Raw genomic sequence first — 67,439 nt, forward strand, 5'->3', positions numbered from 1 at the left:
AATTGCTGGACAATGGCATGGTGAAAAGATGTGTGTTTTGTGACTTCAGCCTAATGTGGAGCTCTGCTGCGTAAGGAAAGAGTTAAATCACAGTGTTATATGTTATTGCTTGTGTTCATCTTCAGTGTTCTCCCAGTCCTTCCCCATTCCCCACACAGAATCTTCTTCAACAAAGAGATACTTACTTTCAGTTTCAGTTTTGGCCACATGTTGATAAGAACAAAGGACAAATGAGACACACAGTGGACTTCAGAGAGGGGTGGGGGATTCTATATGATCCGACAAATGAGAATCCTATATGTTACTGATGTAATCTGTTGCACGCCCATTAAAGGGCAGGTGTTATGCTTTACAATAAAAGGGGCTGTCTGGGTGTTTCTCTCCAGAGAGCCATTTTGGATATGAGACTGATAGCTTGAGTCTGATCTGGTCGATGATGTGTGCACACTATACAATTTGGAAGCTACAAAATACCCCGAAACCTGCTGGAGAAAACCATATTCCAGCTCAGCATAATGCAGAGGCGTCGGAATAACGACTGGATAGAAAAATGAGTCTAGCTGCTGCATTTAGTATGGATTAGAGTGGAGCGAGTCTAGTGCGGGGAAGGCCGATGAGTAGCGAGTTGCAGTAGTCAAGCCGGGAGTGGATGAGGGCAACCACGAGTGCCTTTAGCGTGTCCGTGGTTAGGAACGGACGTATTTTAGCAATATTTCTGAGGTGCATGTGGCATGTTTGGGCCAGAGCTTGGATATGGGGGGCAAAGGAGAGGTCATAGTCCAGTGTGACCCCAAGTCATCGGGCATGCCGTCTGGGGGTTATGATGGTGCCAGACACTGTAATGGAGATGTTGAGGGGAGGTCAGTTAGAAGGTGGAAAGACAAGGAGGTCAGTTTTAGAGAGGTTTAGTTTGAGAAAAAGGGAGGACATAGTTTTAGAGACAGCGGACAGACAGACGGTGATATTTTGGAGGAATGGTCCAGAGATCTCATGAGAGGAGGTGTATAGTTGGGTGTCATCTGCGTAAAGATGGTATTGGAGGCCAAATTTGTGGATGGTTTGTCCAATTGGGGCAGTATAGATAGAGAAGAGAAGGGAAACAAGGACCGAGCCCTGGGGTACCCCAACAGCGAGAGGAAGTGGAGCAGAGATAGAACCAGCAAAGGAAACACTGAAAGAGCGGTCAGAGAGGTAGGAAGAGCACCAGGAGAGAGCAGTATCCTTTAGACCAATAGAGCGGAGCATAGTGAGAAGGACATTATGGTCGACAGTGTCAAATGCAGCAGACAGGTCAAGTAGCATTAGTAGGGAGTAGTCACCTCTCGACTTTGCAGTCATCAGGTCATTTGTTACTTTTGTAAGGGCAGTTTCGGTCGAGTGTAGAGAGCGGAAGCCAGACTGGAGGGATAAGAGATATATCCACAGTGTATGAGGTGAATTCGAGACGTATAAGGTGAACTTGAAACATATGAGGTGAATGATGTGTATCTGTGACGTATGAGGCGAATCCACAGTGTATAAGGTGAATCTGCAGCATTTGTGGTGAATTCGTAGTGTTTGAAGTGAATCCGCGACATGTGAAGTGAATTTGCAGCATATGAGGTGTATCTGTAATGTATGAGGTTAATCCACAGTGTTTGAGGTGAATCTGCAGTGTATCAGGTGAATCAGCAGCATATGAGGTGAATCTACAGAGTTTGAGGTGTATCTGTAATGTGTGAGGTGAATCTGCAGTGTATGAGGTGTACCCGTAACGTGTCTGGTGAATCTGCAGCATAAGAGATGTATCTGTGAAGTATGAGGTGAATCCGCAGTATATGAGGTGTATCTGTGACATATGAGGTGAATTTACAGTGTATGAGGTGTATCTGTGATATAAGAGGTGAATCGGCTGCGTATGAGGTGTATCTATGACGTATAAGGTGAATCCGTAGTGTATGAGGTGTATTTGTGATGCATGAGGTGAATTTGCAGTGTACGAGATGTATCTGTGACGTATGTGAATCTGCATTTTCGGAGGTGTATCTGAAACGTATGAGGTGAATCTGTGGGGTATAAGGTGTATCTTATACCCTGATGTAAGAAGTGAATCTGCAGTATTTGAGGTGAATCCACAGTATATGAGGTATACCTGATGTATGAGGTGAATATGCAGTGTATGAGATGTATCTGTGACGTATGAGGTGAATCCGCAGTGTATGATGTGCATCTGTGACGTGTGAGGTGCGGAGCATGGGAAAAATCTACTGCACGAGGTGTATCTGTGAGGTAGGAGGTGTATCTGCGACGTATGAGGTGAATCCCCAGTGTATGAGGCGAATCTGTGATGTATGAGGTGAATCGGTGATGTATGAGGTGAATCCACAGTGTATGAGGTAAATCTGTGATGTATGAGGTGAATCCACAGTGTATGAGGTGAATCCACAGTGTATGAGGTGAATCTGTGATGCAGGAGGTGAATCCACAGTGTATGAGGTGAATCTGTGATGTATGAGGTGAATCCACAGTGTATGAGGTGAATCTGTGATGTAGGAGGTGAATTCACAGTGTATGAAGTGAATCTGTGATGTATGAGATAAATCCGCAGTGTATGAGTTGAATCTGTGATGTATGAGGTGAATCCACAGTGTATAAGGTGAATCCACAGTGTATAAGGTGAATCCACAGTGTATGAGGTGAATCTGCATTAAGTTGAATCCGCACTATATGAAGTAAATTCGTAGTGTTTCGGGTGAATCAGCAGCGTATGAGATGTATCTGTGACGTATGAGGCGCACCGGCCGTGCATGAGGCGCACCGGCCGTGCTTGAGGCGCACCGGCCGTGCTTGAGGCGCACCGGCCGTGCTTGAGGCGCACCGGCCGTGCTTGAGGCGCACCGGCCGTGCTTGAGGCGCACCGGCAGCCGCTTTAGGTGTGTGAACGAGTCCTTGGAGGCACTGAAGGGATCAGTAACAGAAAAAGTAAACCAGAAAAAAAGTTATTAAAATATAAAAGTCGCAGACTGACCGCCATGTTAGGGCGGCGACACGAGCGTCACGTATAACCTAGTGCTCGGCCGGCACGTTGCAATGAGTTTTCACTACACACTTCATCTCCGGCTGTCGCTCAGCGACATGTATAATCTCCGTACATAACAATGCCAGTGTGTGAGTACAGCGCCAGTCGTGCCCCCATCACACCTCATACGATGTGAGTACAGCGCCGGCCGCGCCCCATCACACCTCATACGATGTGAGTACAGCGCCGGTCGCCCTCCATCACACCTCATACGATGTGAGTACAGCGCCGGCCGCGCCCCCCATCACACCTCATACGATGTGAGTACAGCGCCGGTCGCCCCCCATCACACCTCATACGATGTGAGTACAGCGCCGGTCGCCCCCCATCACACCTCATACGATGTGAGTACAGCGTCGGTCGCGCCCCCCATCACACCTCATACGATGTGAGTACAGCGCGGTCGGTCGCCCCCCCCCCCCCCCCATCACACCTCATACGATGTGAGTACAGCGCGGTCGCGCCCCCATCACACCTCATACGATGTGAGTACAGCGCGGTCGTGCCCCATCACACCTCATACGATGTGAGTACAGCGCCGGTCGCCCCCATCACACCTCATACGATGTGAGTACAGCGCCGGTCGCCCCCCCATCACACCTCATACGATGTGAGTACAGCACCGGTCGCCCCCATCACACCTCATACGATGGAACGCACTGCACTATTCTTAAGGCCGCCTGCAGACGAGCGGGTCGGATCCGGCAGTGAGAAATCTCGCCGCACGATCCGACCCCAGAGCCTGCAGGGACGAGCGCGTACTCACCCGCGCCTGGCGGCCCCGACTCTTTGATGTGCCGGCTGCCGCGCAGCCGGCGCATGCGCAGACCGGAGCCGGCGGCCAGGTGAGTGCGTGCCCCGCAGAAAATTAGAACATGCCGCGGTTTGTTTGCCGCGCGAGATTTCGCGCGGCCAAACCGCGGCCGTCTGCATAGGAGTGCGTATTGTAATGCACTCCTATGCAGACTTTCAGCGGCGGAAATCCCGCGGGAAATCCCGCGCCGGGATTTCCGCTCGTCTGCAGGCGGCCTAAATGCAATGGATATTCTTAGACGTGACGATATGAATGAGAATCCTCGTCCTGTCAGTGACTGCGGGCAACGCGTGGGGGCGCTGTTACACTGCAGGGAGCCCGGCCTCACAGGGATTATCACCATGGACAGACAGCACGACTGGCTGACAGCACGGGGCGGCGGCATCACTGTCACCTCCTCACATAACAGCTGTGCTAGAGAGAAGACACACACAGAGGCGGGAGCCGAGAGACAACATGGCGGCCCTCATCTCGTGCAGAGCGTATGTTTTGTACTCTCAGCCCCCACGATCCGTCCACTCCCCCCCCGGACGTCAGCGTGTACCACGTGACTGCGCGTTCCGCGCGGCATTGGTGACGTCACCAGGAATTGAAGCCGGTGCTTGGAGAACGCCCGGCAGCCTCATGCGGTTCCGCTGCAGGATAGTGGACGCCGGCTGCGTGAGCCACCTCACCCGTGTGTACCGCTGTGTGTTACTGCTGCTGTCCGCTAGCGCTCTCACACCCCACGTGGAGCTGTACCGTATATACTGTATGCAGGCAGCCTTATTGAGACATACCGTACATGCTGTAGGCAGGGAGCCTTAAGGAGATCTACCGTATATACTGCATACAGGGAGCCTTGATGTGCCATATATACTGTACATCAGGGACCCTAGTAGTTGTACCGTATATACTGTATGCAAGGAGCCTTAAGGAGATGTACCGTATATACTACATACAGGGAGCCTTAAAGGGGTTGTCCCGCGAAAGCAAGTGGGTCTATACACTTCTGTATGGCCATATTAATGCACTTTGTAATGTACATCGTGCATTAAATATGAGCCATACAGAAGTTATTCACTTACCTGTTCCGTTGCTAGCGTCCTCGTCTCCATGGTGCAGTCTAATTTCAGCGTCTAATCGCCCGATTAGACGCGCTTGCGCAGTCCGGTCTTCTCCCTTCTGAATGGGGCCGCTCGTGCCGGAGAGCTGCTCCTTGTAGCTCCGCCCCGTCACGCGTGCCGATTCCAGCCAATCAGAAGGCTGGAATCGGCAATGGAGCGCACAGAGCCCACGGTGCACCATGGGAGAAGACCCGCGGTGCATCGTGGGTGAAGATCCCGGCGGCCATCTTACTAAGGTAAGTAAGAAGTCGCCGGAGCGCGGGGATTCGGGTAAGTACTGGACGTTTTTTTTTTTATCCCTACATCGGGTTTGTCTCGCGCCGAACGGGGGGGCTATTGGAAAAAAAAAAACGTTTTGGCGCGGGACAACCCCTTTAAGGAGCTTTACCATATATACTGTACACCGGGGACCTTAGTAGATGTACCGTATATACTGTATGCAAGGAGCCTTAAGGAGATGTACCGTATATACTACATACAGGGAGCCTTATAGCGCTCTGTGGGCTCTTATGTCACTTTTGTCTCTTGTAGCGCTCTACAAGCTCTCTTATGTCACTTTTGTCTCTTGTAGCGCTCTACGGGCTCTCTTATGTCACTTCTGTCTCTTGTAGCACTCTGTGGGCTCTCTAATGTCACTTCTGTCTCTTGGAGCGCTCTGTGGCGTCTCTTATGTCCCTTCTGTCTCTTGTAGCAGTATACGGGCTCTCTTATGTTACTTCTGTCTCTTGTAGCAGTATACGGGCTCTCTTATGTCACTTCTGTCTGTTGGAGCGCTCTACAGGCTCTCTTATGTCACTTCTGTCTCTTGTAGCAGTATACGGGCTCTCTTATGTCACTTTGGTCTCTTGTAGCGCTCTGTGGGCTCTCTAATGTCACTTTGGTCTCTTGTAGCGCTCTACGGGCTCTCTTATGTCACTTCTGTCTCTTGTAGCGCTCTACGGGCTCTCTTATGTCACTTTTGTCTCTTGTAGCGCTCTACGGGCTCTCTTATGTCACTTCTGTCTCTTGTAGCGCTCTGTGGCATCTCTTATGTCACTTCTGTCTCTTGTAGCAGTATACGGGCTCTCTTATGTTACTTCTGTCTCTTGTAGCAGTATACGGGCTCTCTTATGTCACTTCTGTCTCTTGTAGCAGTATACGGGCTCTCTTATGTCACTTCTGTCTCTTGTAGCACTCTGTGGCGTCTCTTATGTCACTTCTGTCTCTTGTAGCAGTATACGGGCTCTCTTATGTCACTTCTGTCTCTTGTAGCGCTCTGTGGGCTCTCTTATGTCACTTCTGTCTCTTGTAGCGCTCTTTGGGCTCTCTTATGTCACTTCTGTCTCTTGTAGCGCTCTGTGGGCTCTCTTATGTCACTTCTGTCTCTTGTAGCGCTCTGTGGGCTCTCTTATGTCACTTCTGTCTGTTGGAGCGCTCTACAGGCTCTCTTATGTCCCTTCTGTCTCTTGTAGCGCTCTACAGGCTCTCTTATGTCCCTTCTGTCTCTTGTAGCAGTATACGGGCTCTCTTATGTCACTTCTGTCTCTTGTAGAGCTCTGTGGGCTCTCTTATGTCACTTCTGTCTCTTGTAGCGCTCTGTGGGCTCTCTTATGTCACTTCTGTCTCTTGTAGCGCTCTGTGGGCTCTCTTATGTCACTTCTGTCTGTTGGAGCGCTCTACAGGCTCTCTTATGTCCCTTCTGTCTCTTGTAGCGCTCTACAGGCTCTCTTATGTCCCTTCTGTCTCTTGTAGCGCTCTACAGGCTCTCTTATGTCACTTTTCTCTCTTGTAGCGCTCTGTGGGCTCTCTTATGTCACATCTGTCTGTTGGAGCGCTCTACAGGCTCTCTTATGTCCCTTCTGTCTCTTGTAGCACTCTACAGGCTCTCTTATGTCACTTCTGTCTGTTGGAGCGCTCTACAGGCTCTCTTATGTCCCTTCTGTCTCTTGTAGCACTCTACAGGCTCTCTTATGTCCCTTCTGTCTCTTGTAGCAGTATACGGGCTCTCTTATGTCCCTTCTGTCTCTTGTAGCGCTCTGTGGGCTCTCATGTCACTTCTGTCTCTTGTAGCGCTCTACGGGCTCTCATGTCACTTCTGTCTCTTGTAGCGCTCTGTGGGCTCTCTTATGTCCCTTCTGTCTCTTGGAGCGCTCTTATGTCCCTTTTGTCTCTTGGAGCGCTCTCATGTCACTTCTGTCTCTTGTAGTGCTCTGTGGGCTCTCTCGTGTCACTTCTGTCTGTTGGAGCGCTCTACAGGCTCTCTCGTATGTCACTTCTAGTTCTCTTCTGGCTCTTGTATTGATCTGTGTGTTATTAGTACATCACGGCTTCTGCTAAAGTCTCCATCCCGTTTTTACCGTGAAGTGGCGTAGTTTTGTGCCGCGCGCCTCTCTCCGCTGCGGCGCCTGATCTCACTGCCATCAGCTGGAAACTACTTCGAAAACAACAGTTTACAGTAAAAGCGCCGGCGGTTTTCAGCGCCGTTTTCAGTGAGCAGTGGTGATTGTTCTCAGTAAGAGAACCAAGTAATCTGGTAGATGTGATACATTGTGCTGGCTGACCTACAGGATCACCTTCTGAGCCGCAGGGAATTCTGTCTTTCTCCCTGTAATCGTGTGACGGTGAGATCTCATCCTGGCTCTCTGTTTTTGTCCTGTTTGTCTAACATAAAGCCCCCCAACAGGACATTTACTGCACAGGATCAGGTACAACATCAGACGTGGAACATGTGACCGTACCCCGGGATCTTATAGTCCTGCTGTATGTTGGGGATCTGTCAGAAACGCTCTTTTCTCCTTAGGGAGAGCAACTATAAACTAAGGAGAAAAGAGCGTTTCTGACCCCCGTCCCAGGCGTCTCACTAGCAAAGCCAGACTCCTACTGTACACTGATGATGGGCAATAACCCGGAAACAGCTGTATGTACATGGAGTCTGGCTTTGCTTGTAATTCCCGGTCATTGTAACAAGGCTTGTATAAAAAGTCTGACTTTGGCTTGAAGGAATGCTGCCTTTCAATAGGTGGCGCTGTGGAGGATCTATTCCATCTGCCTTATTTGGGGATCCGTATCCTGTCCACGGTCCATACATGTCAGCAGGACATACAGCTCCTTACATTACAGGGATCTTATAGTCCTGCTGTGTGTTGGCGATCTGTATCCTGTCTGCGGTCCGTACATGTCAGCAGGTCTTACAGCTCCTTACATTACAGGGATCTTATAGCCCTGCTGTATGTTGGGGTTATGTATCCTGTCCGCGGTCCGTACATGTCAGCAGGTCTTACAGCTCCTTACCTTACAGGGATCTTATAGTCTTGCTCTGTGTTGGGGTTATGTATCCTGTCTGCGGTCCGTACATGTCAGCAGGTCTTACAGCTCCTTACATTACAGGGATCTTATAGTCCTGCTGTGTGTTGGCGATCTGTATCCTGTCTGCGGTCCGTACATGTCAGCAGGTCTTACAGCTCCTTACATTACAGGGATCTTATAGTCTTGCTCTGTGTTGGGGATTTGTATCCTGTCCGCCGTCCGTACATGTCAGCAGGTCTTACAGCTCCTTACATTACAGGGATCTTATAGTCCTGCTGTGTGTTGGCGATCTGTATCCTGTCCGCGGTCCGTACACGTCAGCAGGTCTTACAGCTCCTTACATTAAAGGGGTTGTCCCGAGGCAGCAAGTGGGTCTATACACTTCTGCATGGCCATAATAATGCACTTTGTAATGTACATTGTGCATTAATTATGAGCCATACAGAAGTTATAAAAAGTTTTATACTTACCTGCTCCGTTGCTGGCGTCCTCGTCTCCATGGTGCCGACTAATTTTCGCCCTCCGATGGCCAAATTAGCCGCGCTTGCGCAGTCCGGGTCTTCTTCTTTTCTGAATGGGGCTCCGTGTAGCTCCGTGTAGCTCCGCCCCGTCACGTGCCGATTCCAGCCAATCAGGAGGCTGGAATCGGCAATGGACCGCACAGAAGCCCTGCGGTCCATGGAGACAGAGGATCCCGGCGGCCATCTTCAGCAGGTGAGTATGAAGACGCCGGACCGCCGGGATTCAGGTAAGCGCTGTGCGGGTTGTTTTTTTAACCCCTGCATCGGGGTTGTCTCGCGCCGAACGGGGGGGGGGGTTTAAAAAAAAAAAAACCCGTTTCGGCGCGGGACAACCCCTTTAAGGGATCTTATAGTCCTGCTGTGTGTTGGGGTTATGTATCCTGTCTGCGGTCCGTACATGTCAGCAGGTCTTACAGCTCCTTACCTTACAGGGATCTTATAGTCCTGCTGTGTGTTGGGGATTTGTATCCTGTCCGCGGTCCGTACCTGTCAGCAGGTCTTACAGCTCCTTACATTACAGGGATCTTATAGTCCTGCTGTGTGTTAGGGATCTGTATCCTGTCCGCGGTCCGTACATGTCAGCAGGTCTTGCAGCTCCTTACCTTACAGGGATCTCATAGTCCTGTTGTGTGTTGGGGATTTGTATCCTGTCCGCGGTCCGTACATGTCAGCAGGTCTTACAGCTCCTTACATTACAGGGATCTTATAGTCTTGCTGTGTGTTGGGGTAATGTATCCTGTCGGCGGTCCGTATATGTCTGCAGGTCTGACAGCTTCTTACATTACAGGGATCTTATAGTCCTGCTGTGTGTTTGGGTAATGTATCCTGTTGGCGGTCCTTACATGTCAGCAGGTCTTACAGCTCCTTACATTACAGGGATCTTATAGTCCTGCTGTGTGTTGGGGTTATGCATCCTGTCTGCGGTCCGTACATGTCAGCAGGTCTTGCAGCTCCTTACATTACAGGATCTTATAGTCCTGCTGTGTGTTGGGGATCTGTATCCTGTCCGCGGTTCGTACATGTCAGCAGGTCTTACAGCTCCTTACATTACAGGGATCTTATAGTCCTACTGTGTGCTGGGGTTATGTATCCCATCCGCGGTCCATACATGTCAGCAGGTCTTACAGCTCCTTACATTACAGGGATCTTATAGTCCTGCGGTGTGTTGGGGATCTGTATCCTGTCCGCGGTCCGTACATGTCAGCAGGTCTTACAGCTCCTCACATTACAGGGATCTTATAGTCCTGCTGTGTGTTAGGGATCTGTATCCTGTCCGCGGTCCGTACATGTCAGCAGGTCTTGCAGCTTCTTACATTACAGGATCTTATAGTCCTGCTGTGTGTTGGGGATCTGTATCCTGTCCGCGGTCCGTACATGTCAGCAGGTCTTACAGCTCCTTACATTACAGGGATCTTATAGTCCTGCTGTGTGTTGGGGTTATGTATCCTGTCGGCGGTCCGTACATGTCAGCAGGTCTTACAGCTCCTTACATTACAGGGATCTTATAGTCCTGCTGTGTGTTGGGGTTATGTATCCTGTCTGCGGTCCGTACATGTCAGCAGGTCTTACAGCTCCTTACATTACAGGGATCTTATAGTCCTGCAGTGTGTTGGGGATCTGTATCCTGTCTGCGGTCCGTACATGTCAGCAGGTCTTACAGCTCCTTACATTACAGGGATCTTATAGTCCTGCTGTGTGTTGGGGTAATGTATCCTGTCGGCGGTCCGTACATGTCAACAGGTCTTACAGCTCCTTACATTACAGGGATCTTATAGTCCTGCTGTGTGTTGGGGTTATGTATCCCATCCGCGGTCCGTATATGTCAGCAGGTCTTACAGCTCCTTACATTACAGGGATCTTATAGTCCTGCTGTGTGTTGGGGTTATGTATCCTGTCTGCGGTCCGTACATGTCAGCAGGTCTTACAGCTCCTTACATTACAGGGATCTTATAGTCCTGCAGTGTGTTGGGGATCTGTATCCTGTCTGCGGTCCGTACATGTCAGCAGGTCTTACAGCTCCTTACATTACAGGGATCTTATAGTCCTGCTGTGTGTTGGGGTAATGTATCCTGTCGGCGGTCCGTACATGTCAACAGGTCTTACAGCTCCTTACATTACAGGGATCTTATAGTCCTGCTGTGTGTTGGGGTTATGTATCCCATCCGCGGTCCGTATATGTCAGCAGGTCTTACAGCTCCTTACATTACAGGGATCTTATAGTCCTGCTGTGTGTTGGGGTTATGTATCCTGTCCGCGGTTCGTACATGTCAGCAGGTCTTACAGCTCCTTACCTTACAGGGATCTTATAGTCCTGCTGTGTGTTGAGGATTTGTATCCTGTCCGCGGTCCGTACATGTCAGCAGGTCTTACAGCTCCTTACATTACAGGGATCTTATAGTCCTGCTGTGTGTTGGGGTTATGTATCCTGTCTGCGGTCCGTACATGTCAGCAGGTCTTACAGCTCCTTACATTACAGGGATCTTATAGTCCTGCAGTGTGTTGGGGATCTGTATCCTGTCTGCGGTCCGTACATGTCAGCAGGTCTTACAGCTCCTTACATTACAGGGATCTTATAGTCCTGCTGTGTGTTGGGGATCCGTATCCTGTCTGCGGTCCGTACATGTCAGCAGGTCTTACAGCTCCTTACATTACAGGGATCTTATAGTCCTACTGTGTGTTGGGGATCTGTATCCTGTCGGCGGTCCGTACATGTCAGCAGGTCTTACAGCTCCTTACATTACAGGGATCTTATAGTCCTACTGTGTGTTGGGGATCTGTATCCTGTCGGAGGTCCGTACATGTCAGCAGGTTTTACAGCTCCTTACATTACAAGGATCTTATAGTCCTGCTGTGTGTTGGGGTTATGTATCCTGTCTGCGGTCCGTACATGTCAGCAGGTCTTACAGCTCCTTACATTACAGGGATAAGTTCCTTCTTGTGTGTCTCTGATTATAGAGTTCCTCAGACTTGGAGGTTCCTGTAACACAGAAGTGGAGGGTCCGTGTATACGGTGGTCAGACGGCCATCCTTGTGTAGGTATGATGGAGTTTCTCTGCAGTCCTCCTCAGTACCTCCAGATGTAGATTGTAGGTCACTACTAGAGGGACACGATTGTTTCCTTCCTTCTTCTTGTATTGGAATAGCTGGTTCCTGGGTCTCCTGGTGGCTCTGGTGATTTGGTCATCAGTTGAGGTTGGTCTGCAGGTTCCCTGATTTATAAATGTCCTTTTCAGATGGTGTAGATGTTCCTCTCTGTGGGTTGGAGCAGATCCAGTTGTATCTGATGGCCTGGCTGTAGATGATGGACTTTTTGATGTGTTTAGGATGGGAACTGTCCCATCTGATGTATGTTGGCCGATCAATCTTTTTCCAGTATAGAGACGTCTGTATTGAGTTGTTTTGAAATTTTTATGGTGGTGTCCAAAAAGTCGATTTCTGTATACGAGTAGCTTATGAATCTCTCATGGAATTTTATTAGCTCCTGTTTGGTGATGGTCCAGATGACTATGATGTCATCAATGTAGCAGAAGTAGGCCAATGGTTTGTTGGATCTGGAGGCCGGGAAGACACTCTCCAGTTCTGCCATAAAAAAGTTGGCATATTGCAGTGCCATTTTACTTTGCCAAAGGAGAAATAATTGTGTATGAGGATGAATCCTGTGAGTTGTAACATGGATTCAGAGGCGACCGCATTGGCCTCAAGGTGCGTCTGGCAGGCGGTCAGTCCATCCTCGTGCGGGATGTTAGAATATAAAGACTCCACATCCATGGTGGCCAGGATTGCGCCATCTGGGAGGGGACCTATGGTTGACAGTTTGTTCAGTAGATCCACGGTGTCTTGCAAGTAGCTGATTGTATTCCTCACAGGTGGTTTGAGGACACCTTCCACCCATCCTGAGATTCCTTCAGTGGGGGTCCCACACCGGAGATAATTGGCGTCCCTAGGTTGCCAGCTTTGTATAGTTTTGGAAGCCTATAGAATACTCCAACCTCGAGTCTTGTGGAGCCCACAGACAGGCTTCTGATGACCCTTCTCAATTCCCTCATATATTTCTGAGTCGGGTCTTGATCCATTTTGGTGTAGTATCTGGTGTCAGTCTGGTGTCCATCAGCTGTCTGTCTGCTTCTTTCTTGTAGTCTGATGTGTTCATGAGGACTATAGCACCACCCTTATACGCAGGCTTAATGGTGATCTCTTTGTTGTTTTTGAGTGCATAGATGGCCCTTCTTTCCCTTCTTGTCCATTATAGTAGATTGCATTTCATGTCTAAAAGAGTCTATATATTTGTCCAAGTGCGGTTGCGGCCAGTAGGGGGCGCCTAGTCAGACGTCTTCCTGGCTCCAAGTTCCTCCTGTATTTGGGTGCTTATAAACTCTGTCTCCTTTTTGTTATGGAGAAACTCTTTCACTCTTGGGGCGAATGCCCACGGCCGGATTATCGCTGCGGAATTCACAGCCAGACACCCGCCACGAATTCCACAGCAATAACAGTCCATAGACATGCTGTGGTAATCGATTCTCCCTGCCCATGAGTGGAAATCAACTGCTATTTTCCGCTCCCGGGGGATAATCGGTATAGGGATGTCTGTATTAAGTTGTTTGAAATTTTTATGGTGGTGTCTGAAAAGTTGATTTCTGTATATTCGGTGTGCAATTGATAAGGGCCAAGAGGGGCTGTAAAGGAATTAATATATGTAGCTTATCAAAAAATGAGTATATATATCAATCTATTTTAGCAAAATGAATATATTGCAGTATATTGTATGTGTAACAGAAGTCATGACTGTTTTAAGGAAGAAGCTTGTGGCTTTCTGTCTACACTGAAGGTCTACGTCTGACCGAAGTGGAATCAGGAAGTCACAAGAGCAGATGTTCATAAATGTAGCAAGACATGGCCTAACCGCAAAGAGTTTTCAGCTCTCTCTGTCTAAAAATAATGTGCGCGTCTGAAAGTCATGTGAAATCAGCTATTTCTTAAATGTCAAAGTTTATTGAATGATTAAGTCATACGTTTTTAAGATGTATGGAAATCACGAGGTTATTCCCTGTATTACCAGAGGTCGCGTCCCTGCGTGGGCGATCTTCTATAAAGACTGAGACTATGCAAATAATAAACTCAGAGTTCATTACTTCACCATATACCGTGTATGGTCAGTACTTTGACTCTCAAGGAGCGCTCCTGCTTAGGTCAATTTGGAACCGGACAACATAACTAACCAGTCTGTTTGAACAGATTAACCCTCGACACAATTAACACGCACATCAGAAATGGCGCAGGAACACTGTACAACTCTGTGCTACTCTGGCCTCGCACAGCGGCTCCATGGCAAGAGGAAGGCAGTGCCGTTGGCTGAGCCTATGATTTGGTGTAAGCCATAAGATCATCACGCGGACGGATATTTCTACACGACCAATGTGGTTGGGTTTGCAGGGAGCAAATAAATAGTTTCTCCTGATTGTGGGTGATTATTACAAAGTGGCGCAGCGGCCGCCCGGAGCTGAGCGCACTGCTGGAAGATACAAAGTGATACATGCATCACTGGTCGATCCGATGATGGTGAACTTTCCACCACTTCACATTAAGCCGGGCCGAATGGGAAACTGTCGTGGCTATGGAACATAATGGAAATGGTTTCCAGGATCTGAAGGACAAGTCTGAAAAAACCAAAACGGAAGCCAAAATAAAAGCAGGAATTCTTGTTGGTTCTGAAATCCATGAATTAATGTGTGACGATACATTCAGATCCGATGAGCCCGCCTGAACTCGCCGCTTGGGATGCATTTGTGCTAATCTTGCAAAACTTTCTTAACAGCCATCGGACTTTCAACCGTCGGGCCAACAACCGCGCTGACCTTGTAAGCTGCACGTTGGCAGCGGATCAGCAACTCGCTGCCGAATGTCGCTCGAAATTGATTGCCACCACGGATGAAGGATATGAAGGCCACTAAATTATTGTACGGATCATTACAGATACGACAATACCAAATATATTGGGTTTTTAACATTGTTAATTTTTTTTATACAAATAGGGGAAGCGCGCAAAAATAGGGGTTGTTCAAGTGACGTCCCAGCAGAAGAGCGCTCACTCTGTGAACCCTTTACATGCTGCGACCTACATAGATTGTGGCATGTGGAGGGTTAAAAGCGGAGATCAATGTTCTCATTGATATCGGGTGCAGCGGGAGGCCGGCTATCGGCAACAGCCGTCTCCCGCTGCGGGATGGTGTGGCCTCTGACCCCCCCCCCCCATCCAGAAGTTTTATGTCCTATGGCGTTAAGGATAGAAAAGCTTTAACTAAATCGCTTCCTGTCAGCATATTCTGCGCCTCCTGAGCTGCGAGGGCTTTTTACATTTTTTTTTTTGCATGTTAAGGGCTTTTGCACATTTGTGTTTTTCTTGTGCGCTTTTTTTCCACAGAAATGTCAATAGGAGTTTCTTGTTATGACTAAGAAAAAAATCACTTTTCCTTTTTTTTTTCAGTCCCCATAAACAAGCGACCACTTATACAGGCATTCTATTAAGCCATACCACAGACCCGACTTAGGCCTCATGCCCACGGGCGGGTCAGATTCCCGCACAGAATCCAGCGCCGCCCGCGGCCAGGGGGCTCTGCGTACCTGAATTTTCCTACCGGCCACATCTTAGCTTAGCTCTTCACTTCCGGGTTCGTTGCACTACGCATGGCCCTCACAGCTCGCTGTCGGACATGCGCAGTATGTGGGGGTTTTTTTGTTTTGTTTTTTTTTTAAGTCTGCTTTCCTGCGGATCCTTGGCGTGTCCGCAGTGTCGGCTGCAGTGTGCCGCGAATCAGACGGCTTCCATTGATTTCAATGAAAGGCGTCCATGTAGGAACCGCAACGAAATGGAGCACGCTGCAATTTGTTTTCCGGCCCAAAAGGTTCGCAAATCAGATCCGCATGCTTTAATTAATTTGCGGATGCTTCTGATTCCCTATGGGCACCTTGATTTGCGGATCTCCCACATGGATTCCGCAAATCAAACCTGCCTGCAAACATTGGGCCTTAATAGGCAGAAATACAAGGCCGCCCTGGGGACTTTCACTAGGCCTCAGACTACCATGACACCCAAGTGGCACCCCAAGCTTTCATTGGGGCGCAGCACATGTTTGGGTGGCATAGGTAGCCCCCTCCCTCCTTTGGGCCATATAAATGCCTCTGTAACAGTGCCAGCTAAATGGTTAATGGCTGCTGTCGGCGTTCTCTACGTGTGGCTTTGGTTTCGGCTGTCAGTCTCGCCATTCATGGAACAGACATGGCCTACTGGGTACGCCTCCAGCCCCGGAGGGAATACATCTATATCCTCTAGCGGGAAAGGGTTAATATTTAATCCCCTCAGTTCTAATGTGTCATCGTTGTGTTGGTATATTTGTTCTGTGATTTCTGCAAATCTTTCCTGATCTCTCTTTTTTTCACCTTTTTCAGGGGTTGTGAACACAATAACCAAGTTGACCAAATCCTGCACTTTACAACTAGCAGCCAACAACCTCTACTTCATTCTTACCGACAAGGTGGCTAATGGCGGCGTCAGCATGTGGTGCGAGCTCTGCCAGGTAACGGCATCACCGGGCTCGTGACCATCAGATATATGGAAATGGCTTGGGACTTATTAGAATTTTTTTAATGGGATGCAAAAATATGTTGTGGATTTTGCAGATTTCACCCTATACATTACAAAGGTTGAAGTATGCAGTGAAACCCCAGATAAAGATGGGGTTGCGCTCAGTGCAAGGCATGGGGGGGGGGAAATATTTTTTGGCATATCTTCGGGAACTCCTAAGAAGTTGCCAAGTTTCAGCTCGATTGGATAATGTTTAGACCCGCCTCATCAGCACATAAGTAGAGTTGAGCGAACGTACTCTGCCGAGCTTGATGCTCGTTCAAGTATTAGCGTACTCGCCGTGTTCGACCCCGCCCCAGTTTTTGGGTTCTCCCTGCCGCGATGCAGTGTGCGCAAATGGCAAATTTTTTGGGCTGGCAGAGAGAGAGAACACACGAACCAAGGAGAAGAAAAAAAAAGCCCGGCACCCGGCGTCCCATATACAAAAATGCTCGAGTCTCCCATTGTAGTCAATGGGGTTCGTTACTTGAGTAGAGCTCTGGAATTTTACGAAAAGCTCGACTCGAATAACGCGGACCCGAGCATTTGGGTGTTCACTCATCTCTACACATAAGGAGTAAAAACTTGCTATTTTTCAAAAACAAAAAGAGGGGTTTTCTGCTATAAAATGTGAACAGTTTGTCCCAGGAACGGGTTACTTTTGTAGAGAATGTTCCTGGATTCAATTTTCACTCCTAAAACTTTTTTGACAAACGTACAGATCAGAAGATATTCGGCTTTTTTGAGGACCGGTTCTGTCTTGGACCCGGAAAATCAAGTTTTTCAAAAAATTGAAGTTGATAAGTTGTTTTGAATGTTTTCCTGAATTTTTCTTGTTATTTAGCATCAAAGAGTTCAAGTAAGATGCTTCTTAAAACATAGCTTTTCAACCAGGTAGGTGGAAGGAAGGAGGGGGATGGGGGGGGGGGGAGACGAAAATAATGACATACGAATCAATTATTTATCATAATCCAACCATAATGAATGTAACACATGGAGCATAACTATTACAGAAACAATCTTCAGAAATGGCTAGCAGTGACGTCACAGAAGGTTTTGTTTAAATTTTCACAACAATGAAATATTAGGTAGGTCAATTTGCCAGACTGAGTGACCAGAATCCAGTAGGTAGTGGAGGTTGTGAGAGGGTAGACTTCAGCGTGGTTTGGACTAATGTTCGACCTTCAGCGACTACTTGTAAAGCTCACAGCTCCGGCTCCTCATCCTTCTTACGCTCCCGTTGTAGTCTTGAATTAGTTTGACCCCTCTCGGCTGTCGTTTACAACCCTAAAACATTTGACAATTCCCCATCCCTTCAAAAAATCCAGGTCTTCATTCCAGTCATCCGGATCGAAATGTAAAGAATGAGTTGAAATGTTGAACTTTTTGAAGAACTTGAATGTTAATGGTGTCATAAAGTAATCGACTTCTTTGTCCAAAGAGGAATGAGCTTCTTTCTCAGTGATTGTAGCTTTAACCATCCCATCGTCTTGTACGTCTTCTTCCTCAAGCTCAATGAACTTGCATTCATCATCAACAACATCAATAGTTATGCAGCCATGTTTATTTTGATGTTTGTCTAAAGTTTAAAAAAAAAAAGCAAAAGCAACTGCGGATTCCGCAAACCAAACCCCCTTCCCGTGTGAGCCGGGCCTCGCTTCAAGAAAGGGGATGCCTGACAACGAAAATGCTTGAGGAGTAAATGGCTTGTGCCGTCACCTGGCGCTCGGCAAGAAGTGGAGCAACACGACCTAAAATTATCAAACACAACCGAAACAGACTTCTTTATGCTCTTCTCCGGGCCGATGCCAGTTTGTAATCGCTCTGAAAGAAAACTAGAGATCTGTTTGAGATCACGTACATTTATTTTGCCCCGTTTATCATCAAGACCAATTTTCTTTATTTTTTTTGTAACTTTTAGACCAGTTGGTATGAAATCCTTTAAAAAGGTCGGGCGGCGGGCCGTAGCTGAGCCCAATCACAAACAGTCTTCAGTATTACTGAAATGTGGTGGCGACACAGAGTATAAACGATCTTTATCCAATAATTGTTTTAATAAAACACAGGTTTCATTCAAGCGATCAGGATTGACAGCAGTCTTGTCAGAACACATTGCTTCTATTTCTTCTACTGCTCCCCATTTTAGCAGATCCCTGCACAGATTCCGCTAATAGGAAATTAAAATCCCCCCCCCCCAAATAAATGCAGCCAGTAAGACCCTTTTGTTTCTGAGGGAGCAAAAACTGTCTTTTGTGTTCTTCAGCGCCCCCTAGTGTGCAATATCATACAGGTCATGAAGGCTTGACTTAAAGGGGTTGTCCCGCGCCGAAACCTAAAATTTTTTTTTTAAACAGACCCCCACATTGTGCACAGTAAAAACGAATCCATTTGTTATTTAAAAAAAAAAAAAATTCGCTTACCTGGATCCCCGTTCTGCAGCTTTGAAGATTCTTCTTTCAAAGATGGCGCCGCTGGTCTTCTCCCATGGTGCACCGTGGATGTTCTTCTCCAGTCTTGCGTTCCACTGCCGATTACAGCCACCTCATTGGCTGATCGGCACCACGTGACGGAGACGGAGCTACGATGACGCAGAGAAGAGGGAGGAGCCAGGACGCAGCTCGTGAGCCCGGACACATCCAGCGGAGGATTTCACTCTCAGCAAGCGCGACTGTTTGTGCGACCAGAGAAGAGGCTTCATTGTCGCCATAGAGACGGGGACGCCAGCGCCGGAGGGGGTAAGTCTATAACTTCTGTATGGCCAATATTTAATGCACAATGTATATTACAAAGTGCATTAATATGGCCATACAGAAGTGCTTAACACCGCTTGCTGTCGCGGGACAACCCCTTTAACCCTTTCCAATCCACTGTCTGACCTCTGAAGACATTATGATTTAGGACTGTACAGCTCCGATGTTGGAAGACATCGGGGTTCTCTTACTGTATGTTGCCAGCCTCTCTGTTTGGAGCTTATCCAATGTGTCACCTCATGCAGTACTGGCTTTAGCCAGGAAATAGCGCTATTGTATAACAGCAGAAAAAGAGTAAGCCCCCTAGGGAAACCAGGATACAAATTGGATTGGAAAGGGTTAAAAGCTGCCACTTTCTTCCTTGAGCTTGACTTCTGGTTGCATTACTTGCAGTTTTCTCCACTCCTCGTGAAGTTTTTTGAGCTTTGCCATACAATCTTTCAGATGTTTGGTATCTTCTCCTCCCGGATTGTGAGACTTGCAGCATCTCTGGTTTGTAGTTTAGCTTGGCGTTTATTGTAAAACAGACTGCGTAACACTTGGCCGTTGGATGGCCGCTTACTGCCGGTAATTTGATGGGACGTAGAACCAATCAGAAAAAGCTTGTCTTTCCACCTCGAACTTCCATCACTTGTAGCTCTAGAAGTTTCTGAATCCATTATTGGCGTAGTACAACCATAAATCTGCAGGCATTTGTATCGTCGGGGGGATAGAAGAGCAAAACGTAGCTGAAAAATAGTGTGATGTGAAATCTCCCCATAGGGATTCATTGAGGATCTTCACTTTACACTGTCCATTCCAGAGCTGCTATAGTGAGGCTGCTATGAGATATCAGAGAGAAGGAGGAGTCCTGTAAGATGTCATCTTAGGGACCTTTTACACGGACCGAATATTCCACAGCAGCGTGGCGAAATCTGCCTGAAGTCTGCACCTGAACCCGCGCTGACCGCACCGTGTGATGCACGATTCTGCTATCTTCAATTCCCCGTTAGCAGGTCAGACTTTGGGGCTGAATATTCTGGAGGGCGTATTCCATCCTGTCCCTCACAGCAGATCAGTATATTAAGACTGAGCGTGCACTCACCGGGATAATGCGCTCAATGAGCCGGCGTGCCGTCTTTATACACCTAATACCCCTTTTAGACTAAAAGGGGTATTAGGTGTATAAAGTGACATCACTGCTAACCCGTCCGCACCCGTTCATTCTGTTCAGACAGTAAGATCATCATTGAGAATCCTTCACTTCTTGTTCAGCGGTTCACATTCCTCTGTAGACATGGAGTGGGAGGGCATAAACACAACGATAACTGTACGAGCCAACCATGCTTTATAGTCCTGCTGAAACGGAACGATGAATTAAAAGTTCAGATTCTCATTCATCTTTCGGTCGTTGGCTCGCTTAAATGATTTTTTTTGAACGATAATCATTAAAGGGGTTGTCCCGCGAAAGCAAGTGGGGTTCAGCACTTCTGTATGGCCATATTAATGCACTTTGTAATGTACATCGTGCATTAAATATGAGCCATACAGAAGTTATTCACTCACCTGCTCCGTTGCTAGCGTCCCCGTCTCCATAGTGCCGTCTAATTTCGGTGTCTTCTGGCTTCTTTAGACGCGCTTGCGCTGTCCGGTCTTCTGCTCGTGCTCGCGCCGGAGAGCTGGTCTTCTCCGCGTCATCGTAGCTCCGCCTCCGTCACGTGGTGCCGATCAGCCAATTAGGTGGCTGTAATCGGCAGTGGAACGCAAGACATCCACGGTGCACCATGGGAGAAAACCACAGTGCATCATTGGGAAAGGACCGGCGGCCATCTTTAAAAGAAGAAAAGAAGAAACTGCCCGAACGGGGATGCAGGTTTTTTATTTATTTTTTTTTTTTAAATAACAAAGGGATTGTTTTTAACGGGGCACAATGTGGGGGTAGGTAGAAAAAAAAATTTTGGATTTCGCCGCGGGACAACCCCTTTAAGTCTAAACGCATCATTACACGTTGGTCAGAGTTCTCTATCTGAAGTAGTGTGTAGACTTGGGTTACAGCCTTTTTACAACCTCACATTCCTGTATCCTAATTTGCAGAAATTTTGCCTAAAAACAAAGAATTTAATTGTGATTTCAAATTTTTTTTTTTTTTTTTTTTTTTAGAAAAGGTCACCCCGAAATCAAAAAACGTTTTATATGTAAATGATCATTATCGAATATGCATTTAGTATGATACAAGAAGAACTCCCAAATGTTGTAATAGTTGTCCATCCCTGCTCGTTGCTGAAGAGCGATGGAAGTTGCCGTTTGTCTCTTTCCGCGGGCAGCATACAGTTCCTGCATCACTTTGATTACTTCTTGGCATGTTGGGTATGGACGGCTCCGCCTCCAGTGAGTCTCCATTGAGTAGGGTGCGCTTGTATTTTCTGTCTGGTTGACCCGGACTCGCCCCCTCATATTCGCGGTCTTTAGACTCGCTGTAGGCAGTGGATCGTAAGATGTTGATGCTGAAACAAGTTTTTGTCTTTTTGAAGGGTGGATTGTTTTCTCACTTGCGACTTGACCTGTTGAGTTCGCGCTTCTCCTTTGCTTTCCACTTGTTTGTCTTCAGTGGATTACCATTGGCCACTAACTTTTGTAACCTCAAACACTTCGGGGCATCGTGTTTTAGCACTTTGTCAAGCTTTGTTTGTTTTACTTCATCCAACACACGTGGGAAATCCACTTCACTGTGCCATAATTTCTGAAAGGGGTTGTCCCGCGGCAAAACATAAAATTTTTTTTTTTACACAGACCCCCAGTTAGTCCACAGTAATGCCCCATCCATGTGTTGTTTTTTTTTTTTTTTAATTCCTCTTACCTGGATCCCCGTTCTGCAGCTTTGAAGATTCTTCTTTCAAAGATGGCGCCGCTGGTCTTCTCCCACGGTGCACTGCGGGTCTTCTCCTATGGTGCACCGTGGATGTTCCTCTCCAGTCTGCGTTCCACTGCCGATTACAGCCACCTCATTGGCTGATCGGCACCACGTGACGGAGGCGGAGCTATGCGATGCCACAAGAAGAGGGAGGAGCCAGGACGCAGCTCGTGAGCCCCGAACCATCAAAAAGAGGATTCCTCTATGAGCAAGCGCGACTGTTCGTGCGACCAGAGAAGACGTTTGATCGTCGCCATGGAGACGGGGACGCCAGCACCGGAGGGGGTAAGTGTATAACTTCTGTATGGCCAATATTTAATGCACGATGTATATTACAAAGTGCATTAATATGGCCATACAGAAGTGTATAACCCCACTTGCTGCCGCGGGACAACCCCTTTAACTTCCTTGGATATTTCCGTTATTTGCGCCTTTCTTCCTTTGATTTGTGCTCCAAGAAACTGGTACCATCCAATAATTTTCCTTTGCAGTGGCATTCTGCATTGTTCTTCTGGGGATGATTCTTTGGAAGGCACACTTCCTCTTCTGTGTCACTGCTGATATCGCATCAGATTACTAGCACAGATATCCTTGTTCTTCTGTATTGTAGTGTGGTACGAGGACATAGAAAAATTAATGTACTTTAACTGCTATTGCCTCTCTGTTATCAGCCACAAAGTCGAAGTATATTGTTTTTTTTTCTACTCACACTGTTGTAATTGCATATCAACCCCCCACCACCACCACCACCACCCTCCTGCTTGCTTGTAGATAAATTCTTCCAGAAGTTCTTCCTCCAAGTGTTAACCAATAGTCATGAAACTGTGAATAAGCTGGCCCGCACTGTATAAAGTTACGTGAACGTCTTCGTATAGGCGCTCTGGTCTTGGGATGTAAATCCACCAGTGTGTGGGCGCACAGAAGATAAACCCCATTTCCTGAGGAGATCCTGGGTGTCCTATCTCAGTAGTATAACTTATCTTGTGTGACACTATATACTGCTCCTGAAAAAATATAAACAAGCAGGAAGTTGAAGTGTTTACTCGAAAGTCTTTTATATACACTTTTAAAAAAGCTCCATGAAGCTCAAGTAAGTTCTAGAAAGTTTCATAAAGTTCTAAGAGATGTTAGAGAGGCGCTTCTCAGTAGTTGTCTTAGATAAATTGTCGTTCCAACTTTTTTTTTTTTCTCATGGTGACCCATTTTAAACATTTAGAGGAATTTGGGTCTTTTTCAGTGTTTTTTAATCTAAAAGTTCATCCATTTATGATACAGAATAGCATTTATTTAAAAAAAAAAAAAAGTCAAAAAGTTATAACCCGAAGGTAGACTTTGTACAAAAGGATCTGGAGTGACTTCTACCGCTGGTGAGTGCTGATGCTGCCATCATTGTGGTCATGTGTTACACGGGGCCCATCCACTTGATCAGATGTCGTGTGATATATCCAGATAGTCTTTGTGTGACTGGAGCTGTACAGGACGGTATTCAGCGATCCTCTACTTTTAGCAGAGGTGTGAAAGAGTTTCTGTGACCTCATACCGTCATCAGTCCCATCGGTGCCCCTCTGCTTACTTCTCTGCACGTTCCCTGGTTCCTCCAACAGGAGAAGTCCGCTGCAGTACTTGAGAAGCATCCTAGGGCCCAATGTCCACTTGTACGCATGGACACCATTGCTGAATCCCGCAGTGATATCCGTAGCCATGGAGAGGAAAAGAATGTTTCTTCCCTCTCCGGGTCCAGCGCAGATCTCCTCAGAGCTGGCCGGATCTTTTTTCTTCAGCACGGCGGATGCTGTGTTTTTTTTAATCCCCTGTGTTCTTGCGGATTCACGCCACCCCCACAGGGACAGCTGTGGGTGTGCCGCAGCGGGGACGGCTTTTGTTCCCGCACGGCAGGAAAAAAATCACATCCGCATGCTTTTACTTGCGTGCGTATGCTAATGCATCCCTACGGGCGGCAAGATGTGCGGATCTCCTGCGCAGGAGACATGCATGGATTTTATCATTAAAATCCGCAGGTGGACGTTGGGCCGAATACGTATATACAATATATATGTTTGTAGTGTGTCATATAGATGGGTGCGTCACACATGGTGGGTTTCAGTGCAGCATAGTTCGCCCTTTCAATGGAAGGTGCTGCGAGTCCACGTCAAAATCCACACTAATGGTGGTAAACTTGATGTGGAACGTGGCAAGGGTTTTGGGGCAGTTTCCTCGGGAAAAATGTGCTCCATACTTTCTGCGTTGAACTCCGTTTAATAGATGAACACGTTGGGGGTCTTGGTATTTGTTGGGGATCATTGAAACCACAGGTATTTTGGTGACCGCACCTTGTGTTTGTCTCTTCCAGGCCAACTTCTTTGACGAGTACCAAATGGAAGGCGTATCAGCCGAGCAGAATAACATTTATTTGGAGCTCGTGCCTGAAAACCTTTCCCGAGCTCTGAAAACGGCGCAGAACGCCAAGGCTGTAAAGATCAAACTGACCAACAAGCACTGTCCCTGCCTGACGGTGGCCGTAGAGCTGGTAAGAGAACGCCGGCCGCAGTCCCAGAACTCCATCATGTAGATGTCATCCTGTCTGTTTTACATCTACATTAATCCCGCTGTGTCTGTTCTGTATAAATGTTTCCTCAGTTATAGTCGGACTCTTTCCTGATAAAGGGCCATTAACCCCTTAAAGGGGTTGTCTCGTGAAATCAAGTGGGGGTATACACTTCTGTATGGCCATATTAATGCACTTTGTAATATACATCGTGCATTAAATATGAGCCATACAGAAGTTATTCACTTACCTGCTCCGTTGCTGGCGTCCCCGTCGCCATGGATCCGTCTAATTCTGATGTTTTCTTGCTTTTTTAGACGCGCTTGCGCTGTGCGGTCTTCTTCCTGGTGAATGGGGCCGCTCGTGCCGGAGAGCTGGTCCTCGTAGCTCCGCCCCGTCACGTGTGCCGATTCCAGCCAATCAGGAGGCTGAAATCGGCAATGGACCGCACAGAGCCCACGGTGCACCATGGGAGAAGACCCGCGGTGCATCGTGGGTGAAGATCCCGGCGGCCATCTTGGTGAAGGAAGAAGAAGGAAGAAGGAAGACGTCGCAGAGCGGGGATTCGGGTAAGTAATAAAACTTTTTTTTTTTTTTTAACACATCCTTTGGGGTTGTCCTGCGCCGAACGGGGGGCCTATGGAAAAAAAACCCGTTTCGGCGCCAGACAACCCCTTTAATGACGCGGCCTATTTTGGCCATAAGAACACGATTTTTGGGGGATTTTCATCTCCACATTGTTTTTATTTGCTCCTTGCCGTGCCGGATGAGGACTTGTTTTTTTTTTTCATGGCAAGTTGCCATTTTTATTGGTGCTATTTTTTAGGTACATCTGATGTTTTGTAATACTTTTAGATTCTTTCGGTGGCCGGAAGAAAAAAACATCAATTCTAACTAACATTGTGGATTTTCTTTTTACAGTGTTAATCATACAGTATAAATGACTTGATGGTTATTTTCTGCAGGTTGGTACAATTACAATAATAAAATTATGTGCAAATTTTTGTATTTTTTTTTTTTTTTCATTTTTGCACAATTTGAACCACTTTTTTCCTTATGCCTATGACAGCACCAGTGAGAGAGCGCCTCCCATCTAGACAGGAACCATCAAGGTGGGCACCCTTCTCCTCCTGAGTTCCTGTCCATAAGACGGCTTGGAGGAGGTAGCTCTTGCTTCTGCTCGTACAAGGATTCCTCCGGATCTCTAGAGGTGGTGGACTGCAGCGCCTCGCTCCCAAGCCCTATGGCATGACAGGTTACCTGACCAGTGTGAGTTTCCACTAGTAGCCCTGGGTGAGCCTCTCGCCTCCATGGCGGATGCTGGGCTCCCCAGGCTCTGGAGGGAAGTCCCTTTCTCCAGCAGTTGTGGGAGAACCCTTCCGTTGTAATATATACTTCCTGGCCCAGAGGTGTGTGGCTCTTCCATTAGATGAAGTTTCGGTTGTACTGCTCTGGGCGCTGCCTCGTATTACTACTGATTGGGGAAGGGGAGCTGAGAGAAGAAATTATGTTTTCTGAGAGGATCTTCAGCCAGTCCAGAGTAGGACCCTACATAATGGATTGGATTCTACCTTTGCCTTAACCCTTCATAAATGAAAAATTTAAGCTAAAGGCTATATGTGCGCTTAGTAATCAGATCGAGGGTCTGTATGGTCTTTGGTTGGGGCCTTTGGCCTATTGATCTGCCTACGGCCTTTTTATGGCTCTGTCTGATAGCCGTTTACAGCTTTTACTATAGACTTGATAACTTTACTTCTAGCATAATAGCCTTTATGGCTTTACCCAATACCTTATGGCTTTGCTGATAGCCTTATGGCCGGATGGGGCCTTTTTCCTATAGCCTTTGTGGTTTTGGTCTTGTAGCCTCCGGCTTATGGTCTCAAGATCTTTTACGACTTTACCTGTAGTTTTTGTAGCTCTTTGGGGCTTTGCCTATAGCCTTTGTGGTTTTTGGCCTTTTAACTTTTATGGTCTATAGCCTTTGGGTTTTGCTTATACCTTCTTTTGTTTAATGTTTTAATTGGGGCCTCCGTGTAGGACCTAGGTACTAATAGCGACTGTGCCCGGCCTAGGGCTTGTGGCCCCTGGGCCTCACCTATGCCTGATAGCTTGTGGCTGCTGAGCTTTGCCTATGGCCATATGATCCGCCTTTGAACTTATAGCCTCTAGGCTCTGTCAATGACCCGTTTACTCCTCCTTTGTGCTGGGCCGCTGCCGGTGGCGTCTGATTTTGACTGGTGATCTTTAGTGGGAAGATAATGGAGGAAGCTTCCTTTTCCTCCTCGAACACCTTCAGTTCGGTATCTATGGTAAAGAATACCTTTGTAAACCTGAGTTAAGGGCTCGTGTCCATGACTGCGCTTCACTGTATGTTAGGCATGCGATGCTGCATGGTAAATGGAGTTAATGAAAGTCAATGGACTTTCAATAAGCGCTGCACATCGGCGTGTGGACGCTGCCTGTAGATACGCACAAGCAGTAGATTGCAGCATGCTCTAGTTCTTTGTGTAGCACGCAGCATGAGCCCTATGCACTTTTACGGGCAGTGTATGATACGCTGTCCATACGAAATACATTGCATATGGGTGTCGTTTTCATACGCATCCGCACTCTGAAACAGAGCGGGGAATTTAAAAAAAAAAAGTAATGCTGCACATGTTTATGAGGTCGTGGGGATGCGCAGGGCACACACCGCCATTCGTGGTCTCTGCTGGCAGAGCGTAGGTTTACAAAATGGGTGGACCCGTAGTGTTTTACTCATACGCCCGTGGGCAGGAGCCAGACTGTTCTGACGATTGCATAAGAACTAGATAATAGATGGTGGCTGCAATTTACCTCCGATGGGGAATTTTTATCTAAGATTTTTTTTTCCTGAAGCTGCATCGTTATGTGGAGAAGTTCTAGGACACCTTTACGCTTTAGGCTGGGTTCACACGGGACGGATTTGCTGTGGAATTTCCGTGCAGATTGTCCGCACGGAAATTCCGCACGCGGCTCCTAATCCCGGCAAAGAATCTCGTCCACACGCTGCAGCCAATCCAATGCAGCCAAACTGCAGAAACGGCCATGTGGCGCGGAAATTAAAGACGCAGCTTGTTTTTTGGGGGGTTTTTTCGCAGCAGTCTCTCTCTCTATGGAGAGAGTTGGCAGCAACAGAGATGCAGGCAGCAAAGCAGCTCCAAAAACCCGCCGCTGCGGTTTTTCAGCGAAATTCTTGCAGGTTTTTGGTGCGGTTTATCCGTGAGAATTCTGCTGGAAATCCGTCCCGTGTGAACCCAGCCTTATAGTTCAGCAGGGCATCTTCCTGACATTACAGTGGTTGGTACCGACCACAGATGCCAGTCTCCTCAGATGGGGAGCGACGTTGCACAACTTCACAATGCAGAGGAAGTGGGCGGTACAGGAGTCGTCGCTCGCAATAAATGTGTTGGAATTTCAGGCCATACTTCTGTCGCTCCGTCACTTTGAGCAACTGCTGTTGGGGTTCCCAGTCTGTGTCCAAACACACAACGTGATGGTTGTGGCATACGTAAATCATCAAGGTGGAACCTGCAGCTCAGCAGTCATGGAGAGAGCACAAAATAATGTTAGCATGGGCGGAAACGCACTTCTCAGCGATCTCAGTGATCTCGGTGGTCCACATACCAGGCTTGGACAACTTGGATAGCTGACTTCTTAAGCAGTCTATCTGGGATAATGGGAACTCCACCCTTATATCTGTCAAGACCTGTGCCACAGATGGGGTCAGGGTCTCCCAGACATCAACCTGATGCAAGCCAGAATCAATTGCAAGATTTCAACCTTTATGTCCAGGTCAAAGGATCGAGCCCAGGTGATAGTCGCTTTCTTGATTCACTAGACTGACTTCAAGTTCCCCTACATATTTCCCCTGTTTCCGCTTATTCCTTGTCTTCTCAAGAAGATCAAACAGGAAAGTCTTCACTGGTATTCGAGGCTCCGGACTGGCCTTGACTCATACGGTATATGGACCTACTCGACATACTCATCAACTCTCTGTAGCGCCTTCCACTTCGAGATGATCTTCTTTTGCAGGGACCCCTCTTCCACTCAAGTTTAGTCACGCTTCGTTTAATGGTGTGGCAGTTGGAGCAACAATACTGAGAGATCAGGGTTTTACTGAACCTGTCAGCCAGACTATGATGAAAGCTAGGAAATCCTCCTCTTCTTGGGTTTACTACTGGGTCTGGAAAGCTTTCTTCCTCTGGTGTGACCAGCATGGTTTTCACCCCATGTGTTTTTCTCTTTCTCGACTACCTTCTTTTCTCCAGGCATGTCTAGACATGGGCTTGGGCCTCAGCTCCATAAAAGGACAGATATCAGCCATGTCCATCCTTTTCCAGTGCCCTTTGGCATGGAAAGCAGCCATCCAAACGTTCATACAAGGAGATGGCCATGCCGCTCCTTATCATTCTCCGGTTCTGCCTTAGGACCTTAACATGGTCCTAGATGCATTTCAATCATGTCCCTTCGAACATATGCAAGACATCCCAGCTTGCCTTTTGGCATATAAAGTGGCATTTTTGGTGTCTGTAATCTCCATTCACCAAATCTCAGAGCTCGCAGCTCTTTCGGCCAAGCCTCCCTTCACTGTGCCCACCTACCTAACAAAAGTGGTATTTTCAATCCACATCAATTACCATCCTTCTGCCCAGAAAACTCGCGTTTGGTTCGTGTTCTAAGAACCTATTTGACTCAGATTTCCACTTTCAGGCGTTCTGACGCCGTTGTCGTGATTTCAGCATGGAAAAGAAAAATAAATTCCTTGCGCTCCTGGTGGATGGAAGATGAGAAATAAAATGTAGTCCACTTACTTCATAGATAGATGGATAGAGATATATATACTCGTGTTTGTATATATAGGTTGACAAACGTGTTTAAGGGGTACAACATATAGATTTAATTTATATTTGGAAGGTTGGGGGGGAATGTGCCGCTAAATGTACCTTATACCCAGAAGCGGGGTGTCCCACAGGAATTGCAGAATTCAACCATGTTTTCTTGCTAGAATGGATAAAATGGGCCGCGGTGATGCAATTCACCCAATGTGGTTGGCGCATCACAGAAGGGTGTGTGCAGCACGCCGACCACGGGCCCCCGAAAACCCATGGCTCGTGTGGAAAAACTATGGTGCCAAAGCACCGTTTAACCAATATGGACAGAAAGCGCACGGCCTCCCGGTGAGGTGACCGCGGAGTGGAAGTGTCCCATACACAAAACCGCAAACAGGAAGTGCACCTCCTGTTCCTGGTCAAGTGACTAGGTTGCTGTGTGACATAAGGGCCCTTTCAGTGAACAGTGACACACTTCATATTTGCGGTTACGTAACCAGGACACTTCCGATCCGTGGTCATGTCGCCAGCAGGCTGTGCGCTTCCATCTCATGCAGTTGTGGGATCTCGGGGCCCGTGGTTGCACGGCTGGTGTACTGCACACTCCCGTACGTGGCGCATGCCGTTTGTGTGAATTGCATCACCGTGACCCATTTTCCTCATTCCAGTGGGAAAACGTTGAATTTGGTGATTCCCACGGGATTCCCTGCTTCCGAGGGCTCCAACCGTTTGTACATTTAACCAGCTAAACTGATGGAGGGGTTTTGCCCCAAAATGTGTTTTTCTATGCCGGCTATTCACGTTATTTAATAAAGTAGAAGTTTCATCACCTTCTGTATTCATCTATATTTGGAGTGTTGCACCAAACCACCAGTTTTTCTGGTGAGTCTCACAGGGCTGTCTTGATTTTGTGGACTCGATTCGAAGTCTCCAGTATTACATAAATGCCAGCTTAAAGGAGTTCTGTCAGAAAAAAAAAATTCATACATGTGCCTTACAGGGCCGGTCACCAGGAAGCTGCTGCTCTTCTCTTGTCCCTCCGCCAGCCATCCGATCGCAGGGCAGAAGCTGGCAAAGTTCCAGCTTCCACCCCTGCTCCGATCGGGTCAGTGGTCGAAGCATCACAAGTGACGCGTCGCCCACTGATTGGCCTGGCCGCATCTAACCTCTGCCGTCCTCAGAGAGTCGATGGCAAGTGCGCATGCGTCCCCCTTCCCGGCGTGCTTGCGCACTTGCCGTGGATTCTCCGAGGACGGCAGAGGATAGGCACTGCCAGGTCGACGAGAGTGCGCTTGCGTGTGTAGGAGCTGTTGGAGCCGACCCCTCACGCGCCAGGTAAACAGCGGAGAGAAGAACAACAACAGGATTAGGTGAGTTAGCTTTGTTTTTGTTTTTTTCATTCTTTTCTTTTTACAGCTTACACTCTACAGGGATGCAGGGGAGTATACATTATTATTTTTTTTATTTTACTTACAGAACCCCCTTTAAAGTTTAGATTAGTGTCTTCACTTCATAAATGTGGCCTTCAATCTCTGCCTCGCTTTTTTGGCTTACTAGAGAAATATACGAACACGACATCAGGAGAAATTTACTTTTTTTTGTTTGCTTTTTAGCCGTCACTTTCAAGCACAAGTCGTTTTGTCACACATGACATTCCTGTGAGTGTTATCCCTAGAAGGCTGTGGAATGACTTTAAGGAGCCTACTGTACCAGACTTCGATGTAAGTATCACACAATGAAGATGATCAGATTTCAACACGTTCCCTGCCAAGGGGCATGTTTCATACATCCTGGCAGAGAAGCACTGCGGTAGCCAAGAATATATGTACTGTGTCTCTGCTACCAGTGGCTCTATCCATGCTGACTGAGGGGACACGCTGGGTTGCAACCAGACCTGTGATCTTAGGCTTGTTTTAAAGCTAAGACCCTACCTGCCTTCTAGCCCGAGCAGGTGGGAGTGTGAGCTATATACACTCGTAGCTCTCACTTCAAGCCATGCTACTAATGATACTATTTCAGGCTAGGTTGTAACTGGAGCCGAAGATTTATGATTCAGTCATTTTTTTAATTCATTTTTTTCAATTTTTTAAGGAAAGTGTAGATATTATGGCATATAGTAAATAAAAAAGACCACTCTAAACAGAAAAAGAAATATTAATGGCTTACAGGCCATCGTGACAAACACCTTTCTATTACTAAAAAACACAAACAAAATATGTAACAGCACGTGAAGCCCCAAGACCAGCATTTTAGAATATAACTTTTACGTTAATGTTAATAAGTGATATGGGTCTAAAATTACAGCTAACAGAAGGGTCCTTACCTGGTTTTGGGATAACCGATATATGTGCTTGTAAAGCCTTGGCTGGGAATGGACAACTTCATGAAAAGGCATTAACCAGAAAATGGGTCAAATGTTCATTCACCCCGTGCCCTATAAAATCTGTGAGTGCAACTATCTGGCCCGGGGCATTTGAAGGTCTTTTATCACCATTGTAACCTCTTCTATATCGAAGTTCCTATCTAACTCAGATGCCCCATCCTCAGGGAAAGGACTCAGGACATAGTGATCAAGATAGGCCCCTGATGGGTTGTTGCTCTAAAGGATTGGACCGTTCAGCACATGGATGTATATTGTACAATTTATTATAATACTGGCGGAATTCTTCTAGGGGTCTCCGACATAGAATGTACTAGACCAATCCTGGGGAGTGAATAGAGAACGAGTGTGACTGTGGCAATCGAAGATGGAGTGCCCTAGCCAACCATTTACTGCTGTATTCAAAATACCCTCTATGGACTTTGTCTCTCTGACACAGGGACCTCTGATCCAAAATGTTTAAGAACCCTTGCCTAAGGGAAGAAATCTCCGCTTGTAAGGAGTGGGAGGGCGTAGTTTTGTTAACAGAGTTGTCAGTTTTTGGGATCTTTCTTTTTTCAACCTGGCCCCAAAGGATATAAATATACCCCAAAGGATACACTTTAACACCTCCCACGGAATAGGGGCATTAGTAATATTGGATTCATTGATGGCAACATATTCTTTTATACTGTAGCTGTGCGTATATCTATTAAATAGAGGGCGTCTACAACAAACTGTCATTGAGGCGACATGAGAAACACCTAGTCTAATCTCCAAGCCCAGCTAAACCATACATTGGGGTGTGGTCTGACCAGAGGAACACATCCACAGAGCTTCATGGATTGCAGTCTAATAACTTGTGGGAAAATAAAGATATGATCGATACAATTGTAACTATTGTAGTTGAAGAACCTTTTCTATATCCAACCATTTCAATGCCACTAGATGCCTTGAGTCGTGCGAATGCTGATGGGGAGAACGAGGCCCTACATGATGAAGAATCTAGTGCTGAACCAAAAACGAAGTTAAAATCCCCTCCCTCGACAGTAGTGGACCCTTCAGAGAATGCAGCCAAGGCATGTAGTATTGGGGAGCCAAAGGAAACTTGAGCCTGACTAGGGAAATAGACAATAGCAACTGTTAATACAGAGTCGCCAATTTCCAGGAACAAAAATCTACCATCTGGATCATATGTGGAGTCAATAAAATTATATTGATGAGACTTATGAAAGGCTATGGACACTCCATGTCTTTTAAATGGGTGAGGGCAATGATGCCATTTTACTTAGTATGGAGATGAGTCTTTAGGAATGTTGGAACAAAAATAGGTTTCCTGAAATAGTGCAATCGTTACCCATTTTTATGGAGACTGTATAGAATCTGCCTCTGTTTTTTGGGTTTGTTCAGGCCTCTAGTATAAGTGCAAAATGTTAAAGGCACCATAGGTGAGAGATTGAGTGGGCACCCAGGTAAGGGTAATCGGCATGTCTTGGTTACCCCTCTGAGACCCAGGGAGAAACGGGAAGAAAGAGAGGAATTTAGGGTTGCAGACTGTATAAAAAACAAAGACAGAGAATGCAGAGGAGGTATAGGCAGAAAAGTATGGTAAATCAAGTCCCATCATTAAATATAGACTAGTGTCTCGGCAACACATTGTGCTGCTGTCCCTAACTGGAAAGAGGAAAGCAGGGAACACATCACTACTTATACCTTAAGAAAAACCAGCATCTGTGGTATTGACGGCCAAGTGAATGTCTGACGGACAAGAAGCAACTTATCAACAGTCAACAAAGTCCCCAAACGTAGGTCAAGAGCTCCCCAGTGGGGGAGCAACTTCATGTAGGTGGTTTGGGTGAGCCTCTTGCCATTGAGTCTGTGGACCCAGAGCTCTATAGATGCAATCTATTTCAATAAGTCTGTCTGCATGTTTCTGCAGAAGATCACCCAAAAATTTGCTGAGCCTATTTTTCTAACGGAGGTGGCAATATATCATCCCTGAGACCACGGGTGTGAAGATTGTATCGCCTGTAGCGGTTTTCCAGATGGTCTGGATGGGAAGGAATCTCACAATTTGTATCGATTTGCTTCTGTATGGCATGTCTGTTTTAGTAGTGTACGGCGTGGTGAGAGGTCAGCGCTATTTGGGCTGTGGCGGACACTCAGTCCGATGAGAGGGCAATCCTATAAAAGTCCTCAATATCTCCTCTGCACCTTCTGCTGCTGTGTTGTCTGGGTCTCTGTGCCCCATCTCTCTTGTGGGGGTGGCGAACAGCATCCAGAGAGGTCCGAGGGCTGTTGCAATAACCGGGTGTTCAGGAGCTCGGAGGCATTGTTGCTTACTGCACCTTAGGCTGGCCACTTCCCCCAGAGCCTTGGGTTTAACCCCTTAAGGAACAGGTTGTTTTGTACCTTAAGGACCAGACACTTTTTAGGACTTTTACCCATGTGGTGATTTTACTGCTCCATTTTTTTTTTCCTTTAGCTACCAAAATTATTTTTGCTGCGGTTTTTTTTTTCCGTGACATATAGGACTATTTTTTTAATATCTTTTTCACTGACTTTTTTTCCCGTTTTTTAGTTTTATTGGGGGTTAAATGCTAAAAAAAATGATTTTTTTTTTTTAATTTATAGGTTTTTTTTTAAATTCTTTTTATATTTACACTAAAATAAAGTATGGAAATGGATTCCTCTATTTGTTTCGGACGTTTTGATATATAGTATGTATGGTTTTGGCTTACAGGGCGCATACGGCGACAGTTTTTGTTGGCGTCTGCTTTGTGTTCTCTTTCTTATGTATATATTGTTTACTTCTGTAATATTGTTTTACTTAGTAAAAAACATAATTACATACATATCTATGTCCCCCATGACGTCATATAAGACCTCTGGGGGACATTCACTTTTTTTTTTTTTTTACTTTATTTGACATTTTCCCACTGTAGCTGGGGCGTCCATAGGATCCCCAGTTACAGGGCAACGCAACCCCTGTGGTAACATTAGTCACCTGCAGAGCTGCCAGGGTCTAGTCTGACCCTCCAGCTCTGCATAGCAGGGAATCCCGGGAGGTCACATGACCCCCCACCCCCTTCCTCCTGGGCTCCCATAGTGAAAGTACTTCTTACTTTCACTTTGCCCAGACAATGCTCATTGAGCACTGGATATTGGGGAAGCAGAAGGCAGGAAGGGTTAAAAACCCCTCCTGCCTTCTGCTCCGGGTTGTCAGCTGTCACTAACAACTGATAACCCATTCCTGCCTCTGACTGATTGCAGAGCCAGGAGGCTTAGAGCACCGCTGTATTTTTACTATCGGGGGTCATCTAAGCCCAGGACCAGCCGCCGTATATGTGTGTGTATGTATGTATACACACACACACACACACACACACACACACACACACACACACACAGTGGCTGGTCCTAAATGGGTTAAGACAAGACTGTCAAATGTGACCCTTGAATGCAAAATGTTTGGGGACCCATATACAGTATATATATTAACTAGGCTGTGTTTTATTTTCTTATTGGTTTGTGTTTCTCTGTGTTCATGCAGGTCAGCATATATTTACCTCCAATAAAAACTATGAAGAACGTTGTGGAAAGAATGAAAAATTTAAGCAATTTCATAGTAAGTATCTTTTTTTTTTTCCCCCTTCCTCTTTCTACTTGTGACTTATGCTTGAGGCTTTTTCTTTAGGGCTCATTCCCACATGCGTTGTGGGATGCGCCTGCAGATGTACGCCACGGGAGCACAGTGTTTAAAAATGCGATGGTGCCTGCGGGTGATTGTGGATTTCCTTGGTCTCCATTAATATGCTATGTTAATGGAGGACCCCCACCCTGCGCAGCTTGAATCTATGGCAAATGGAACATGTCACGATTTATTTCCTGCAGCCGAATTCCGCAACTGAGCATTGGCAGGCAGAAAGCTATTAGGTTCAATAGAACCTAATCCCTGCGGGAAATGCAGCTGAAACCCATCCGTGGGCTCCCTTATACTCCCCGCACACACTAAACTGGACTGGATACACTTTGAGCCTTCGGCTCAGTTGTATGACCCTAGAAGTTGTAAACCATTTTGTATTCGGACAGTATTTCGTTAAATGGATATCCATTCTATATAACATTCCTAATGCTAGAATTCTCCTAGTTGAATTATTTTCTCCTTCTTGTAATGTCAATAGCAGATCTCTCCCAGGATGCCCCCTGTCACCTCTCATTTGCAATAGCTCTTGAACCCTAAGCATTATTAATTAGACAAGACCCAGAATTTCAAGGCATAACAACAGGTGCCAGGGAAGACCCAATAGGATTATATGCTACTGATAAGCTCTTGCTTCTTTCCAACCAAGATATTCTTCACCATATGCTATATCAGTCATTGACAAATTCGGAAGCTTCTCCAGCTTACTTATGGACAGGCGGAAATCTATGTTTATGCCTCTAAGAGAAAATGGTTGGATAATGGGAGAAGTACAAAAAATAAGGAGCATCCATCCCCAGAGACTGTCAATATTCCTATCCTCTCAACATGACCTCCCTACTTCCCTTCTTCAGAGGAAAATTTACAGTATGCAGCTTACTTCGCGTATCTGTTGCCAGTATAATAAACCTCATTAACCCGTTAAGTGGTGAATTTTAATTTATTTTTTATTTTGAAAAACCGATTTTAGAATGTTTGTTGTCTAGAATAGCATTTATCTGAATTTAGAAACAATTCTGTCATTCACCGGTCCTAATATGTACTGTCCTGTAAAGAGGACGCTGCCACCTAATGTGCAAGAATTGTATCAATCACAGGTCTTTCATTTAGGAAATCTTTTTATTACAATACTTACATATATTCAAAAATAGACATAAATAAACTTACTATATATATATCAGAAAAAGCTTATTTATGAAATTTCGGGAAACGTGTACATAAGGTAACATCACATCTTGTACAGAAAGTCAGAGGTTTTCCTTTGCAGTTTTCAAACAGACACCGTCTTTGCTTTTCTCTTTTTCCAATCAGCTGTCCTTTTCCATCAAACCTCACACTATCTAAAGGCCCATTTACACACACAGATAATTCTTCCAAAAATTGAAAGATCAGCGATAGTTTTGCATAAAGTACAAATAGGTACTAATTGCTATTAGTACTTTATCAGCTTCATTTGCATGCAAATGAGCTTCTGGGGGCTGTTGCAGAACTCAGCAGGAGGTCTGAGCTCTGTAATTAGCTCAATTGTTCAGCCAGGGGCTGCTAAGAGAAACCAATGTAATCTCAAGCTCTCCATGGAGAATTCAACACCATGGACAGCAGACACAGCCTGAGGTCCTGCTTATCAGCTGCTCTGCTGAACAATAGTTTAAGTGGAACTGAAACCAGAAAACTGAAAGATGGGCACATTTAGACAATTATAATTGCCATATTTTGAGCAATAATTCTCGTGCCTAAAAGGTCCTTACTAGGGATGAGCGAGTATACTCGCTAAGGCACTACTCGCTCGAGTAATGTGCCTTAGCCGAGTATTTCCCTGCTCGTCCCTAAAGATTCAGGGGCCGCCACAGCTGACAGGTGAGTTGCGGCGGGGAGCGGGCGGGAGAGAGTGAGAGAGAGATCTCCCCTCCGTTCCTCCCCGCTCTCCCCCGCAGCTCCCCGCGCCGGCCCCCGAATCTTTCGGGACGAGTGGGGAGATACTCGGCTAAGGCACATTACTCGAGCGAGTAGTGCCTTAGCGAGTATACTCGCTCATCCCTAGTCCTTACTGTTTTTGCCCTAGAAGATTGTGTGGCCATTGGCCGACCAATACTGTGTCGCGCATTGACTCCAAGTTTGAGGTAGGTGATGGGCGATATATTGTCTGACATCTTTGACACTTTTCTGATCAGTTGATACCTTATTGTAGATGATAAAGGCATTGATCACAGCCATATTGATACTTCTAGTAATGAGAGGCCAATACCCTTTCTCCCCCCGTATAGCTATAGAATGCTTTTCTATTAACCAGTCATGCCTATCCACTCCTCCCATAAACTGGCTGTAATGCGTAATCCTCGCCGATTGTTGCACATCTACTTTGTCTTTTTGTCCCTTGCCATGCCTCGACACTAATGCTAACGGTGCAATCCTATCACAACTAGATGCCACTGAAACACATTTGTCGTCTTTCCACTTTAGAATGGATGTTTGATTTTTGCTATTGAAATATAAATGGTACCACATAGTAGCCGCGTCCCCTTCATAGGACAGCAAGTTGAGTTGCATGGAATGTTGAGGATTTTTTTTTCTTTTTTTAGCATATTTTCTATATTTCCTCTCAGAATATATTAATGTGCAAAGTAATAATGAAAATGTTACTTACTGCTGAACAACAAAATCTGAAGACTTGATGACGAGACAAAATCACACAAGGTTACTGAATAGAAACTCCCAGCAAACGGACTTGTTATGGTCAACTGCAGCCAACCTCAGATGATCGTGTCCCGACATACCGCTCGGTGTCAGATCCAGAAAAATATGATGAAACGTGCGCAGACATGAGCAGTGATTGTCCTATAAACAGGACGCTGCCACCTTAAGGGTTAAAATGATGATTCTGCTGAAACGCCTCTGTAGCTTGGAACACACTGGAGTTATAATATCACAGCAATTCTTCAATACAACAAATTCCTTATGTCCTTTTATGTAGAGGAACTGTAGACATAGAATTCAATCTAAACCCTACGAAGTCCCAAAGACTTAGAGGTACGGCTTTACCGGACTCTAAACTATATTATATTGCAGGACAGCTACGATATGTAAAACATTGGGAACCGAATGAACCCCTTCCCAATGCAGAACACTACTTGGTACACAACCCCAATATTCCATCGTCTGTTTAAGAAAATAAAAGAACCTACAACAGATCTCCTCTACCCCTCCATAAACGGCAATTCAGATATGGGACTTGGCTAAAATGAAGTGACAGGATATCAAGAATTGCATCTGAAACTCCCTTATGGAATAACCGAGGCCTCCCCACCTTAAAGCCCCTGACTGAATATTAAGCTGAGCATAGAGTAACCTCATTAACACACTGATTACTTATTCTAAAACCCCTTTGTACTCATTGAACGGATACAACAAATGTACCGTGTTTACCTGAAAATAGGACCCTGTCTTATATTATTTTTTGTCCCATGAGGCACAGTGTCTTATTTTAGGAGGGAGGCTTATACTCACATGGTCCGCGGCGTCCTGATGCCTCGCGATAGTCTCTGGCGGCGCTGCAGCAAACTGCAGTGTTCTTCCCATCTGACATCTCCGCTTTGAATACCCCGCCTCCAGCAAAGCGAGCACTGTGATTGGATCGAGCGCCAGTCAATCACAGCCAGCACTCGATGAGCCAATCACAGCCATTCAGTGATGTTATTCACTGAGTGCTTGCGATTGGCTTATCGAGCGCAGGCAATGATTGGCTGACGCTCGATGAGCCAATCACAGCCCCGTCATCAGCAAGAAGCTGAGATGTCAGACGGAGAAGATATTGCAGTTTGCCGCAGCAACCTCGGAGACCATTGCGAGGCATCGGGACGCCGCGGACCACGTGAGTATAAGCCTCCCTCCTAAAAACAGACACTGTGCCTCTTATGGCGCAGAATCTACCTCTCCTCTATGTGTATATACTGAGGAGAATCCACCTCCCCTCTATGTGTGTGTATATATACTGAGGAGAATCCACCTCCCCTCTATGTGTGTATATATACCGAGGAGGATCCACCTCCCCTCTATGTGTGTATATATACCGAGGAGGATCCACCTCCCCTCTATGTGTGTATATATACCGAGGAGGATCCACCTCCCCTCTATGTGTGTATATATACCGAGGAGGATCCACCTCCCCTCTATGTGTGTATATATACCGAGGAGGATCCACCTCCCCTCTATGTGTGTATATATACCGAGGAGGATCCACCTCCCCTCTATGTGTGTATATATACCGAGGAGGATCCACCTCCCCTCTGTGTATATATACCGAGGAGGATCCACCTCCCCTCTGTGTATATATACCGAGGAGGATCCACCTCCCCTCTGTGTGTATATACACCGAGGAGGATCCACCTCCCCTCTGTGTGTATATACACCGAGGAGGATCCACCTCCCCTCTGTGTGTATATACACCGAGGAGGATCCACCTCCCCTCTGTGTGTATATACACCGAGGAGGATCCACCTCCCCTCTGTGTGTATATACACCGAGGAGGATCCACCTCCCCTCTGTGTGTATATACACCGAGGAGGATCCACCTCCCCTCTGTGTGTATATACACCGAGGAGGATCCACCTCCCCTCTGTGTGTATATACACCGAGGAGGATCCACCTCCCCTCTGTGTGTATATACACCGAGGAGGATCCACCTCCCCTCTGTGTGTATATACACCGAGGAGGATCCACCTCCCCTCTGTGTGTATATACTGAGGAGAATATAACTGAAAGGCTGTAAAGTATAGGGAAGCATCCATGGACTGCAGGTATGGAGAATACTTTTAAGACTAAGAGGGGGCTGGAACCTCCAGTCTGGGGGTAAATTTGCATAAAAAGGTGTTACCTTTAAGGGTCTAAAGTGAGTAGAGTGGGAGGGGTGGCACATTCTGCAGAGGGACATCGGTACATGCAGTCTGATGAGAATCTAACGCTCCTCTATGTGTATACATATTTTATTCCTCGGTTCCTCTGAAGTAACCATAACTTCATAACATTTTCTGTGCGAACAACACGTAAAAGAAAATTGATGACATCCTTCAGGAAATAACTTCCCAATCTCAGACTAGCCCTGACCCTAGTCTTGTCAGCACTGCATCTAGCTCCTGCTCACTGTCTGTACTCAGACCAGCGACTGAGGAAGAAGTCTCCAAATTGCTCTTCTCTGCTCGCCCCACCACCTGCGCTAGCGACCCCCTCCCCTCACACCTCCTCCGTTCCTTCTCCCCAGTGGTCATCTCCCATCTCACCACTATATTCAACCTCTCTCTGACCTCTGGCATCTTTCCCTCTTCTTTCAAACACGCCATCATATCCCCACTGCTAAAGAAGCCGACTCTGGACGCGACTGATGCTGCCAACTACCGACCCATCTCAAACCTCCCCTTCATCTCCAAACTACTAGAACGGCTGGTTTACTCCCGCCTTGTAAGCTACCTATCAGAGCACTCTCTCCTAGACCCCTACAGTCTGGCTTTCGACCTCAACACTCAACAGAAACTGCTCTTACAAGGGTATCCAATGACCTACTGACAGCCAAATCGAGGGGCGACTACTCCCTACTGATCCTCCTCGACCTCTCCGCAGCATTTGACACTGTTGACCACAAACTCCTCCTCAGTATGCTACGCTCCATTGGCCTAAAGGATACTGCCCTCTCCTGGTTCTCTTCCTACCTATCTGACCACTCTTTCAGTGTCTCCTTTGCTGGCTCTACCTCCCCTCCTCTTCCCCTTGCTGTTGGGGTCCCCCAGGGCTCTGTCCTCGGCCCCCTTCTTTTCTCTATCTACACAGCCCCTATTGGACAAACCATCAGGAGATTTGGCCTCCAATACCACCTGTATGCTGATGACACCCAGCTATACACCTCTTCCCGTGACATCTCTGCACCTTTACTCCAAAATATCACTAACTGTCTGTCCGCTGTCTCTAACACTATGTCCTCTCTCTACCTAAAACTAAACCTCTCTAAAACTGACCTGCTGGTATTTCCACCCTCCACTAACCGACCTCCTCCTGACATCTCCATCTCAGTGTGTGGCGCCACCATAACTCCTAGACAACATGCCCGCTGCCTTGGAGTCCTACTTGATTCTGATCTCTTTTACCCCCTACATCCAATCTCTGGCCCGAACATGTCAGCTGCACCTCAAGAACATCGCAAGAATCCGCTGTTTTCTCACTGTGGACACGCTAAAAACGCTTACTGTTGCCCTCATCCACTCCCGGCTCGATTATTGCAACTCGTTGCTGATCGGCCTCCCCTGCACCAGACTCTACCCTCTCCGATTCATCCTGAATGCGGCAGCCAGGCTCATCTTCCTGTCCAGCCGCTACTCGGACGCCTCTGCCCTGTGCCGGTCACTGCACTGGCTGCCCGTTAAATACAGAATTCAATTTAAACTCGCCACCTTCATCCACAAAGCCCTCCACAGTGCAGCGCCCCCCCTATATCGCCTTCCTCATCTGAATCCATCAACCAGCCCGGGCTCTCCGCTCTGCTAACGAAACCAGATTGAGCGCCCCTTTAATTCGAACTTCTCATTCCCGCCTCCAAGACTTCTCCAGAGCAGCACCGGTCCTCTGGAACGCACTACCAAAGGCTACCCGAGCAATCCAGGCCTCGCAGAACTTCAGGCGTGCTCTAAGAATGCACCTCTTCAGGGAGGCATACCGAATTCCCTAAACAAACCCCTCTGTACTCCGCCTGATAACATGCTCCCTGACCTACTGACTGCAACCCCTGCTAGCCATCATAAACCGCTCCTGCAGTCATACTGTTTCTGCCGTCACACGGCCAAATGTCTGACCATTGTCTGTGTATAGCATCCCTCACTCTCCACCTCGCCATACCGTGCACATCTCCAGCCCCTTTACCTTCTGTATCACCCCATTACTTGTAGTATGTAAGCTCGTTGGAGCAGGACCCGCACCCCTATTGTTTCCATCAATTGATTACTTTGTAACCGTGGTTCTGTAATGTTTGTACTTTTGTCTTTCTGTATCCCCCGTCTATGTAAGCGCTGCGGAATACGTTGGCGCTATACAAATAAAGATTATTATTATTATTAAACACCTGCACCAAGTTAACTCAGGCGAAGCCTGGTATATCAGCTAGTCAAATAATATAACCTCCTTAAATCTAATTAATGTTCATGAAACCAATATTTATATCTATAATAACCACCTCTCTTATGTCATCATTCCCAAACTCTTGAAATGTCTCCCCCCTCTTACAAGAAACTATGTATTTTATGACTCATCTCTGTAATACCTTACTTTAGAATATTACACCTATCACACGTACTGACCATGTAATACATTGTAACTGTAACTGATTATATTAACCCTTTCCAATCCAATTATTTTTTCACAACCATTCTCCCCAGCTCCAAATAAATTGGAGCTGGGGAGAATGGATGAAAAAAAAAATACACTGAACTGACAGAGTTAAGGAGGGTGTAGGTGCTCACTGCACCGTAGGGGGACATGTTTAAAAACCCTTTCTGCCTTCTCCTCAGGGGTCCGTGATGAGGATCAGTGCAGGAGTGCATCTGCACCCGATGTGTCTGATGATCGGGTGAAGATGCACTCCTGCACTGCAGTGTTGGGCCTGTCCCGACATTGGAGCTGTGGAGGAAAATGATGATGTCGGGGCAGGCCCGACATTGGATTGGAAAGGATTAATGGTCTTATTCCTCAATAAAATGAGTTGGGGCATTTGGATCTGATTGGAGGAGAGCATTTGATTCCATGAAAATCTTATCAAACTCCGTTTCCATTTCTTTTAGATCACAGGTTTTGAGAAATCTCCGGACTATCCCCTTATTGAGAAATATATGGCTAGTTTCTAGCTATGACAAGTACCTGATGATGACTTGTTTTCCCTGCTGGCTTGGTTGCTTGTAGATTATACTTATTGTATGCTCATTTTCCCCCAGTCGTCTCCACGACAGCACCAATTGAGATTGCCTCCTCCTGATAGGACAGGAACAAACTGAGAGGTTAAAAGCTCCCCCCCTTCCCCACTTTCCTCAGTGTCTTCCTGTCCTGCCAGGAGGCAGGATCTCTGAGAGGAGCTGGTGGAGAAGCCAGCCAGGATTACTTACAGGCGGATCGGAAGGCAGTGGCTCACCCTGTCCTCCCTTCCCAGCCAGACGACTCCCGGGACGCCACATGGGGTGGTAACCCCCGGGCCAGGTTCCTCCCGCGGCGGCCCATGGGGGGTACAAAGCGGGAGCCTCAGTCCCCCTCGTCCTCCCTGCAGAAGTTACAGCGCGACGCTCCAGGAAGCCCTCCGACGGCGGGGGGGCGGGGCGCCGCGTCACATGCCCAGCGCGATGACGTCATCGCATCTGCATCAGGAGCGGAGGGGGCGGGGCTTAGCGCAGGAGCGCGAAAATTTAAAAAAAATAGGAACCTGAGAGAAGCCAGAACAAACCAGCACTACAGGTCGCAGGGTGTCTGCAACACCGGTATAGTAATGAGTGCTCCAGCCCCAGAGACAGCTGAAACCTCAGCCTCAGCGGCCGTAAGTAGCCAGTGCGGCAAAAAATACAATGCAATTATCCAGTGTATTGTGTATGGAAAATTGCATATTTACCTGCAAAAAATACAATGCAAATATCCAGTGTATTGTGTATGGAAAATTGCATATGTACCCGCAAAAATACAATGCAAATATCCAGTGTATTGTGTATGGAAAATTGCATACTTACCCACAAAAAATGCTTTATTTGTCAGGGGGATATAAAAAGACATCACCCCCAGAACAAAACTCAGAAAATGCGCGGATTGCGGGATAAAACTGCCAGCTACGTACCAGAGGCCTCTATGCAAGGCATGCGTAGCTAGGCTAGTTAAAGAGGAATCAGGAGGACGTTAGGAAGCTGGTGAAAGAAGAGGTAGATCAGCCCTAACGTCACAGCTGGCGCCGCCAGCGAAACGCCAGAAAAGGGCGTATGTTCCTGACGAGCCTTCCGACTCAGAGAGTTCCATCGGTCGGTGCAAGAGGAACAGGCGGCCGAGGAGTCCTCAGATTAGGAGGACTACAAAAAATACTTATTCCATCAGGACGACTTAATGGAATTGATTAAGTCAGTCAGGGCTACCCTAAAAATGGAAGAGCCCAGAGAACCACGTACCCTACAAGATGAGATATTTCGGGGACTAGGGGAGAGGCGCAAGCATACCTTCCCTGTCCACAAGAATATCACCAAAATAATCCAAAAAGAGTGGAGGACGCCGCACAGTTAAAAGATCCCATGGATCGCAAAGCTGAGGGCCTTCTAAAATCATGGGAGGCAGCGGCAAACAGACTTAGGCCAGGGATCGCAACCACTCGTGTGGCGCGAACTCTGGGGGTACGGCTAGAACAGCTACAGCTACACCTAACCAATAAGACGCCGAGGGAACAGATCCTAAATTCCCTTCCGGTCCTGCGTATGGCAACAAATTTCCTAGCGGACGCCGCGGCCGAAACTGTCAAACTCTCGGCGACAGCTACAGCCCGGTCTAACTCAGCCAGAAGAGTGTTATGGCTGAAATCGTGGTCAAAAATAAGCTATGCGCCCTCTCGTTCTACGGCCAGTTTTTGTTCGGACCGGACCTTGACAAAATTCTAGAGAAGGCGGCCGACAAAAAAAAAAAAAAAAAACCCCGGAAGAAAAACCACAGAGAGGGAAGACCTTCTTCCGGGCCCCAAAGCAACAGCCAGAGACCTACCAAGGCAGGGGCAAGACAGGCCGCTGGAGTTACCCCAGGGGGGGCAGAGGAAGGAATATCCTCTTTTACCCCCACCAGGGGGAGCCAAATCAGAGACCCTGACGCCATCCCCGTAGGGGCAAGGCTGGAGGGCTTTGTGGATCAAGGGGCCGCGATTTCCGAAGGCCCATGGATCCCAAAGATCTTACAGCAGGAATACCGGATAGAACTGGTGTCCCTCCCCAGAAGAAAATTCATTATCACGGGAGGCTCCAAACAGTTACACCTACTAAGGCAAACCGTTGGGGACCTGCAACAACTAAATGCAATATCCCCCGTACCGCAAAACGAGGAGACCCAGGGCCATTATTCCAGGCTCTTCTTAGTAAGGAAACCCTGTGGGAAACAGCGGATGATAGTGAACCTGAAACCTCTGAACACCTGCATCAGATACAGGAAATTCAAGATGGAGTCCATCTCCTCAACGATAAAGTTGATTCCCAAAGGAGCCTACAGGGCATCCATCGATTTTAAAGGATGCTTATTTCCACGTACCGATCCACGAGGGGTCCCGGAAATACCTAAGGCTCGCAGTGGATATGGGCAAAGGAATAGAGCACCATCAATTCAGATGCCTGCCCTTCGGGATCTCCTCAGCACCCAGAATCTTCACCAAAATTATGGCGGAGGTAGCCGCCTACCTGAGGAAGAAGTCGGTCCAAATAATAGCAGAGTCCAGAGAACTCCTAACTGCTCCTGCCTAACCGAGGAGAGAATACAAAAAATCCGACTGCTAGTCAAAACCTTTTTACGGAGACAACTATGCACAATTCGGGAAGCCAGGTCTCTCCTGGGAAGCTTGACTTCAGGCATTCCAGGAGTGGCATGGGCCCAGGCTCACACCAGAGCCCTGCAAGCCTCAGTCCTATCCACGTGGGACAAGAAGCAGTCCTCTCTAGGGACAAGAATGTACATTCCAAGCGCGGCGAAAACATGCCTGCGTTGGTGGGCATCCCCAGAGAACCTGCGGAGAGAGGTTCATTGGCTACAAAACCCAGCCACTCGCATCACAACGGATGCAAGCGCCTGGGGATGGGAAGCGCACGTGGGGAACCAGTTCTTTCAGGGCCCATGACCTCAAAGAACAAAAGAACAGTCCTCAAATCACAGGGAACTACAGGCCGTATGGCAGATCCTACAGCAGTTAGGGAACTCGCTACGGGACCAGCATATAAAGATACTGTCAGACAATATCACCGCGGTCGCCCATATACGACACCAAGGGGGCACAAGATCTCCCGCTCTGCAAAACATTGCACAGAAAAATTTCCACTGGGCAGAGGGCCGGATCCTCTCGATCACGGCAACCCATTTGAAGGGGACGCTAAACCAAAAGCGGCCTTTCTCAGCAGGAGGCAAATAGACCCAGGAGAATGATCTCTCTCCCTGAAAGCATTCAGAATCCTGATCAATCAGTGGGGGATCCCACAATTGGACCTGTTCGCAACCAGGGAAAAATGCCAAAGTAAGCAATTTCTTCTCCCTCCGGCCAGGAGATTGTCCGACAGCAGTAGACGCCCTAGGCCAAGACTGGGGAGAGGGGCTGGTGTACGCCTTCCCCCCTATACCGTTGATCCCCAGAGTCTTACAATATTTCAGAACCCAGGTATGCACACTAATCCTGGTGACCCCCTTCTGGGCCAAAAGAAGCTGGTTCGGTCTTGTAGCAACTGAGCGTCCAGGACCCAGTCATCTTCCCTACCTGAACAGGTCTTCTATCGCAGGGCCCACTGAGCCATCTGAGCCTAGACAGGCTCCACTTAACAGCATGGCTCTTGAGGAATCCTCACCAAAAGAGAAGGGATTCTCAGACAGAGGAGTAGAAACGTTAATGTCCAGCAGAAAAAAGACTACCCACCTTATCTACCAGAAAGTTGGAGAAGGGTCTCCTCATGGAGACAGGGAAGGGATCGCGGGGATTCTGTCCCGGACATCCCTCTAATCTTAGAGTTCTTGCAGAGGGGCCTAGAGACGGGCCTCTCTCCAAGCACCCTGAAGTTCCAGGTCACAGCCCTTAGCGCCATATGTGACACAAAGTTCTCAGACAACAGATGGGTCAACAGGTTCCTAGCAGCAGCAACTAGATTACGGCCTGGGCCCATAAATCTTTTTCCAGTCTGGAACCTTAACTGGGCCCTAGGGGCCAGGACAACGGTACCATTCGAGCCGATCGAAGCACTACCCATAAAAATGCTTACTATTAAGACCATTTTCTTAGTAGCCATCACCTCCGCAAGACGGGCTAGCGAGCTGTAGGCCTTGTCCATTCGCCACCCGTTCCTGAAAATCTCGGCCACCGAATTAGTACTTAAAACGGACCCGGCGTTTATGCCAAAAGTAGGATCACATTTTCATAGGTCCCAGGACATAATAATCCCCTCAAATTTTAGTAAACCTAAAAACGAGGAAGAAAAAACCCTCAACTGCCTGGACGTTAGGAGAGCAGTCCTAGGCTACATAGAGGCGACAAGCCACTGGAAGCGGGACGACAACGTGTTCATCCAGTTCAGTGGCCCAAATAAAGGGAGCAAAGCAGCAAAAAGCTCCATAGCCAGGTGGATCCACCGGGCCATCATAGAGTCCTATAAGGCCCTCGGGAAGGAAATCCCCTTAGCTCTTAAAGCCCATTCTACAAGGGCAGTAGCATCCTCATGGGCCGAACATAGCTCAGCTTCGGTCGAGCAGATATGCAAAGCCGCAGCCTGAAAGAAACCCCACATGTTTATTAAACACTATAGGGTAAAAGTGCAGCAGGACGAGGACATGGCCTTCGGTTGCAAAGTCCTCTCGGCAGCAATCCCACCCTAGGGAAACTTTAGTTGGTACGTCTCAATTGGTGCTGTCGTGGAGACGACTGGGGGAAAAAATGGATTATACCTACCTGATAATCAGGTTTCCAGTAGTCTCCACGACAGCACCCGTACCTTCCCTCCCTAAATTGATAGAAAAGAAACTATATAATATAAAAAAACATATATATATATAATATAATTTTATTAAAAAAAAAAAAAAAAAATAAAATAAAATAAAATAAAAAATAAATAAAAAAAATAATAAAATTTTAAGTTGAGCTCCTACCCCGGCAATTCGTTAGAATCCACTGAGGAAAGTGGGGAAGGGGGGGAGCTTTTAACCTCTCAGTTTGTTCCTGTCCTATCAGGAGGAGGCAATCTCAATTGGTGCTGTCGTGGAGACTACTGGAAACCTGATTATCAGGTAGGTATAATCCATTTTATCCTGCACTCATGTATAGCAGCCTATCTCGGCACAGAGCTGCTGTGTAAACGATGAGGTTGGGGTCCACCGTCAGCCGGAGCCACTAGACAGACACCAGGAATGTTCACTCTACTTTAGGCTTCCTTTGCAGCTTAGGCTACCATGAAGCTAAGTCGCAGTCACTGTTCAGAGCTGGGATTCTAGTTTTTTTGTTGTGTGCTAGACTGGATCCCGTAAACCCGGATAAGCATCTAATAGTGCAAGCTAGAGAGCCAAGTCAGTGGTGGAGTGTGCACCATAAACTGGGGGGACCGCACCACTGGCTTATGTAATTAAAACATAATTATTTATTGCATTGGGCTTTCAAAAGAAGTAAAATGCTACACTTGTCTTCAGCCCCCGATGCAATAAACATTGTGCTAGACGTGTAACAAGCCTGTAGTGCAGTTCTTCCCTTTTACTCCATAGTTGCACAGCACTTCTCTGGTCTGCTACTGGATGAGTGTGGTCCTACTTTATTACGGCAGTGCAATAATGTATCGTGCTAAAGGGTTACTAAAATATATGCATACATTATCATCATGATTTACTAGCAATTACACCTGTGTACGGCCATATATAATAAGAGCTGCATAAAAGAGGAATCCTAAATGCATTCATTTTATTTTAAAGGTCATTGAAGCCAATAGAAATGGAGAAATTAATTTGAAAATAGAGACTGATCTCGTTTCTGTTTCCACACATTTCAAGGATCTGGGAAATCCTCCTTGGGGTAGGTGCTGCTGTACTCATTCATTCTTTAATGCCTGTCTGCTGTATTATGTCTTTGTAGTTGTAGAAGTATTGCAATGTCTGAGATGTGATGGAAGCTACAAAGTTGTGACAACCATAGCAAGACTAGTACCGTCACTTAACTTCTATGGGGTATTAACCCCTTCCCGCTGCAGGGCGTAAGTTTACGTCCTGGCAGCCTGGTACTTCCCGCAACAGGGCGTAAACGTACGTCCTGGAGATAGCGCGGGATCACATATGATCCAGCGCTCTCTCGCAGCGGGAGCCGGCTGTCAGTCACAGCCGGCGTCCCGCTGCAACAGTGGGGGGGCATCGGAGATGCGTCCCGCTGCAACAGCGGGGGGGCATCGGAGATGCGCCCCCGCTGTTAACCCCTTCCCTGCCGCGATCTAAGTAGATCGCAGCAGGGAAAGAGTTCACAGAGGGAGCGTGGCTCCCTCTGTGTCTCCGGCCGGAACTCGCGATGTCATCGCGAGAGCCCGGCCTGTCGCCATGGCAACAGGACGCCAGACACTGGCGTCCTGTATTGCCTATGCCTAGGATCGCTGTATAAGCGATAAGGCATGGGAGAGCAGTAGCTCTGCCATGCCTTATACCAGCGATCATCAGAGCAGTGGTTAAAGTCCCTCAGAGGGACTCAAATAGTGTAAAAAAAACAAAGATTAAAAAAAGAATTTAAAAAAAATGTAAAAAAAGAGAAAACTTTTTTTATGCTTTTTCTCAGATTAGCATAAAAAAAGGTAAAAAAAATATAAAATCCCACATATTTGGTATTGTCGCGTCCGTAACGACGCGTACAATAAGTTGCACATGCTTTTGACTGTGCATGGAAAAAAACGCTTAAAAAAACGCTAAAAAACTGAGGCAAAATGCCTCACTAAAAACGCAATAAAAGTGATCAAAAAAGCCGTATGTACCCCAAAATCGTACCAATAAAATCTACAGCTTGTCTTGCAAAAAATAAGCCCTCATAGAGTGCCGTACATCAAAAAATAAAAAAGTTACAGGACTTTGAATGCAGCGATTTAGAAAAAAAAAAGATTTCCAAGAAAAAGGGTTTTTATTGCAGAAAAGTGGGAAAACCTAAAAAAAAATGTAAGAATTTTGGTATCGTTGTAACCGTACCGACCCGCAGAAAAAATGGAATGTCTCATTTATGCTGCATGATTAATGCTGTAAAAAAAAAAAAAAAAATCTATGGCAGAATTGATGCGTTTTCTCTCCCTGCTATCATTAAAAAAAAAAAAAAAAGTTTTACAATATAGTCTACGTACCCAAAAGTGGCACCGATAAAAACTACAGTTCGCCACGCAAAAAACAAGCCCTCATACGGCCGCGTCGACGGAAAAATAAAAGTTATGACTTTTGATAAACGGAGAAGAAAATCCACCAAAAATTGTTGCGTCCTTAAGCTCAAAATAGGCCATGTCATGAAGGGGTTAAAGACACGGCCTATTTTGGCGTTGAGGACCAAGCGATTTTTGGTATTTTTCCATCTCCATTTTTCAAAAACCATAACTTTTTTATTTTTCCGTCGACGCGGCCTTATAAGGGCTTGTTTTTTGCGTAGCGAGCTGTAGTTTTTATCGGTGCCACTTTTGGGTACATAGGCTATATCGTAAAACTTTTTTTTTTTTTTATGATAACAGGGAGAGAAAACGCATCAATTCTGACATAGATTTTTTTTTTACAGCGTTAATCATGCAGCATAAATGTCACACTAAATTTTCTGCAGGTCGGTACGGTTACAACGATACCAAAATTCTTATATATTTTTTTTTTTAGGTTTTTAGTACACTTTTTTGCAATAAAAACCTTTTTTTTTTTTTTTTTTGGAAATCTTTTTTTTTTTTTTTTTTCTCTATAGCTGCATTCAAAGTCCTGTAACTTTTTTTTATTTTTCTATGTACGGAGCTCTATAAAAACTAGCATTTTGCCTCTGTTTTTTAGCTTTTTTTTTTTTAGGTTTTTTGCTGTACAAAATAAAAAGCGTGTTCACCTTTTTGTACACGTCAGTACCCAATATGTGGGGGTTTAATTTTTTTTATGCTAATATTAGAAAAAGCATAAAAAAGGGGGTTTTTTTAACTTTTTTTTTTTTTTACACTATTTCAGTCCCTCTGAGGGACTTGCAGCACTATGCCTATGATCGCTGTCATAAGGCATGGCAGAGCTACAGTGTCTGGCGTCCTGTTGCCATGGTGACAGGCCGGGCTCTCGCGATGACTTAGATCGCGGCACGGAAGGGGTTAACAGCAGGACGCCGGCTGTGACTGACAGCAGACTCCCGCTGCGGGATAGCGCTGGATCATATGTGATCTCGCGCTATCCCCAGGACGTACCGGTACGTGCTGTTGCGGGAAGTACCAGGCTCCCAGGACGTACTGGTACGTCCTGGGGCGGGAAGGGGTTAAATAGGTTTAAATAAACTTTAACCTTTTCTCTGCCAAGGATGTATCTTGTAGGGAGGCACTTCAGTAGTCAAGGATATATGGAATGGGTCCTTGTTACTTAAGGCTTTATCTCAGGTTGAATTGCAGCTAGAGCTGCAGCCTTGAGATTGTTTTGTGCATCACAGAAGGGGAAATAAAGAATTAAAAACAATCACAGAAAATGGCCGTTACTTACTGACTGAGGAGTGCATATAGATGCATCCTCCTCTCACCATGCAGGTAGCTGACTACCAAATGGAGGAGCCAATAACACCTGTGCAGAACACCGATAAAAGACCCACTCACACTGCCTCCTGATAATGAGGGGGGTGGATGGTTGGTGTACACTCCCACACATTGTGGATACAGGGTGCCAGACCATTCTGATATATGTAGTTCACCATGCAAACCAGCAACCTATTATTGACGCCATGATAATTCGGCGTGTTGCCCTGCATTTCCATCAGTGAACCACATTGGTACTGCCACCCTGGCCAACATTCAACCAATGCCTTGCATTTATTATCTATCATTCACATGCAGCGTGGCATTAAGACTCCAGGGGGAGCCCAGGGTGGCAGTACCAATGTGGTTCACTGATGGAAATTTAGGGCAACCCGCCGAATTATCATGGCGTCATTAATAGGTTGCTGGTCTGCATGGTGAACTACATATATCAGAATGGTCTGGCACCCTGTATCCACTATGTGTGGGAGTGAACGCCAAGCATTATCAAGAGGCAGTGTGAGTGGATGTCTTAACGGTATCCTGCACAGGTGTTATTGGCTCCTCCATTTGGTAGTCAGCTACCTGCATGGTGAGAGGAGGATGAAATTATTTTGTAAAGCAAGATCGTGCTGCTCTAGCCATGATTCCTCCTGAGATGATGGGTTGAAGTGAGCCAGCCTAGAAGAGGCTACAGAGGGATGAAGAGGATCTGTCCCTGTACAACTAAGTGACCAGGGGGAGGGGCACGTGATATGAACATTTTGTTCATCTTATCGCCACACCTATGAATCAGAGCATATTTGCTCCCTGATTGTCACATATAGGGTCTTTCTTCCAGAAAAAGTGGGAAGATGAGCACTTTCTTGTCTGATCTCTCCTCTGCCTACTTTGGACGTTCATTGACTCTTAAGACGCAGACATTAACCAGCATACACATTGTGGGTTCAAATAAGTTGTACCAAACACTCGCATGATGCACAAACAATAATTCACTGCCCCTGTCCTGAATACATCCAACATTTAGCATAAAATATACGGACTACTTCTCCAGCTGTCTGTGGCCGGGGGTGGTGGATGGTATATAATTATGTCCGGTAGCTTGGGAATGTTCACCAATGCCTTCCTTCCCCATGAAAGCTATTCTTGTTTCTCTGTCATTCAGGACTCGCAGTTTCCTCCTGTGCCTTCCAGTAAGATAGATTGTATTATCAAACACAGTCAGACATACCGCGTGGCTAAAAATGTGGTCTGGAGATAGAACATGGCTTAGTTTTAGAAACAGTCTATCTCCGTTTAGAGGTTGCTCTGTGTGTCAGAAACGGCATTGAATCCTCCACAAATAAGGAGATTACCTTGTTCGTGTTTCGGTCCAAGGCACAAAATCTTGTGAGCAAAACATGTCTGGGTTTTATTTGAAGCATTGATTGAAACCAGTATAGAAGTATAGAGACAAGATTATTCATAGAACATATCAGAATATCTGCGTTTTTCCAGAATGAGCTAAGATTACACAATTCCGCTTTGCAATCAGGAGTCCTTTTGGATTTGGAGAAGAAATGTGATTGAAATATAATTGGAAAACACGGATGTTTTATCTTAAACGCATCTTCTGAAATAATACATGTTTGTTGGGCTCAACTTTAGCCATAACGTTTGCACACTTGGATTTGGGAATTTTCTGCCATTCTTCTCTACGGAGCCTCAAGGTCTGTCAGGTTGGATGGGGGCCGTCTGTGGACCTCCATTTTTGAGGTTTCTCAAAAGAGGTTTGATTGGGTTCAAGTTATATCTTTGGCTGGGCCACTCCAGGACATTCACAGCGCTGTCCCTCAGCCCCTCCTGTATTGTCTTGGCTGTATGCTTAGGGTCATTGTCTTGTTGGATGGTGACCCTTCTGCCCAGTCTCAGGTCTTTTTGTGCTCTGGATCAGAGTTGTATTAAGAATATCTCTGTACTTTGCTCCATTCAGCTTTCCATCAACCCTGACCGGTCTCCCTGTCCTAAAACTCCCCCAAAGACTGATGCTGCCACCACCAGGCTTCAGTGTAGGGATGGTATTGGGCAGGTGATGAGCGGCGCCCGGTTTCCTGCAGAAAGAACACTTAGAATCGAGGCCAAAAAGTTCAATCCTGATTTTATCAGACCAGAAAATCTTGTTTCTCAGTCCTTTAGGTGCTTTTTGGCAAACTCCAGGCGGCTTTCATTGAATTTACCACATGTGACTCCAATAAAGGTGCAGAAACATCTCATAGATGATGAAAACAAATGGGAGGACCCCACAACTAAATGTCAAAGGGCGTGAACACTTATGTCAATGAAAAATGTGCAAAGATTTCTAACATTCTGTTGTCACTTTGTCATTATGGGGTACTGAGTGCAGAATAGTGGGGGGAAAACTTGGCTACAACGTAACAAAATGTAAAAAAAAAAAGTGAAGGCCCTGAAGACGTTCCACATGCAGTGTGTGATATTGTTGTCTAGTCCAGATTGTTGAACTGAGATACTACTTTAAGAAATGTACAATAAGCACCAAGAAATATAATGTATTAAACAACGTTGTGACACTTTAACAGTTATGGACTAATCCTATATCTATATCCATCCAACGGACGTTCTTCCCGGCTGCAGCGGAGCATACATTGTGATTCAGTCATAGCACAATATTTTAGGAAGGAGGGTGTGTGGAACCTCCGCCATTCTGAGAGGGTCTGGGTGTTACAATATCACATGTTACAAATCAAACAATGCTGAAATACTGCTGACCTGCGGCTGTGATGTCCTCTGTAACACATCCGTATTACTGAGCTGATCTAATCCGCTGAGTAGAACCGGTCGTGGCGACGGTCCTAGAAAACTCTCCAAGGAGCATAAAGCCTTTACATTGTGCAGCAAGGAGAAGTCAACAAAGTCCGTGCGTAGATACTGTGGAACAACCATGTCCGCTTGTAGCCGGATGCGCTGCTTCTACCTGGCCTCCTAGTGGTACATTGTCGGCTTATGTCCCCTTCTCTGTGTTTTTTAGATCTTGTATAAGGCTCCGAAGCAGCATATAATATTGAGGAATTGGTCTACAGTGTGGATGGATGGATGGATAGACGGACGGACGGGCCGGTGTCGCCAGTGGAGCAAAGTGTGATTGTTCTCAGTAAGAAACAAAGTCATCTGGTAGATGATGCCTTGAGATGGCTAACAAAAATACATGATGTTGCAGCGAGCTTCCAACCTACTCGGGGTTCTTCTTCAGGTTTAAACTTAGTAGAACCCTGAGAGGTTGGAAAGCTTGCTATAACATCATGTATTTTTGTTACCCATTAAAACTTGTCATCTACAGGATTACTTGGTTTCTCTTGTTGGGAGCAATCACACTTTACAATCTTTACTAACGCCAACCTGATTGCCCTTTTGTATAATACAATTTTTAAGCCTATTGTCACAGGGTCAGGTTTGTGTTATGTGGTGTAGTGTCACAGGGTTGGGTCGGGTCGTGTCACATGGCTGGGTCGTGTTGTGTAGTGTATTGTCACATTTTAGTGAAGTGGTGACTTTTCCTTGTAGCTTGGCTTTGTCTAACCAATAATAATTAAACAAATCCCTTTCTCTCCCCATTTCTCTCCCCGCCAGTTTCTGATGGGAGTTCACAATGTAACACTCAGGATGGAGACGCAGACGCCATGTCAGAAGCCAGAGTTGATATAAAGAAGCTTCTGCAGTTTCTTGCGGGACAGCAGGTGCACCCAAATAAAGCCATATGTAGTAAGTAATCGCCTCATTATCTGGATGGTCATAATGTGAAGCTTCATTTCCTTTAGAAGGAAATGTAATTAGTTGTCACTAAAACTGCCCAACAGTCCTGGACAGCACATGGAGACCCCGCTGCAGCATCTAGGGCTTGTAGCGGCTACTGAGGGCGGGGGGGGGGGGGGGGGTGGAGCGGCGCACGTAGCGGCTACCGAGGGCGGGGGGGAGTGGAGCAGCGCGCGTAGTGGCTACTTAGGGCGGGGGGGAGCGGAGCGGCTACCGAGGGCGGGGGGAGCGGCGCAGCACGCGTAGCCGCTGGCGGGGGGGGGGGGGCGTAGCGGCTGAGGCGGGGGGATGGAGCGGCGCGCGTAGCGGCTACCGCGCACGCGCGGGGGGGTGGGGTGGGGTGGAGCAGAGCGGCGCGTGGAGCGGCTACCGGGGGAGGGGGCGGAGCGGCGCGCGTAGCGACTACCGGGAGGGGGTGGAGCGGCGCGGAGCCTCGGAGGGCGGGGGTGGAACGGCGCGTATAGCCCATGTCAGTCCCTCGGCACCTTGTAAAACAACTGAACAGCGGCTGTGTTAGTGAATGGAGAGGGACAGGGGATTGAGGAGAGAAATCTCCGCCTGCCGCCCCGCTGCGAGCCAACAATACTCTCTACATGCTGGGACGAGTGTTGGGTATCGTGTAAATGGGGCTTAAGTCAAGGAGGAGCTAATAGCCTTGCAAACTATATAACTACTCAACGGGCCACCAAGCTTTAAGCCAGTATTAATATTGAAAAGCGATGAATCCTTTTAGGCACCAGAAGTCTGTTACTTCATAGGGAAGCTCTGAGCCCTTGAGCACCGCTATAACGAAGATGGGGGCCACTCATTTAATTTTGGAAATACAGAACTGACCTGCAGACTTCTGTGATTTGAGGTTTTTTTTCTTCTCTTTGCAGATATTGTCCACAAGCGGATGGTCCACTTTATATTCCTACATGATGATGTATCCATGCAGTATTTCATCCCTGCTGTTGCCTAAATATCTGCAGCCATTATATGCATTGTCTTACATCCTGATAAAACTTCACAGTTCAGATTAACTTCCAGTATATATTCCGGCATACAAGCTTCGCCAGTTTTATAGGAGATTTTCATTGAAGTTTTGTAATATATATATATATATTTTTTAAACTAATTTTCTGCTCTCCAAATAAGTTGGACTTGTGGTTTCTAATAAACTAAAAAGCTAGAATGCTTCAATTCCTTGTTTTACAGTTATTTTATGAACTGTGTTTATTTCCGAGGAAGAGAGGCGTAAATCCTGCCAGACACTTAAGACGCATCTGATCTCCTGCAGAACAATGTCTAGACAACCTGTCGTTCCACCAGGGTCTCCCATGCAATGGTGCCATAGCTCTCATTTATCTAAGGGCTTTGTGAAGCTTAAAGGCCACATTCAGATGTGGCAGAATTGCAACAGATTTCCCACAGTGAAGCATTAGCATGCTGGTTCTTGTGCACGGCTTCTCTTTATGGAATGTGCCAAAAGGGCTTAAAGAGATTTATAGGCCATGCCATCCAATAGTTGGCGCTGCAGAGGTATTATTTCGTCTTCCTTATTTACATATATTTCCCAGAGGCATGCATGGCCTTATAAGTCTCCTCACTCGCCTTCTAGGTGTCTCCTTAAGGAGTGATGATACCCCTCCCAACTCACATCACAGGCCTCTCGCTAACCAAGCCAGAATCCTACTGCACACTGATGAAGGTCAAACGCCTTGAAAAGCTGTGTCTAGATGGACTCTGGCTTGGTTTTCAGTTCCCAATCATTGTTTCAAAGACCCATATAAAGGGTTGGACATTGATTTGCAGGAATGTTGCCATCCAATAGGTGGCGCTGCAGAGGTATTGTTCCATCTTCCTTATTTATAGTAATATAATATGCAAACTGGAGAAGCAATAATTCCTCCATAGTGAAATCAGAATCTTTTCCATGAGGAAATGGCACCCTTCTAGAAACAACTACTTTGGAGTTCTTACCCCTCCTTCAGTGCATAGTAATAGAGGTACGGTTTGGTTCTCTTGACCTAGGATGTGGGTCGGCAGGGATACGGTTTCTCTTTGTGGAGAGCGCCAAGCAGGTGTAAGAAGACTTACGAGCCACACAGTGCCCTTCTGGGAAATATGGGAGGGTCAAGAACTCACACTTGAACTTGGCCTATCAGGCAGAATGGAATTTCTGGTGTCTAGTACATTCAACATCCTCTTCCCTGGTAGTCTAGCACTGTCTCCATAGTCTATCAGCACTGCACGTAAAATGTGGTTGCTGAACAGCGCAGTATTTTCTTGTCTGTATCATTTGGGGACACAAATGAAGACCTTGGGTATAGCTACTGCCACTAGGAAGTCGGACACTAAGCATAAAAGCGTTAGCTCCTCCTAGTAGCTATACCCCTCCTGCAAGCACCAATCTAACTAGTATTAGCTTAATGTCCATAGGTGGCAGACCTGCTTTTGCCTGTCTTTAACAACCTCTTGGATTCAGGGAGGTGGGACTCTCTCTGTTACCCCAATGAGGAGGACTAACAGAACTGAGTTAACACCGCTGTTGTCTGTCCTAGTCTCAAAAGAAAAGAAGGCAAGTTCAAGCGTAAACTCAAACCCAACAGCTATAGTGCCCGCCTTTTTACCAGAGCACTCCCATTCTACTTAAAGGCATGCGAGACAGGGGCGTACACTGCAGAAATGAAGGAATCTGTGTTCTTCCTTCCCCTAGGAGGAATCTATCCTGTATTAAGGCATTTTCTTCGCCTTCCCTCTCCCTCCCTTCCTTCTTTCCTTTCCTGGCTACTACAACTCCTAGGCAATCTGTAGCGGTAAGTCTAGGGTTCGCCTCCTCGAAGGCTTTTTTTCGGAGCAGTTGCGAGGCTCCTCCCGCCGCTACTCTTGCCATGCCACTTCTTTTCCCTCGGATCAGCATGGGATATCAGAAGCCAGATTTGCCAATATGTTCATCCCGCCCGGTATGGTATGTTGGGCGCTGCGGCTGGATTTTTGTGGTCGGTAGGGGTCTCGTTCACAACTAGGATTTTTGCAGTGCACCACTTTCAGCCGCTTCTTTTTATCTTTATGCTACGCTGACACTTAGTCAGCCAGCATTACAAATTTAGGCCACGATTTCGTGTCTAGGCAGGGCACTCCCAGGGTGCGGTCACCCTGGAGGAGGATTTAGTAGTATGTTTTTCTGTCACCGCTACGGCCCCAAAACTCTGATAGTAAAAGGGCCATGCAGCAACAGTATCAAAGGCCTTTAGTTAACCTTAGACCATTCTGGTGTCTCAGTTCTCAGGCCTTCAACGGCATTTTCCACTAAATCTACATGAAGGGCAACCCCCCACCTGAACTTTCCGGTGTGGGGGAGGGGGGGGGGGCGATTGTCCCTATTCAGGGAAACTTTATTCACATAGGTTTGAGAAGCAGTGTATTCAGGTTATGCCATAGAATTTTCAGCTCCACCTCCCAGATCGTTTTTTCAGTTTCAGAATTCCAAAGTCTTCTCTGAAAGCCAGAGCTCATCTTTGGGCAATAAACAGCCTGACCTCTCAATGCGTCATCGTTCCCGAGCCACCCCCTTGACGTTTTGCAGGTTTGTATTTACATTTTTTTGTGGTACCCAAAAAGGTTGGCTCTGTCAGATGAGTTCTGGATCTAAAGAAGCTAAATCAGTATGGAAAATATCTGTCATGGCCTCCATGGAATCACAGGAGTTTGTCATCCATCAACTTCAAGGATGCCTACCTTCATGTACCGATTTGCCCAGTGCATCAGCAATTTCTTCACTTTGCCATCTGGTCTAATCACTATCAGTTCAAGACCCTTCCTTTCGGGTTGGCCACGGCTCTCTGAGTCTACACGAACGTTCTGGCCTTAGTGATGGCTATTCTTCATTCCAAGGGACTAGTGGCCATTCTTTATCTCGATGACATCATGATAAAAGTGCTGACCGTGTCGGCCATCCTGGAGAGTCTCCACATATCTCTGGACACACTGTCCTGGTTCAGGTGGATCATCACCAACCAAGTCTTTTCCCTCACCTTCGCAACTGCTAGATTTTTGGGGGTCTTTCCTTTGATACCGCTCGCCTGTGTACTATTGCCAATGTGAAAACTAATACAACTTCAGAAACATGTACGCTCTCTGCAAACTCTGAATCCCATCACTATTTGTCACTGCATGAGGGTGCTGGGGCTGATGGTCTCCCCATTTGAGGCTATTCCTTTTGTCAATTTCACACGTGACCATTCTCTTTTGAAGTGGGACAAGTGTGTGACCTCACTCGATTGGAAGTTACAACTACCTCTGCACATTCAACAATCCCTGTTTTGTTGGCTGGAGTCCCCCACAGATCAATCTTGGACTTTCCTTTCTGACCCTCCAACAGCAGTTATTCACCAAAGATGCCAGCCTTACCAAATGGAAGGGGGTGCTATGAAGAATTTCTCAGGGCAAGGAAGTTGTTCGAAAAAGGAAACCAAGGTACCAATAAATGTGTTGGCACTTCTGGACATTCTTCTGTCACTTCATCACTTCGTACTCCAGTTGACAGGGCTGTTAGATTGGGTCCAAATCAACCACAACACGGCCGTCACGCAGATAAATCACTAAGGCGGAACTCGTAGCACCAAAGTCATGGAAGAAGTAGTAAAGATCTTGGAAGGTGGGGGGGCGGAGCCTGGCCGGAGATGTAGATAGTCGCATCTCAGAGTAGCTCCTGCAAGATCCGACATTCCCATCCTGTTAACGGGACCCAGAGACGCCGAAAGGCAATCAAAAAGCAGCGGAGGCACAGTAGCAAGCTCCAGACACAGAACAGACAGCAGCAGAGTTAATGGTGCGAGGCAAGGAGCGGGGGAAGGCAGATGAAGCCGGCGGCAGGCAGAAACAACATGGCGCCGGAGGGAGGGAGCCGAGAACGCTCATACCGCGGCCCAGCACAAACAGTGCAGACACAGCACGTAAACTGGCGAGGTATGCCAGGGAGGAGGGGGGCAGAAAACAGGACTCCATAAGCCCTAAACAACAGAGGGGAGAGCGGGAGAGCCCACAGAGAAGCACACAAACGGAGGGAGCAGGAGGGGAGGAAGAAACTGCAGACACAGTACATGCAGAAAGTGAAAGTCAAAAGGAAAGAGCAGACAAAGCAAACACAACAACGGACCCTGCTAAACACAGCAAGGACAAGGAAAAACAAAATAGTCTACATGCTGTACAAGATCATGCTGGAAATAAGCAGGAAGTCACGAGTCAGGCAGACAACCCCAACTACAAAAATAAAGGTGCAAACAGTGTCAATCCAGACGAACACTACACAGAAGACAGCATGAATAATGCAAGCAGCCCAGGCATATGCACGCACAGCGCAAATCACGCAGACACCTCAGAAAGCACTATACGAGACACCTCCCAAAGTGCAGAAGATGCCGCCAAAAAAGATCAAAGGCAGGAGGACGAAAGGTGCGCCAGGGAGCCTACGTTGAAAGAAATATTCAGCGAAATCACTAAAGGCAGCAACGCATCACTGAACAACCTTAATATGCAGATGGGGGCGATGCAAAGTAATGTAAACCTGCTACGGCAAGATATGAGGAAAATATCAGAGCGTCTGACAGAAACTGAACAACGTATAAGCGACGTAGAAGACGCAATACAGCCGATGCAGCGAGACGTGGAAAAAAATCTGCATGACATACAATATCTACAGAACAAGGTAGATGACCTAGAAAATAGGTCAAGAAGGAACAACGTGCGGATTGTGGGCCTCCCAGAAAAGACGGAAGGAAGAAACCCTGCAGAATTTTTTGAAACATGGCTGCCCGAACTGTTCGGAAGAAACACTCTAACTGCAATGTTTGCAGTCGAAAGAGCCCACCGTGTACCGACACGACCCCTCCCCCTGGGGGCTCCAGCCAGACCGATACTCATCAAAGTACTGCATTACAGAGACCGTGATACCATACTCCAAAAGGCCCGCGAAAAGGGTGAAATCCAATATAACGGCGTGAAAGTCTCCTTCTATCCAGATTTCTCCACGGAAATACAAAAGAAGCGAGCAACATTTGTAGAAATAAAAAGACGACTGTGAAACCTACAAGTGCCCTACGGGATGCTGTACCCGGCTAAACTGAGAGTGGCGGCGCTGGGCACGACACAATTCTTTGAAAACCCAAAAGATGCAGGTGCCTGGATAGATCAAAATGAAGAACAGATTCGGAGGGGAAGATCGCCGCGCAAGACACCATGAAGAGGCTGCACCTAAAGAAACGTTCATGCAAAGGGAACCGAAAATTTCTGAAAGGAGCTCCTGGGACGACAGGATGCATCGCGTAGGAGAATGGAGGACTGGTACCCCGATCCGATGAGACAACGGATCAGTGAGTTACATGTTGGGGGTGTCTGTTGTTTGGTCTCTCTCTCGCATATTAGGGGAATATTAGATAAGATACAGTTAAAAGGGATAAGGTTAAACGATAGAAAAATGATTCAGGGTGGGATAAGGGGAAGAAATGTCAACGTAAATGTACAAATGATAAATGTGTTGCAAATAACGAAAATATGTATAGTAAATGTGGATAAATGTCTGTACTGGGGGATGTGGGGGACCAAATCAAAATGTTACTGGAGAAGCCCTATGCGGAGAACAAACAGTAATACACATACACATATACGGGGCGACACGGGCGAGACACAAATACAGAGATGGGGACCCTCCCAGTGCGACTCACTCATAAAAACAAAAAGGGGTGGAGGCGCCCAGAAAATAATAACCCTGTGGAAAACAAAAAACAAGGAAAATGGGTAGTAGGATAAGGGTCGTATCGTGGAACGTGAGAGGTATGAGTGACCAGACAAAACGATCAGCAGTACTGCAAGTCATCAAGGAACAAGGCCCGGCTATTATATGCTTGCAGGAAACACATTTATCAAAAGAAAATACGGACACGTTCAAAATAGGGGGGATGGGTCAGAGCTTCCACTCCACACACACCAGGTACTCCAGGGGGGTTAGCATAGTGATACACAGAAATATACCGTTTAAATGTCTCTCACGAAAAATTGACCCAGAAGGCCGCTTTATATGCCTACACTGCAGAATCTACAACTACACATGCATTATAGCTTCAGTATATATCCCGCCACCATATAATAACATGATAATGAGGCAAGTTATAGGTTTCATAACAGATAAACCGGACATTCCAGTCCTTATCATAGGCGACTTTAATTCGGTCATTAACCCTGCACAGGACAGACTAAGGGCAGGAAACGCAAACGAAGAAAGGAACCTGACACCACTAGGTAAACTAATAAACGAGATATCATTGATAGACATATGGAGAACACGGCACCCCACAAACAAACAATACTCCTGCTACTCATCCACATACCAATGCTTATCTAGAATAGACCTAGCGGTAGGGAATATTCAGATATATAGAGATATAACCTCGATAGAATATCTACCAAGAGTTGTTTCTGACCACTCCATCCTACGTCTGGACATACAGCACAGTAACACTGTGAGTCATTCCCAAAAAAGATGGAATCTGAACTCGCACTGGCTAAATATATTAAACAAGGAAATAGTGAAAAAAACACTAGAGGAATACTTCATATTAAATAAGGATACCACAAGTATGACGATTTGCTGGGAGGCCATGAAGGCATATATGAGGGGGGTATACATACAGCAAATCACACAGGCAAAAAAAGGACATAGAGAAAGAGGGCAAAAAATACGAGACAAACTAAAAGAATCAGAAGAAAATTACATAAAAGAGAAAACTATAACAACACTCAACCTATGGAAACAGGCCCAAGAGGCCCTTAATAAATACGTCCTAGAAACGGCAGCCACTAAAAATGGGTTCAGGAAACAGACATATTATGAGGAGGGAGAAAAAACGGGACATATGCTGGCAGTTATAGCCCGAGCACAAACTAGCCCCACATACATCATTGAACTAAAAGACGCACAAGGCGAGATAGTCAGGGACGCAACATCCATAAGAGAGATTGCACGGGAATTTTACTCCTCTCTGTATTCCTCGAAACTGGAAAAAACGGTAGAACAAATCGAGGAATACTTGGCGGATATAAGAACACATAAATTGACGGAGGAACAGAGAGAGTTTCTAGATGCACCAATAGACTTGGAGGAGATGCAAGAGGCAGTAAAAGATATGCAAAATAACAAGGCCCCAGGGGAGGATGGTTTCCCAATAGAATTTTACAAACAACATGCAGACACTTTATTACCACAACTCCTGGAGACATGGGCGGGGGCGGAAAAGGAAGGGGAACTGCCACAAACAATGCGAAAAGCAAAAATAATAATTCTGTTAAAACCAGAAAAGGACCCCCTGTTGATGGACTCGTATAGGCCGATATCGCTGTTAAACGCGGATGTCAAAATTATAGCTAAAGTTTTAGCCAAGCGGCTATCACAAGTGGCATCCACCTTGGTGCATCCAGACCAGAGTGGGTTTATACCAGCAAGATCAACGGCAACGAACATCCGTAGAGTATTTCTAAACCTACAAATACCCGTAGATAATACCGGAGACAGAATCATATGCTCACTGGACGCAGCCAAGGCGTTTGATAGCGTTGAGTGGCAATACCTGTGGAAGGTACTAGAAAAAATGGGCTGTGGCCCAATATTTGTGAGACGAGTAAAACTCCTATATGCTAGAGCGGAGGCGGATGTGTCCATCAACGGGGGGTCATCAGAAACATTCCCACTACATAGAGGGACAAGGCAGGGATGCCCACTATCGCCACTCCTGTTTGCACTTGCAATAGAGCCCCTAGCATGCAAAATTCGGTCACACCAGGAAATAGTGGGATTCATAAGAGGAAACATGGAGGAGAAAATCGCTTTGTATGCAGACGACATGTTATTATTTTTAGGGGACAGGGAAAAATCTTTAAAGATCTTGGAAGGTGATCTTCGGCCCAAGTCAATGTTCTCAGCAGTCCACATTCTGGGAGTATAAAACTGGATAGCTTTCTGAGCAAAAAGACAGTAGACCTGGGAGAATCGGAACTACGCCCTGAAGTCTTACCCGGACATCCAGTTCATGGTGACCAGAATTAATCTGAAGCTGCCAATCTTTGTGGTCAGATCTCAGGACCCAAAGCTTGTGCAGTGAACATTCTAGTAGTTCCATGGAAATAATCCCATGTCTTCTCTAGAAGATCAAGATGGAAGGCCTTCTGGTCATTCTCATTGCCCCAGATTGGCCCTGCAGGGCATAGTATGTCAGTCTAGTCGGCCTGCTCGTTGACTCTGTGTGGTGCCTCCCTCTTTAAGAAGATCTCTTAAGGGACCCCTCTTCCATTTGAATTTTCCAACCTTTCATTTGACAGCATGGCGCTTGAAGCTGCAGTCTTGAGAGCCTGTGGATTTGCAGAACCCGTCATTCAAACCATGATGAAGGCTAGGAAACCCTCTTCTTAGGGTTATCACGTTTGGACAAATTTCTTTCACTTGTGTGAACAGCGCAATTTCCATCCTATGCGTTTCTCTTTATTCTGACTCCTGTCATTCCTACAGGAAGATCTGGATATGGGGTTGATTCTTAGTTCTTTAAAGGGTCAGGTATCTGCACTATCCATACTTTTTCTAATGTCCACTGGCCTCAGAATACTTTTCTACCGGGGGTTGCTCATGCAGTTCCTTCATACCTTCCACCCGTCCATACTTGGGACCTTAATCTCTTACTGGAGGTGTTTACAGTCTCATCCATTTGAACCATTAAGCCAATTCACAGCTCATTTATTGATCAGGAAGGTGCTCTTCTTGGCAGCAGTCACATCGATCTGCTGGGTCTCAGAGCTTGCAGCTTTGTCGGCCAAGCCTCTGTGCACCGTCTTTCATCAGGACAAAGTGGTCCTGCGTCCTGTTCCTTCCTGCCTAAAGTGGTGATGGCATTGCACATCAATGAAGACATTATTCTGCCTTCATTTTGTCCATCTGCAATTCATCCGAGAGAATGCGCTCTTCACAAACTAGATCTGTTGCGAACCTTTCGGATCTCTTTCTCAATGGCATCTTTCAGATGCTCAGACTCTTCATATTTCCTGATGGGCCAAGACGTGGTCTTGTGGCTTCCAAGGTAGTCCTTACTCGCTGGATCTGATTAACGGCAGAGGCATACTGTGCGAAAGGCAAAAAAAAGCCTCCATTGTGTGTTACAGCACCTTCTACTTGGTGCCTTGTGGGTGGTATGCAACTTTGCAGGTGTGTGAGGACACTACATGAACCTCTTTACGCAACTTTTCCAAGTTTTACCAGATACATACTTCTGCATTCACGGATGCCTCCTTGAGTCGAAGAGTTTTACAAACTGCTATAAACTGACCGCATGCATCCTTCTATAGTTTTCCCACCCTGGAGAGACTGCTCTGGAACGTCCCAAGGTTTTCAGCTGTGCCCCGCAATGATACGGATGAGAAAACAAGATTTTTGTAATTTCATCATAAAACTCCTTTCTCACCTTGCTCATTGGGGGACACGGCAGCCACCCATCCTGTTAGGATTTTTACTGATACATTCTTCCTTGTTGGAGACTTCTCTTTGTAGTTACACATGGTGCTATAACAAGTTATAGCGTAATAGTTTTGTTTATATTATTTGTGTATCCTACTTGACTGCTCCTAGTGCTTGCATACAAACTGATTAGCTTGGTGCCTGCAGGAGGGGTATAGATAGTAGGAGCAGCGAACACTTTTATGCTCAGTGTCTAAAAATCTTGTCTGTGAGTGAAAACATTTTCTTTTAATACCATTTAAGAAATGATTAACAAGATGTTTGGAAGTCTATCATTTTCAGTTTGACGTCATGGAATCACAATGGATCCGTTTTATGCTGAGTTTGCATTGTCCACTCATTGTATGTGCTGGGAAAAGCATTGATGCATAGACTGAAAATATGAAGAGCCTCAGTCAACCAGCAGATGCCAGAAGAATGTTCTTTTGCTGAATGTAAAACCAGTATAGATTGGTATACCTTTTCAACTGTACCAAATGGAGTAATGAACTGCAGAGGTAAGTATACGGTGTAGTATTTTTTTTTTAGGTCGTGGGGGGGGGGGGGGGGGGGACGGACATGGCTCGGTTGTGGCCAATTGAAATCTAGGGTACAGATTATTTAATGTTGTGTGAGTTTTGACCTGGTCCGCTGTACCCATTGCAATGCCCCACACCGTGGGGGGGCCGCAGTTTTCCATTTCTATTTTTTTTTTTCTTTTTTTTTTTTTAAATGCACAAAAGGAGACTTGCCTTCCTCTGGACCAACAAGGGAGGGGTGGGGGGTTGTAACAGGCTGAACTAGATGGACATGGAACACTAAGGCTGAGGTCACTTAGCTTGGCTGCATGTTTTCTGTTGCGCTGGCGCTCCCATAGAGAGAAGCGCGCGCGCAACGTAAAAAAAAAAAAGACATGCTGCGGCCAGGAAATCCGTCCCGCAGCACCAGCTCTGTCGCGACGGATTGGCCGTCCCGTGTGGACGAGATTTTTGACAGATCTCGTCCACATGGCTGCCTAATCTCGGGGTTAGCGGCTGCAGGCGGATTTGCCGCAAGCGAAATTCCGCAGCAAATCCGCCCTGTGTGACGCTGAACATGACACTGTTCACACCTATACACAGAAAACATAACAGGCATGCAAGAAACCCAAACCCTAGCATGAAGGGATT

At 46.6% G+C, this 67,439-nt stretch overlaps 1 protein-coding gene across 2 annotated transcripts; it reads left to right on the top strand.

The window, feature by feature from the left end:
- The first annotated feature begins 4,228 nt into the window (after nt 1-4,228).
- HUS1 (HUS1 checkpoint clamp component) lies at nt 4,229-56,939 on the top strand. 2 transcript variants are annotated; one of them, XM_066585023.1, is made up of 8 exons: nt 4,229-4,354; nt 16,228-16,355; nt 24,393-24,569; nt 31,051-31,158; nt 35,350-35,424; nt 49,174-49,273; nt 55,575-55,706; nt 56,636-56,939. In XM_066585023.1, the coding sequence occupies exons 2-8, from the start codon at nt 16,335-16,337 to the stop codon at nt 56,716-56,718; spliced, it is 696 nt and encodes a 231-aa protein (XP_066441120.1). In that variant the 5' UTR covers nt 4,229-4,354; nt 16,228-16,334; the 3' UTR covers nt 56,719-56,939. The 2 variants fall into 2 exon arrangements, with proteins under 2 accessions (XP_066441120.1, XP_066441119.1); XM_066585022.1 differs by lacking the exon at nt 4,229-4,354 and adding an exon at nt 4,418-4,548.
- Nucleotides 56,940-67,439: the final 10,500 nt, after the last annotated feature.

The sequence above is a fragment of the Eleutherodactylus coqui genome, chromosome 12, assembly GCF_035609145.1.
Source record: "Eleutherodactylus coqui strain aEleCoq1 chromosome 12, aEleCoq1.hap1, whole genome shotgun sequence".
NCBI classification, from domain to species: Eukaryota; Metazoa; Chordata; class Amphibia; order Anura; family Eleutherodactylidae; genus Eleutherodactylus; species Eleutherodactylus coqui.

What these genes read in the sequence shown, in the direction of transcription:
- HUS1 (XM_066585022.1), top strand. Translation starts at nt 4,497, where the DNA reads ATGCGGTTCCGCTGCAGGATAGTGGACGCCGGCTGCGTGAGCCACCTC. An exon ending in CTGCGTGAGCCACCTCACCC is followed by an intron (nt 4,549 to 16,227) that starts GTGTGTACCGCT and finishes CACCTTTTTCAG; the next exon opens with GGGTTGTGAACACAATAACC. An exon ending in CTACTGTACCAGACTTCGAT is followed by an intron (nt 31,159 to 35,349) that starts GTAAGTATCACA and finishes GTGTTCATGCAG; the next exon opens with GTCAGCATATATTTACCTCC.